Genomic DNA, 72,089 nt, shown 5'->3' on the forward strand with positions numbered 1-72,089 from the left:
GGAGAGTAGGTACAGACCAATACCCCACATGTTGCCAAACTGTCTCTGATTTGAGATCTTAGGGAGGCTATATAAAGACACCGAAATTGGAGCGTTCAGGCCGCTCTAGGCTCTGGTTTGAGCCGTTAGCAGGCGGTAGGAGGGAGCCAATCAGAGATTGAATTCTCAGAGTCATCCTTGTACTCCAGCCAATCCCGGCCGCTGAGCCACTGCCTCTGCAGCAGGGTACTGGTTAGTGCTTACCAAGGAGCCGTTACTACCCAGGCTCATAAAAAACAGGAGGGGAAAGGACAAATGATACCTGCCATCTTGCCAAAATCCAGTAAGGGGGCTGCGCGGAGCTTGCTAGGTTGCTGCACTGTTTCCACATCAGTCTTGCTGCAGCCCTGCCCTCTGAGAAAACTGGTACCTCACTTTCCTTCAGGGTGCACCAGATAGAATTAGCAATTCATTCCTGGGATTATCCCAGTAACTGTGACCGCATAGGAGCCTTCTCTATGAGCATTGGAGATGGAAGATGAAAGGGTTAAGAGTGAAGATGAGATGCAGTCGGTGGGGCAGAGAGCCAACAGGCCAGGTATGGCCTCAGATACAGGAACTGAGCCTGAGACTCCTTCCTTTCTTTCCTTTTTTTTTTTTTTTTTTTTTTTTTTTTGAGATTTTAAGGCCACATGTGGAAGTTCCCAGGCAAGGGGTCTAATTAGAGCTGCAGCTGCCAGCCTGCCCCACAGTCACAGCAATTCCAGATCTGAGCTACATCTGTGACCTACACCACAGATCACCAGCAATGCAGGATCTTTAACCCACTGAGCAAGGCGAGGGATCAAACCTGCATCCTCATGGACACTAGTTGAGTTCATTACCACTTAGGGTAGGGGTGAGGGGTGAAGCAAGGGAACTCCCTGAGCTTCCTTTCCTGATCCCAGTCTGCACCCTCAGCGTTTTGATTTATACTTATGTAATCTGGCCCTTAAATATAAGCAATCTTGAGTATTAAAACAAAGCCTTCTGAAAAAGGGTAGATCCATCCCTCTCTACCAGATTTCTCCCCACCCCTTGGTAAAGGCAGCATTTCACTAAAAATTTCCAAGAAGAAACTTGGTGTTCTGTTCTGGACAGACGATTGAGTAACATACTTCTCAGAAATGGCACCAAAAAGTAGAACCACATCATTTTTGAGACTTCTGCCGAAAATTAGACATCTGTGCCCTTTCTCACACTTTTAACACATTAATTACTGGTTGTGAACAGTAGTAGCACATAGAGAAGATGAGGAAAAAGATAAACATTACTTGGGTCTTTTGTGTATTTGCTTGTTGTTTGTTTTTCTCTAGAAGATAAACAATGACATGTTTTCCATAGGCATAATGACCAAAAAAATGCTAATCATGTCAAGTTTGATATGCGGAGGCATTGCCTTTCTTCTTTGGGGAGTATTGGGATTATTTCGACAATGTAAGTAAACGATATCTGCTGAAAATATTTTGATCGTATTTTTATGGAGTCAGTCACATCAGTGACTAGCTTTTCCTTCCCCTTAATGGAACCAGAGCATCTACTAGTTCTTCAAACTTAGTTACCCTGTTGTGCTTTCTAGAATGATCATCCTTTTCATAAATATCTGATGAACTTCAGGCATAGTACTAGGTGATAATATCAAAATTAAAAAAAAAATTTAAAAAGGAGATTTCTGGCCTGGAAGGAATTCATCTTTAATTGAAGCAAGAGCATGTCAACAGATAGTAACATGACAAAGTAATTGCTAAATAGAAGTATGTTCAATTTGAAGCAGAAGAGAAGATGATAAGTCTGCCTCTAGTAGTCGAGTGAGGCTTTATGAAAGGAGAAGAATTTGTGCTGAAGCATAAGGTCAGGTCGGCATTTATCAGAGAGCACCTTAGATGAGCTAAAGAACATGAGTGTCTGTTTCTACCTTTTAATATATGCATTACATTTGTGGCCTGGTTCTTCTTTATTTAATCTAAACTCAAAAATTTCTTAGCAGCTTTGTCATGCGTATTGTAGCTACTGAAGTAATGTTGTCTCCAACACCTCAGATGGGCTGCATGTGGCTTTGGGCCATATGCTGGAGCGTCCAGACCCAAAAAACAAAGTAACATAAAGTCAGGGTGTGTTTGGAGACAGGTGAATATATCATTTGTGTGAAAGTAATGAACACCTGAATTAAAGATACAATATGGACAAGAGTTCCAGTTATTAAATATCTTATTTTTAAAAATGCAAGTGTCAAGAGAATGATACAGGGTGTAATTAGAAGAGTTAAAAAGAAATGGGGCAGACACTTATTACACTTCCCTAGAGTATTAATGCTCTCACTCCCATAAATGATTATTTCACACTTTCTCCTTTCTCTCAAAATCTTTAATGCCTCTTTCCACCTCTTCACTCTTAAGTCTATATCTTTGCTTCCAATTTACTTTAGAAATAATAACAATTGAGAAAACTTTCAAATACTCTCATCACTATACTTATTTTCTTACTTCTGTCTTTACCCATGTTCTCCATCTAGATTCCTTTACTATAGATGGAAGATTCATGTTCTACACTAGATCCTATAGCCTCTTACCTAATTGATAACATTACCCTAGTAATTCTCCTCTCTCTCTCTCCTACATCCTGTCTTTTCATGCTCAACTGGAATATCCCCACCAACAGTATGATGTAGTGGTATTTCTCCTACCCTGAAAACAAACAAACAAACAAACAAACAAACAAAAAACCTCACTAGACTTTACTCCTCCTTTGGCTACCAATTTATTTATTTTTCTCCTCTGTACAGTAACTTCCTTGGAAAATTGTCTTTGCTGGTTTTTTTTTTTTTTTTTCTAATTTCTGTCTTTCCATTTCCCATTAAATCTACTCTGATAAAACTCCCACTTCCTCCTTTTCCACCGAATTTGTCTTTCAAGTTCAGGTGTAACTTCCATGCCCATTCTCAGTCTTCTTACTTGACCTTTGCAGCATTTAGCACTCTTTCTTATTGGAAATAATCTGTTCATTTGACTTCCAAAACATCATTCTCTCATGCTTTGCATCTGCCTAGTTGGTTTCTCCTTCAGGTTTCCTTTGCATGTTCCTTCTCTTCTCCCTGGCCTCTTACCTCTGGTATGCCCCAACAATCTCATTCCCGTTCACTTTGATATATTTTATGATGAACTATATAATTTACTAGTCCCGTTAAGGGAGGATTTTTTATGTCATGTACACTGTTGTATTCCTAGAGCTACAGGGGTCTGGAACATATTTGAGGCTCAAGTAGTAATTGTTGAATGCATGAATAAATTAATGAGTGAATAAAAAACTTGGCTTTCTGGTGACTCAAGTTCTGAACCAAATACTTGATTTTTAAAAGAGCAGTTTATTTAAACTTGACATTTTAAAGTCATTTTGAAATTAATACTTTTTTTTTTTGCCCTTTTTTGCCATTTCTTGGGCCGCTTCCGCAGCATGTGGAGGTTCCCAGGCTAGGGGTCGAATGGGAGCTGCAGCTGCCAGCCTATGACAGAACCATAGCAATGTGGGATCCGAGCCGCTTCTGCAACCTACACAGCAGCTCACAGCAACGCTGGATCCTTAACCCACTGAGCAAGGCCAGGGACAGAACCCACAACCTCATGGTTCTTAGTCGGATTCGTTAACCACTGAGCCACGACGGGAACTCCAGAAATTAATACTTTTAAATAATTTTGGTGACCTGAGTTTTTCTACTTGGCTCTCATACCAGGGCTCATGTGCATAGTCCCACACTGCTGGTTTAGTCCCATTTGAGGATCCTCCCATTCACAAGCTTGACTGGGAGCAAGTCATCTATTTTGGCTGTAGACAAAAGGTGTCCTTTTGATAAACCTTGTTTTTCTGAAGGTTATTGTAACTTAAGTAATTTCATCTATCTGGTGGTAGTAAGTTGGACACTAAAAAGTGGATAGTATAAGGCTAGTAAGATTTCAACATTCAACATTTTTTCCCTTTCTTTGTTTCGTGTTTAGGGATAAAGGAGCCGCTTTAATGTTGCAACAGAACAAAGGGTGGGGGAAAAAAAATGTAATTGTAATGTATACATGTAAGGATAACCTGACCCCCTTGCTGTACAGTGGGAAAATAAAAAAATTAAAAAAAAAAAAGAAAATAAAAGTCACTTATATTCTTGGCATGCAAAAAAAAAAATAAATAAATAAATGCTGTTCTTAAAAGACAACCTAGTCTTAGTAAAGTCAACAGTAGGGAGCTGGTTCTCTGAGATTAGTGATAAGGATAAATAGTTCATTTACAGTGAAGTATGTCTCAGACATCATAGTAAATTGCAGCGAAGAAAATGGATAAATAGAGAAAATACCAGTGGTATGAAAAAGAACGGAAGGAAAAATGACAAGAGAATATGGAGTTCCTAGAAGTTTGTTATTGCCATCTTAAGGTCTGCACAGATATGCATCCTTCACCGGTGATTTATTTCATGCTCAGTTTTGATCTCCAAGGTCTGAATTAATGTTTAAAGTTACATTATTTGAATTGAATATGGAAGTGACATTTGTTTTCTCAATGTGAAATTTATGACAATCTTTTACATTGAAGGTCAACCTCATTTTCTTTCACTTTCTTCATTTTTTCCTCTATTGCTGTGTTAATTTAGTTAAAAGCTCAAGTACCTATGAGAACAAGACATGCACTGAAGCTGCAACTGTGTGTCCAAAAGACTGGAACCGAATCAGTAATTATTGCTTCTTTCAGTTTGAACATGAACAAACTTGGCTAGATAGCCAGACATCTTGCATGACCTATTATGGATCTCTGGCCATATTCAACTCCAAGGAAGAAGTGGTGAGATGTCTCCTTTGCAATATAAAGTTTATTTAATTTGTTGAGTAGCTACTCCATGACAGGTATATCTCAAGGGTATGATAGATCAGTCAACAAAAGATTCAAAGATCTTTGCCTTAATGGAGATTACACCCCAAAGGAGGCGTTAAGGAATAAAAAAATCTTAATAATAAATATATAAATTATACATTATACTACAAGTTAGTAAATTGTATGCAAAAAAAAATAAGTTAAGGGGTATTATGAATGTTCTGAGTCGGTAGACACAAGTAAGATAGTCTTATCTTAAGACTATGACAACGCTTAAGCAAAAATGTAATGTAGATGAAGGAATTAGTTAAGGGAATGGCTGGGACATAAACGTCCCAGAAAAGAAAACAGCTAGAACAGGGATCTTAAGGTAGGTATCTGCCCAGAATAGTCAAGGAATAGAAAAGAGGCAGCCAGTCACTGTACCTAAAATGAGGAAGTGAGTGAAGGATATGGATCATTTGGGTCTGGGAGGCTGCTGAAAACACTTTGGTTCTTCCTCTGAGTAAAACTAGGGAGCTATTGCAAAAAATGAAAAAAAAAAGTGTGTTATGATCTGAATTAAGTTTTTAAAGAATCATTTTCTTTTAAATGTTATATGCCAGCGAATGACAAGTATAAAAGCACAGTGTGTGTTACCTGGCTGATGCAATAACTCTAGCAAGAGAGTAATGGGCTCCAAAAAGGACCAGAGCACTGGAGGTAGTAAGAATGAGAAAACTAGGAGAGATCCATTACAGCACTCTGTATTTTGTAAAAGGAAACTTTGATGCCTTATCTGGGATCTTCTTTTTATTGGATTGGACTGAAAAAGCATGGTGCAAGAGATCTTTGGATGTGGACAAATGGAATTGCCTTCAAAAATTGGTAAGCCTTAATAACATGTATTTGTTACTAATGGCACTATAATCAGCTACCTCCGTAAGTTCCTCTACACCACATGCCAAAAAGATTTCAACAGTGAGATGACAAAGAGAACCTTCAGACAAATAAATGGTCTTTAGCGAGAGTTGGGCACCAAATACCAACTTTACTTCTATATGGTGAGTCCAAAGGTTCTTCTTTTTCCAAAGTCCATCTAGTTTGACCCTCACCTCGTTCTACTTGGGATTTACCTTTTGTATGTCTGTCTGTCTGTTTACTGTTGTTTCAGACTCTCCCCTTGACAAAGAAGTCATAGAAAGTATACTCAAGCCTACATTTACCATGCGCACTGCTGGCCTGAAATGGAAGAGTTTAAGAGAGAAAGAAAGACAAAACATTTGCTTCAGTTGACCTTTATTTAAAATTCTAGAACCGCTCTCTGTTTCTAAACTTGAAGTATTGATTTTACCTTTAGACTCCATTTTTTAAATTCAAGTATAGCTTATTTACTGTGTTGCACCACTTTCTGCTCTACAGAAAAGTGACCCAGTCATACATATAAATATATATCTATATATTATTTTTCTCATATTATATTCCATAATGGTCTATCTTAAGAGACTGGTTGTAGTTCCCGGTGCTATACAGCAGGACCTCATTGCTTATCCATTCTAAATGTAATAGTTTACATCTACTAACCCCAAACTCTCAATCCATCCCACTCCCTCCCCCTCCTCCTTGGCAAGCACAAGTCTGCTCTCCATGTCTGTGAGTCTGTTTCTGTTTTTCAGATAGGTTCATCTCTGCCACATTTTAGATTCCATTTATAAGTGATATCATATGGTAGTTTTCTTTCTCTTTCTGACTTCACTTAGTATGAGACTCTCTAGTTGCATCCATGTTAATGCAAATGGCATTGTTTCATGCTTTTTTATGGCTGAGTTATATTCCATTTTTGTTCTTGAACCATTAAGACCTTCCTCAACTTCAGGATGGAAAATGGAATTGGAAGGATACTGAGCACCCCATGGAAAGGGCCACTTGATGCAACTTATTGAGCACCTGTAATGGATAGGTACTGCCCTCATTGTGTGGCATTTGTGCTAGATGTGATATAGAGTGTATGGTATGATAAAGAGAGTAACAGGAGTTTCTTAATTTAGAGTAACTTCTGTCATCATTGTATTTGTATCCAATTTGTGTATCAATTTGCTAAGGCCACTGTAACAGATACCACAGACTGGGTGGCTTGAATAATAGCTTTGGAGACTAGAAGCCTCAGGTGAAGGTTTGGCAGAATTTTCTTTTGAGGTCTCTCTCCTTAGCTTGCAGATGGCCACCTTCCCTTTCTGTGTCTTCACTTGATCTTCTTTCTATGCACACACCCGTGTCTAAATTTCTTCTTTGCATAAGGACATCAGTTATACTAGATTAGGGTCCACCGTAAAGACCTCATTTTAACTTAACCACTGCTTTAAACACTTCATCTCCTAAGATAGTTACCTTCTGAGCTACTAGGAGTTAGGTCTTTAATATATGAATTTGGGGGTAGGGGGCACATAATAATTCAGCTCATAACAATTATGGAGTTCTCAATTGTCACTAGGGAATGCATAGGCACAGAAATACACATATATTTTGAAAACAGGGAGGATGAAAATTTGAAGGTTCCTTAGAAGTTAGGAAGTATACACCAGTGCTACAAAGTTCCCTGCCCCCCAAATCCTGAAAGCATTTTAATTACTAGAAATTACATGTCAGGAATTTATTATAACTCACCATTCTATTTTTCTTTTCTTCATTTTGAACTTTCATTTTCCTCTCCCTATGTATGACCTAAAATAGGAATTTGGGAAATCCTTGCTAAATATTGTATTTATGATTATTTACATGTATCACAGCCTATCAAAGAGCACCCATTTCATCATGACAGTGGTTACCTTAGGGTAGTCCAATTTTTGCAGCATGTGTAGGGTGGTCAATTAAATGTTGGTTACCTTCTTCCTCTATATAATCTTCAAATGGCTAAACACATTTAATTTTTTATTTAATTTTATTGGAGTGGTACATATATACAATGAAATATTATTCAGCCATGAAGAAGAATTAATCATGCCATTTGTAGCAACATGGATAGACCTACAGATTCTCATATTATAGTGAAGTAAGTCAGACAAAGAAGGACAAATATATGATATCACTTATATGTGGAATCTAATGAAAATGACACAAAAGAACTTATAAAACAGAAACAAACTCGTAGACTTCAAAACACATCATTTATTAATTTTTATTCTAGAGTATAAAGGGAAGAATACACTCTTTCACAAAATGACTTACAATGTTTACTTCCCTTACTTCCCTTTCTTCCCATTGCCCCAATCCCGAGGTAAAATTTGGAGGTAAGAGCCTGAAAAAAGGAGAGAAGCAGCTTATTTCACTTTCTCCACGCCTTCCACTTTGCATGTTTTGAAACAGGGTCTCCGAAAGTTTACACTACACATTTTAGGTCATTCTTCATTATTTTTCAGGAGGTTCAATGAATAAAGAACTAATCTCTTTGTTTTGTTCCAGGTTTAATATTGAAGGAGGTGGAAACTGTGCCTACATCTTTAAGACAGGCATAAGCAGCGCCGACTGCGATGATGCCAAAAAACACATATGCAGCAGAAGAAGTTTTTGTCCTTAGGTAAAGAATTTCCCCACAAAGGAAATAAAGTGATTAGAAAAGTTATCTTTTGTCTATTATAAATTCATATAGATATATTTTCCTTCCCATCAAACATATGCTTTTAAGTTCACTGATGAAATTTTAAAATGATATTTATCTTCATTCATTACTTTTCTAAGAAGCCAGGAGACTAAACTGAGCTTTTCCACAGTGTGGCTAGACCCGCAAGTTGGTGCATGTAAGCCTGTAGGGGTGATGGTGGCCTTGGTCATAACTGATTAATCTGCATACTTCAGAGGGTAAAGGGAAGAGAGTGAAGGATGCCTCTACTTATCTGGAATTTAATTACATCTGCCTAAAGGAGACAAAAGAGATGAAGCATGGCATGAGGTGAGCATTGAGTGTTTCTCTCAGCCTTGCATGGTATATAATGCATTTAGAGTTTGGAAAGACAGCCCATAGGCTTTCCGAAATAAATTGGGATGAATTGAGGTTTTAGTTTGCATCCCTCTCATGGACCAAACCCCATGGAGATAAATTCGCACCAAGCCAAGTACAACTGTCCATGATTCCCTACAATTTTGTTCAAGTTACTAAACATAAGAATTATTTACATCAAATGGGTTTGTGGTTGCCATTGCTCCTGACACCAGTGAAGGAGTCAGGCTTTGCAGGATGAGTCATGGTGAGCAGAGCAGGAGTATTTGGAGATGGAGCAGAACATGAGGAAAGAAGCCTGGATGAGTTGAAGAAATCTGGTCTTTCACAGAGCTATGGGATTTTGATTCCAGATAGTATGTCAACATATATCTGAGAGAGAAAGGGAGAGGATCAACATCTAGTTTTCATTACAAATCTGTTAACTTTTTAATAGTTAATATTTTTTTCCGTTATGTTTACATTTACAAACACAATGAGTAATCCTCTTCTAAGTATTGGTTTATACACTTAACTATGCCAAGTGTTTTCAACCCCTCAAAGATGAAGATTTCATAGCAATTTTTCTTAAATAAATGGACAAATGAAAACTTTGATTATTTACCTAAGGCTGTATTAAATGATAGAACTACATTTTTTTTTCTTTTTCACTTCCTTTTCCATTATGCTTTATTACAGGATATTGGATATAGTTCTCTATGCTATATAGGACTTTGTTATTTTCTTTCTTTTTTTATTGTATTTTTTTATAATTTTTTTATTTTCCCACTGTACAGCAGGGGTCAGGTTATCCTTACATGTATACATTACAATTACATTTTTTCCCCCACCCTTTGTTCTGTTGCAACATGAGTATCTAGACAAAGAGAACTACATTTTCAACACAGGTGTGTCTCATGCCCATTGTAAAGATTCAAACAATATGGAAAATAGCATAGAAAAAAATAGAAGCCATGTACAGCATCACCAGAAGCAAATTTTCTCAACATTATTCTTTCTTCTGCACAAGGGCTAGGATTTCATAGTGTGTAAAATGTGTTAGCAGGTTGAAGACATGCTTCGTTAAAGTATGATTTACATGCTGTTCAAAAAGAAAAACATTTCTAAATTTTTCGGATGACTATGCTACAAAAAGATAAGCACCATCGGCAAAAGAAGGATGTGAAATGGCCCTTGTGTATTTTCACTAGGAGTCTCTGCAATGGTGACTCACATCTCAAGAGTGCCACCTTGCATCTCCTAATGACGGGATTGAAATCAGTTCATACTGAGATCAAGATCACACTGAAAAGAAGCACAGTGTTTGATGAGAATTTTATAGATAAGGATGGAGAGAGGAGAATAGCAAACAAGGGTTAGGGAGGGAATGTCAGGATTGTAATGGACAGGGCTATGCACAATTTTCAGGAGGCTACCAATTGACAGCACCCAGTGAACCTTTAGACCGTGGGTCAGATGAAAACACTGTTCTGGTTAAGGTAGTTCACCAGTTCCCCGTTTCACTTAGCATGTTAACCAAGACCTTAGAATGGAAAAATCAAAATTAACTTGGTGCTTATCTGACCTCAGCTCCCACAATTTTCCCTCCTTCAGACACAAATGACTTCTTTTTAGAGTGTGCCAGGTATATTCCAGCTTTAGGATCTTCAGCAGTTCTTCTAAGATGATAAACTCCCATAAACCTACCATGGCTCTCTCCCTCTCCTCCAAGTTTCCTCAAATCCCCTCTTCTAGGTGATGCCTACTCTGAATACCCTATTAAAATTGCAACACACACTCTTACTCCTTGGCTTTCCCAATCAGTGCCAACCTGGCCTATCGCCCCCCACCCATGCTACTTATACTGGGTTACCAGATAATTCATTTATTATTTTCAGTCTTTTAAATCTGTTTTAATTCTTCTTCCTAGAAGAAGGCTGGAAATCAACATTTAAAACATACGTAGGATGAGGGAATTCATATTCAAAATACATAAAGAACTCTTACAACTCAGTAGTAAGCCAATAACTAAATGGAAAACGGACAAAAGGAGTTCGTGCTGTGGTGTAATGGGATTGGTGGTGTCTCTGGACAGCTGGGACGCAGGTTTGTTATCTGGCCCGCCACAGTGGGTGGAGCTGCAGCATAGGTTGCAACTATGACTCATATCTGATCCCCGGCCAGGGAATTCCGTATGCCAAATACATCTGATTGTATGTGACTTTCTGTAAGATTTACAGAGCCTGAGGCCGGAAAACAAATTGAGGCTCACACATCCTGTTGTTTAAATATTCATATTTATACAAGCTAACAGAATTTTGTATATTCTATCCTCCTATTTGGACAAATTTAACTGCAGGACCACAAAACTGAAAAACATGTTAAAAGAGCAAAAGTGATGGAGGTGAATGTGTGATTTTTTATTTTATGATTTTTATTTTTTCATTGTAGTTGATTTACAATGTTCTGTCAATTTCTACTGTACTGCAAACTGATCCAGTCACATGTCATATATATATATATATATATATATATATATATATATATATATATTCTTTTTCTCACATTATCCTCCATCATATTCCATCTCAAGTGGCTGGGTATAGTTCCCTGTGTTCTCACTGCTTAAACACTCCAAGTGAAATAGTTTGCATCAATTAACTAACCCCAGACTCCCATTCCATCCCACTCCCTCCCCTTTGGCAACCACAAGTCTGTTCTCCAAGTCCATGAGTTTCCTTTTTGTGGAAAGTTTCATTTGTGCCATATATTAGATTCAGATATGTGATATCATATGGTATTTGTCTTTCTCTTTCTGACTTACTTCACTTAGTATGAGAGTCTCTAGTTCCATCTATGTTGCTGCAAATAGCATTATTTTGTTCTTTTTATGGCTGGGTCGTATTCCATTGTGTATATATACCACATCTTCTTAATCCATTCCTCTATCAGTGGACATTTAGGTTGTTTCCATGTCTTGGCTGCTGTGAATAGTGCTGCAATGAACATACAGGTGCATGTATATTTTTCAATGAAAGTTTTGTCCGGGTTTATGCCCAAAAGTGGGATTGTTGGGTCCTATGTTAGTTCTATATTTACTTTTCTGAGGTACCTCCATACTGTTTTCCCATAGCGGTTGTACCAATTTACATTCCCACCAACAGTGTAGGAGGGTTCTTTTTTCCACATACCCTCTCCAGCATTTGTTATTTGTGAATTTATTAATGATGGCCATTCTGACAGGTGTGATTTGGTATCATAGTAGTTTTGATTTGCATTTCTCTAATAATCAGTGATGTTGAGTATTTTTTCATGTGCTTGTTGGCCATCTGTATATCTTCTTTGGAGAAATGTCTATTCAGGTCTTTTGCCCATTTTTCAGTTGGTTTGTTGGTTTTTTTTTTTTTTTTTTGCTATTGAAATGTATAAGTTGTCTGTATATTTTAGAGATTAAGCCCTTATCAGTTGCATCATTTGAAACTATTTTCTCCCATTCCATAGGTTGTCTTTTTGTGTTTTTTTTTTTGTTGTTTTTTGGTTTTTTTGTATGGTTTCCCTTGCTGTGCAAAAGCTTATCAGTTTGATTAGGTCCCACTGGTTTATTTTTGCTTTTATTTCTGTTGCTTGGGAGACAGACCTAAGAAAACATTTGTGTGGTTGATGTCAGAGAATGTTTTGCCTATGTTCTCTTCTACGAGGTTTATGGTGTCCTGTCTTAAGTCTTTAAGCCATTTTGAGTTTATTTTTAAATCATTTGAAAATTCTGATGATGACAGACTTGAAAAAGAAATAGTGTCCTGATACCACTAGCATAATGGCATTATCATCTTGGATATTGATGATAACATTCTGAGTACTTTTTAATTTTCTTTTCCTTTTTCTCCTTTGTTTTTCGTGTGTGTGTGTGTGTGTGTGTCTGTGCAGGGACTGTCACACATGATGTTGACGTTTGACAAAGGAAATACTTCTTATTGTGGTTTCAGTTGCCACTTTAAAGCATAGATTTCTTTGCTTTAATTTCATCACTCTTGAGATGGTAATTTCTTAACACATGATGATTAAACCATAATGTCCTAAGGCATGCCTTTTAATTAATTAGTATTCTTATCTCCTATGGCTCTGGAAGGAAAATAGTTTTGTATCAATGTTGGTAGAATTTAAAAAATAGCCACTTGAAATTTTTTTTGCTTTATTGTTCAGGGGAAGATCTTCTTTTGAGGAAGGAAGGCCGTATGACTGTTTCGATGCTTGCTGGAACTTCCGTCATTTCCAGCAATTGTTTTGTTTAGCATTTATTTCGCGGGAGGCACACGGCATGATTACATGATTACTTTCGTTTTGAGAACACTGCTTAAAAGTGTGTTTTGCTTTAAGCTGCATCACTCTAGTTTGGAGCTGTGCTGTAAAAACGACATTTTTTATATTAAAAGTTAAAACTTTGAAGAGAGATGTTGGACCAAAGGCCACAAGACATCCAGTTACCTACTATGGGTGATGGAGTGCAGCAAACCAGTGAAAGAAATCAAGAAACCACAGAAAATGAGCGAGGTAAGAACATTTTCACTTGTTTAGAATGAAGGTTGTTTGCTGAAATTAGTATTTACTAAAAGAAAATGTTAAGCAAAAGTTTAGAAGACAGGAATTGGGTTTTGTAATTTCTTCCATCGAGGCAAAAAAAAAAAAATTCCTTTTTCAGTTAACTTCACCATAAATAAAAGTTATAATGGAATTCAGATTTGTAAATGATATCTTGCCCTTACAATTCATATTCATTTTATCTTAATTGATAATGGAGGAAGATTATCTATAAATAACACAGTTCAAATTTAGCTTCCCTCGTACTGAAGTTTAAGTGTGAACCATGTAGTCGGTCCACGCCTAGAATTCATACATGATACAAAATAAATAGCAAATATTTGTAATATTTTCAAAGATTGTTCATGTGCCCTGAGTGGAGTCCAGATAAATTGCACTTTAGAAGTACTTAAGAGTATAATGGTTACCTGTCTCCTCTACTCTTATCTAAACAATTGCTGGAACCCTGATGTTCCTGAGAAATCTCTGGCTATTTTAAAATGCAAAAGAAAAGAAAATGTACTAAAACAAAACAAAACAAACAAACAAAATACAACCAAACCAAAAAACCTTAGAAAACAGTTTGGTAGCATTGGATGCTTTAAATAGCGAGTTCAGAGTAGGTGAAATCCAAATTCTACATCTAACAAGGTAATCTTTTGAAGTTATATCAACAGGACTCTTTATAGTCAAATAAGGTGAAGAAGGGCAGGGCAGGAGGGAAATGAAACTAAAATGCATTACATACTACAATATGTGATTTGGAGACTACAGTGAGTTCTAAACTGCTGTTTAATTTCATTTCAATCTACCAGAGTATGCAGGATTCAAAAATGTTGTGGTAGTCCAGATTAGAATGCATAAATACTTTAGTCCTCTTTTTTTTTTTTTTTTTTTTGTCTTTTGCCTTTTGAGGGCCACTCCTGCGGCATATGGAGGTTCCCAGGCTAGGGGTTGAATCAGAGCTACAGCTGCCGGCCTACGCCAGAGCCACAGCAACGCGGGATCCGAGCCGCGTCTGCAACCTACAGCGCAGCTCATGGCAACGCCGGATCCTTAACCCACTGAGCAAGGCCAGGGATCCAACCGCAATCTCATGGTTCCTAGTCGGATTCGTTAACCATGGTGCCATGACGGGAACTCCCTCATTTTTTTTTTTTTTTTTTTTACAACTTAATTTTTCTGTCTGAGGTTAGAGCCAAGTGGGCTGGGGAAAATGGGATCAAAAATTAGATGACAACATGAAAATATCTAAACCAAATGTTTTAAGAATTAGCCAAACCAGACAATAAGCTTTAGTATTTCAGATTGTGTGGTTATAACTGCAGAATTAAACAAGTGATTGATTAGATTCTGTTAATGACACAGAATGCAGATATTGATAAATGGCATTTCAGCAAAAGTAAAATAATGAAGTATTATAAATGATGCTAGAAAAATTAGTAATCCATATAAAACAACATAATTCTATATTTCTATATCATCTCATATAGAAAAAATTCTCAAATCTCAGATGAGTAAATACTGAAACATAAAGAGCAACTTGTAGCACTTCTACAAGTAAGAGTGGTAGCCTATATTTAGGACTCTAAGTAAAATGAGTTTATTAAACAAACATGAATGTGTAAGCTCCAAAAAAATTAATAACTTTGACTACATTGAAATTTAAATAGTTTAAAATTTAAACAGTTTAAAATAATTTCATAAAATGTGAAAAGTCTAGCCACTCAATTTTCAGAAATACTAAGATTACCCACTGTATGATAAGAAAAAGAAAGTAATCTAATTAAAGCAAAACAATAATAATAAGGGCTAGGAACAGGCAAACCATTAAAGAAGAAACCCAAATGTTAAAAATAAATAAAAAGGGAAGAGGACAAGATGGCGGAGGAGTAGGGGGACACGCTCGCCCTCTCCCACAAACACAACAAAAAAAGCACATCTACAGAATAAATGACTCGCACAGAACAGCAACCAATCACTGGCAGAGGAACCTAAACTCCAATAATGGCAAGAAGTTCGTGACATTATTGGGCAGAACGGGAGAAAAGAGGAGAGTGCGAGAAGGTGAATCCAAGCGGGATGGGCGCTCCTGAAAGGGAACTGCGGAGGAGAAAGGGATCCCGCACCCTGGAAAGTCACCTACACGGGGGAAAGATCAAACGAACTGGAGGAATCTCCAGATGCAGAGAAGAGTGTAGCAGTAAGATGGAGTATGGAAAAGCTGATCAAGAACTGAATGGACCATCTGAACTACGGGCACAGTCACCAAAAATTGAGACGCCTGGGTGGGGGCTGGGCACCAAATCCTCGGCTCCAGAGGTTAGTCCCCGAGAAAGGGCCGGGGGACACCTGGATGGGGGCTGGGCACCGAGACCTCGGCTCCAGAGGTTAGACCCCGAGAATGGGCTGGGGGGGCGGGGCGGAGCGGAAACTGCTTGGGAGGTCTAGAAACCATTTGATGGGGCAGAGACTGCCTGGGAGACTAGAAAACAAAGCTGTCGCAGAGGAAGGGAGCAATACTCTAGGGGCGGGGAAGTGGAAAGCCACATCAGAGGGAACCTGGGAGAAGAGCCTGGTCTGCGCCCATGCTGGGGGGGGAGAGAAGAAGGGGTGGGTCCCCATAGAATACCCCCCACACCACAGCAAGTTTACAAGCCCACTAGCTAGCTGAAAGCTGTGCTTCCCAGTGCATCCCCCACCCCCACCCCCCTCTACGCTCTCGCCGAACCTGGGGCTGATGGCCTCAACAATTGCCTGAAGCCTACCACCGCAGGGGCTGTCCCTGCACAGGCCTGCTTGCCCTTTGGAGGGGCTACACTTCCGCAGAGCAGCACCAAACACCACCAGCCCCCGAGAAAAGGCCTGCAGCCCAGAAAAGCTAGAACAAGCTTAGCCAGGCCATGAATAGATCTGCCTAATTCTCGGATGGTTTTTCTGAGTCAGGCTGCCCTGGGGAGGAGTCTCTTGGGTTTCCAGTGGCCCTGCTGCCCATCCAAGTCCCCAGGGGGTGCCCCACTCCTGTGGATTAGCTGCTCAGTACCACCAGCCCCCTGGAAGAGCCCCTGCAGCCCAGAAAAGCTGCAACAAGCTTGGCCAGACTGTGAAAAGATCTGCCTACATTCTCAGGCCGTCCTTCTGAGTTGGGCTGCCCTAGGGAAGAGCCTCTTAGGTTCTCAGTGACCCAGATAGCTGCTCAAGCCCCCAGGGGGTGCTGCACTCCTGAGGAACAGCTGCCCAACACCGCCAACCCCCTGCAAGAACCCCACAGCCTAAAAACACCAGAGCAAGCTCTGCATGGCCAAGTGAAATCTGCTACCATCGCGGTGTGGACCTCTCAGTCCTGTCTGCCCTCAGGAAGTCCTCCTTTTATTCAAAGAAACACTGTTAGCCCCATCAACACTCCAGAAAAGCCACACTGCCTCAAAAAAGATTGACCAACAACGCCAGCCCTCAGGAAATATTCCACGGCAGTGACAAGGCAAACACTGCCCAATAACGGAGAGTACAACTCCCTCAGGAGAAAGAAAACAACAAGCAAGGTGAAGAAGCTGAGAAACCACCCCCAGTCAAACCAACAGGAGAACTCACCTAAAACAGTCAACAATGAAACAGATCTCTGCAGTCTGCCAGACCTGGAGATCAAAAGAGAAATAGTGAAAATACTGAAGGAATTAAGAGAAGATATGAACAGTAATGCAGATACCCTCAGAAAGGAACTAGAAAATATAAGGAGGAGCCAAGAAAAACTAGAACATTCATTTGCAGAGATGCAAACGGAACTAAGGGCAGTAAAAACCAGAATGAATAATGCAGAAGAATGAATCAGTGATATGGAAGATAGAATAATGGAAATCACTCAATCTGGTCAACAGACAGAAAACCGAATCAAAAAACTGGAAAGCAATATAAGAGACCTATGGGATAATATAAAGCGGGCCAATCTACGCATAATAGGGATTCCAGAAGGAGTAGAAAAAGATAAGGGGATGGAAAATATATTTGAAGAAATTATCAATGGAAACTTCCCAAATCTAAAGGATACTGGATTCAAGATACAAGAAGCACAGAGGGCCCCAAACAAACTGAACCCAAATAGACCCACACCAAGACACATCATAATAAAAATGGCAAAAGTTAGTGATAAAGAGAGGATCCTAAAGGCAGCAAGAGAAAAACAGAATGTTACCTACAAGGGAACCCCCATAAGAATATCAGCTGATTTCTCTACAGAAACACTACAGGCCAGGAGGGAATGGCAAGAGATATTTAAAGTGCTAAAAGGAAAAAATATGCAACCTAGAATACTCTATCCAGCAAGAATATCATTTAAAACAGAAGGGGAAATAAAAATTTTTCCCAACAAACAAAAACTTAAAGAATACAGCAACACAAAACCCAGGTTAAAGGAAATATTGAAAGGGCTTCTCTAAACCAAAAAGAAAGGAAGGAAAGGGAAGAAAAAGGAAAAGAAAAAAAAAAAAAAGAAGAAGAGGAAGAACTAGGACTGAGGAAACTGCAATCAGAGAGCAGTCACTCAAATAAGCCAGCGTACAGATTTAATCATGAACATGCTTCAAACAAAATAAAATTAAAAAGAAAAAATAAAAAAGAGTCATCAAAACCATAAAATGTGGGCAAGGAATATTAGGAAAAAAATAACCCTTTTTGTTTGTTTGTATGTTTCTCTTCTTAATTTTAATATAGTAATGAAGTGTTTGAACTTACAGGACCATCAGGCTAAAACACACAATTATGGGAAGGGGTTAGCATACTTAAAAAACAGGGCAACCACAAGCCAAAACCAAATATTGCATTTGCAAAAAATGAAAAAAAAAATACACTCAAGCAGATAATAACAGGAGACCATCCAACCAAAAAAAAAAAAAAGCAAAAAAACAGAAAGAAAGGAAGAATGGAGAACCATAGAATCAACTGGAACACGAGGTTCAAATGGCAATAAATAATCATCTATCAATTATCACCTTAAATGTCAATGGACTGAATGCCCCAATCAAAAGACACAGAGTGGCTGAGTGGATAAAAAGGCAAAAACCTTCAATATGCTGCCTACAAGAAACTCACCTTAGGACAAAAGATACATATAGATTGAAAGTGAAAGGGTGGGGAAAAATATTTCATGCCAATAGACATGACAGAAAAGCAGGAGTCGCAACGCTCATATGAGACAAAATAGACTTTAAAACAGAAGACATAAAGAAAGACAAAGAAGGACACTACTTAATGATTAAGGGATCCATCCAAGGAGAGGATGTTACTATCGTCAACATATATGCCCCAAATATAGGAGCACCCAGATACATACAACAAATATTAACAGACATAAAGGGAGATATTGATGAGAATACAATCATAGTAGGAGACCTTAATACCCCCCTCACATCAATGGACAGATCCTCTAGACAGAAAACCAATAAAGCAACAGAGATCCTAAAGGAAACAATAGAAAAGTTAGACTTCATTGATATCTTCAGGACACTACATCCAAAAAAAGCAGAATACACATTCTTCTCAAATGCTCATGGAACATTCTGAAGAATCGACCACATATTGGGACACAAAGCGAATCTCAATAAATTTAGGAGCATAGAAATTATCTCAAGTATCTTCTCTGACCACAATGCCATGAAATTAGAAACCAACCATGGGAAAAGGAAAGAGAAAAAACCTACAACATGGAGACTAAACAACATACCACTAAAAAACCAATGGGTCAATGAGGAAATCAAGAAGGAAATTAAAAACTACCTTGAAACAAATGATAATGAAGACACAACCTCTCAAAATCTATGGGATGCTGCGAAAGCAGTGCTCAGAGGGAAATTTATAGCAATCCAGGCCTTTCTCAAAAAAGAAGAAAGATCCCAAATTGACAACTTAACCCTCCACCTAAATGAATTAGAAAAAGAAGAACAAAAAAGTCCTAAAGTCAGCAGAAGGAAGGAAATTATAAAGATCAAAGAAGAAATCAATAAAATAGAGACTCAAAAAACAATAGAGAAAATTAATAAAACCAAGAGCTGGTTCTTTGAAAAGGTGAACAAAATTGACAAACCCCTGGCCAGACTCACTAAAAAGAGGAGAGAAAGAACCCAAATCACCAAAATTATAAATGAAAAAGGAGAAATCACAACGGGTACAGCAGAAATACAAAAAACCGTAAGAGAATACTATGAACAACTATACGGCAACAAGTTTGACAATCTGGAAGAAATGGACAATTTTCTAGAATCTTACAGCCTGCCAAAACTGAATCAAGCAGAAACAGACCAACTGAACAGACCGATCACTAGAAATGAAATTGAAGAGGTCATAAAATCACTCCCTACAAATAAAAGTCCAGGACCAGATGGCTTCACAGGTGAATTCTATCAAACATATAAAGAGGAACTGGTGCCCATCCTCCTTAAACTCTTTCAAAAGGTTGAAGAAGAAGGAATACTCCCAAAGACATTCTATGAGGCCACCATCACCCTAATCCCAAAACCAGACACAGATACCACCAAAAAAGAAAACTAGCGGCCAATATCATTGATGAATATAGATGCAAAAATTCTCAACAAAATCTTAGCCAACCGAATCCAACAACATATCAAAAAATTATACACCATGACCAGGTTGGGTTCATCCCAGGTTCACAAGGATGGTTCAACATACGCAAATCAATCAGCATCATATACCACATTAACAAAAAAAAGTCAAAAATCATATGATCATCTCAATAGACGCAGAAAAAGCATTTGACAAAGTCCAACATCCATTCATGATCAAGACCCTCGCCAAAGTGGGTATAGAGGGAACATTCCTGAATATAATCAAAGCCATTTATGACAAACCCACAGCAAATATAATCCTCAATGGGGAAAAACTGAAAGCCTTCTCACTCAAATCTGGAACAAGACAGGGATGCCCACTCTCACCACTGCTCTTCAACATCGTTTTGGAAGTCCTAGCCACAGCAATTAGACAAACCAAAGAAATAAAAGGCATCCATATAGGAAGAGAAGAGATCAAACTGTCACTGTATGCAGATGACATGATACTATACCTAGAAAACCCTAAGGACTCAACCCCAAAACTCCTTGAACTGATTAATAAATTCATCAAAGTAGCAGGATATAAGATGAACATGCAGAAGTCAGTTGCATTTCTGTACACCAGCAATGAAACATTAGAAAAGGAATACAAAAATACGATACCTTTTAAAATTGCACCTCACAAAATCAAATACCTCGGAATACACCTGACCAAGGAGGTAAAGGACCTATATGCTGAGAATTATAAAACCTTAATCAAAGAAATCAAAGAAAATGTAAAGAAATGTAAAGATATTCCATGTTCCTGGATTGGGAAAATCAATATTGTAAAAATGGACATACTACCCAAAGCAATCTACAGATTCAATGCAATCCCTATCAAATTACCCATGACATTTTTCACAGAACTAGAACAAACAATCCAAACATTTATATGGAACAACAAAAGACCCAGAATCGCCAAAGCAATCCTGAGAAACAAAAACCAAGCAGGTGGCATAACTCTCCCAGACTTCAAGAAATACTACAAAGCCACAGTCATCAAAACAGTGTGGTACTGGTATCAAAACAGACAGACAGACCAATGGAACAGAATAGAGAATCCGGAAATAAACCCTGACACCTATGGTCAATTAATCTTGACAAGGGAGGCAAGAACATCAAATGGGAAAAAGAAAGTCTATTCAGCAAGCATTGCTGGGAAACCTGGACAGCTGTATGCAAAGCAATGAAATTAGAATACACCCTCACACCATGCACAAAAATAAACTCCAAATGGCTGAAAGACTTAAATATACGACAGGACACCATCAAACTCCTAGAAGGAAACATAGGCAAAACACTCTCTGACATCAACATCATGAATATTTTCTCAGGTCAGTCTCCCAAAGCAATAGAAATTAGAGCAAAAAGAAAACCCATGGGACCGCATCAAACTGAAAAGCTTTTGCACAGCAAAGGAAACTCAAAAGAAAACAAAAAGACAACTTTCAGAATGGGAGAAAACAGTTTCAAATGATGCAACTGACAAGGGCTTAATCTCTAGAATATAAAAGCAACTTATACAACCCCAACAGCAAAAAAACCAATCAACCAATGGAAAAATGGGCAAAAGACCTGAATAGATTTTCTCCAAAGAAGATATACAGATGGCCAACAAACACATGAAAAAATGCTCAACATCGCTGATTATAAGAGAAATGCAAATCAAAACTACCATGAGATACCACCTCACACCAGTCAGAATGGCCATCATTAATATATCCACAAATAACAAGTGCTGGAGGGGCTGTGGAGAAAAGGGAACCCTCCTGCACTGTTGGTGGGAATGTAAACTGGTACAGCCACTGTGGAGAACAGTTTGGAGATACCTTAGAAATCTATACATAGAACTTCCATATGACCCCGCAATCCCACTCTTGGGCATCTATCCGGACAAAACTCTACTTAAAAGAGACACATGCACCCGCATGTTCATTGCAGCACTATTCACAATAGCCAGGACATGGAAACAATCCAAATGTCCATCGACAGATGATTGGATTCGGAAGAAGTGGTATATATACACAATGGAATACTACTCAGCCATAAAAAAGATGACATCATGCCATTTGCAGCAACATGGATGGAACTAGAGAATCTCATCCTGAGTGAAATGAGCCAGAAAGACAAAGACAAATACCATATGATATCACTTATAACTGGAATCTAATATCCAGCACAAATGAACATCTCCTCAGAAAAGAAAATCGTAGACTTGGGAGAAGAGACTTGTGGCTGCCTGATGGGAGGGGGAGGGAGTGGGAGGGATCGGGAGCTTGGGCTTATCAGACACAACTTAGAATAGATTTACAAGGAGATCCTGCTGAATAGCATTGAGAACTTTGTCTAGATGCTCATGTTGCAACAGAAGAAAGGGTGGGGGAAAAACTGTAATTGTAATGTATACATGTAAGGATAACCTGACCCCCTTGCTGTACAGTGGGAAAATAAAAAAAATTATAAAAAAATTAAAAATAAATAAACCTCAAAAAAATAAATAAATAAATATATAAATAATGCTTTCTATCCACTCATAAAACCAGTGTTAATCTACCTTACGTACCAATCAATAGTAGCAATTTATGTATTTTATGTATAAATCATATATATTACATATATTATCAAAGTTCCTTAATATTATACAGCATGTGTATCTCTATTACATATAGATATGTAATTTTAAATTGTAGACACCATTGGAATAGTAGTAACTTAGGTATGATATAATTCATTTAAATTTTTTTTGTATTTTTAAAATATTTTATTATATTCTTTCTACATATTGCTATTTTATGTTTTTTTTCTATAGCTGTGAACTAGGAAAAAAAGGGACTTTGTTTAGTTTTAAATTCATTGGTCACCCTGGATCTTTTCTCTTATCTCTCTTTGGAGAAGATCAATATCAGAATCTAAGACAGTATTTATCAGTAAAGCTTCTTTATGGGAAAAATAATTATAGTCTTTAGCTGCTTAGATTATAAAAGTGTTGGATATAGAACTATTTCAGTTACATTGTTAATTAAATAGGTTTTTATGGAGCTGCCCTGGGGTGTTAACTGTTTGTTTTTTTGGTTTGGTTTGGTTTTCTTTTCTTTTCTTCTTTCTCTTTCTTTTTTTTATGGCCCCACCTGAGGCATATGGAGATTCCCAGGCTAGGGGTTGAATCAGAGCTGTAGCCGCTGGCCTACGCCACAGCCACAGCCACAGCCACACCAGATCCGAGCCATGTCTGTGACCTATACTACAGCTCACCGCAACACCGGATCCTTAACCCACTGAGTTGGCCAGGGATAGAAACTGCATCCTCAGGGATGCTAGTCAGATTTGTTTCCCCTGATCCAGGATAGGAACTCCTGTTGTTTTTGTTTTTGTTTCTGTTTTTGTTTTCTTTAACATCCCTTAGTTGAATACATTATGAGGGCTGAACAGCTTTGAAATTCATCTTTCAATACTAAATTCATAGTGGGAGACCAGCATTTTCTGTGATTTTTGTTTTTTGGATATTTGTTCAGTATACAGGTAGGGAGAATTGAGTAAAAGAATAGAAAGAAGGAACTTATAAAGTGAAAGTTATTTATCCTGAGTGTAGAAAACTAGATTTTAGGGCTTAGGAAGTAGGTTAAATAGAGAATAAACCTACCAGGTTCTGCATTTTCAGAAGTACAATAAATTTCCAATTCTTTAGTGCCTTAAATCAAACTAATTGTCACTCTAAGTCCTTCTTTCACTGAGCTGACAGGAACTTTAGTCTTGGTGGTTTGGTGGTATTGAGAGTAGGGAGATTCTTCCAGGGTTATATGAAATTTCCCAAGTTTCATAAGACACTAAAATCTCAAGAGGGTCTTTTTAGTCACCGACTACTTGTAAAAACATATATCTCAATGTTAATAACCCTTTGCCATTAGTTCTGCTATATCTGCGCTGAATGTATGAGGAAAGCCACTCTGTCTGCTACATTCATGGCATATGCATCTTGATTGAGGCTGTTGCATTTGCAGGTGGGATATTTCTAAATACATCACAAGATCGAATGATCTAATAACTAGCCAACTTGGTGATAGAAAAGACTCATTATCATATGTAAATAAAAATGATCATTTCTCATATTGTCAGGATACGAACTACCTGTTTTTCCCCCTGTGGCTTAGAGGTATCTCTCCTCTGATCTAAAGCCCTCTATGAGTCTCAGAATTATCCATTTAATAAGCTAGGATTTTTTTTTTTGTCTTTTTGCTATTTCTTTGTCATTTTGTTGTTGTTGTTGTTGTTGTTGCCATTTCTTGGGCCGCTCCCGCGGCATATGTAGGTTCCCAGGCTAGGGGCTGAATCGGAGCTGTAGCCACCGGCCTACGCCAGAGCCACAGCGATGCAGGATCCGAGCCGCGTCTGCAACCTACACCACAGCTCACGGCAACGCCGGATCGTTAACCCACTGAGCAAGGGCAGGGACCGAACCCACAACCTCATGGTTCCTAGTCGGATTCGTTAACCACTGCGCCAGACGGGAACTCCGGATTTTTTTTTTTAATGAAAGGCTCTCTTATTTAATCAATCTTTCTGGACTAAAGGATACCAAAAAAGCCTGAAGACCTGCTTGAAACAATGAATAGGAAAATATATTTAAAAAATGATTGTTGTTAATAGATGCCAACTATTGCCTTTGGAATGGATAAGCAAGGGGATCCTGCTGTACAGCACTGGGAACTATGTCTGGTCACTTGTGATGGAGCATGATAATGTGAGAAAAAAGAATGCATATGTGTAAATAAATGATTCTGCTTCATCTAGCAGTAAATAATTTTTCACTCCCCCACCCCGTAGTAAAACTATGGAAAAGTCAGAGAGCTAACCCAAGAAAACATAATAAAACCTTCTTTTATTTAATTTCCATTGTAACCCAGACCTGAAAGCACAGCACATATATATCTTTTAATTTAAAAAAGAGAGATTGCCTTATTGGTCAAGAGATGGTCAAGATCTCTTAAGGTTTTCTAAAGTCCCAGAGCGTCACTGCTACCACATTGCTGGTCAAAACTGACCACATGATCAATTCACATTCAAGTGTTGGAAAATGCAGTATACCTCTTGGTGGAAGAAATAGCAAGATCAGATCACGTGTCAAAGGAGTGGTGGACACAGAGAGTCATGATTCTTTGGAGGCCATTTTTTTAACAATTTGCCACAGATGGGAAAAACAACAAATTGTTGACTGAAAACATTAGAACGTAAAACAATGGGCACATGATGGTTGTACTTATTACTGTCCCAGGGCTCTTGGCCTTCTTAATCAATGGAAACTGATAAGAAGCCGGAGAGGAAAATTCAGGCAAGGCTTTTTTTTTTTTTTTTTTTAATTAATGTATAGTTGATTTACAGTGTTGTGCCAATTTCTGCTGTAAATCATGGTGATCCAGTCATACATATATACACATTCTTTTTTTCATACTATCTTTCATCATATTCTATCCCAAGAGACTAGATATTATTCCCTGTGCTATACAGTAGGACCTCATTGCTTATCTATTCTAAATGTAATAGTTTGCACCTGTCAACCCCCAAACCCCCATCCAGTCCATCCCACTCTCTCCTCTCTCCTCCTTGGCAACCACAAGTCTGTGCTCTAGGTCTGTGACAATAGCCAAGAACATGGAAACAACCTAAATGTCCATCAACAGGTGAATGGACCAAGAAAGTGTGGTCCATATGTAAGATGGAATACTATGCAGCCATAAAAAATGAAATAATGGCATTTGCAACAACATGGATGCAATTAAAGTTTCTCATACTAAGTGAAGTAAGTCAGAAAGAGAAAGACAAATACCATATGCTATCACTTATATGTGGAGTCTAAAATATGGCAAAAATGAACCTATATACAATACTGAAACAGACTTACAAACTTAGAGAATAGGCAAGTCTTTATTTGGGCCCCTACTGCATCAGGAGGAAGTGAAAACAAACAGCAGTTTCCCTTGCTTGCTCCCTTGCTGGGGAGGCAAGCTGGTTCCCTACATGGAGCTAAGGTAGGGGTGGGTCTAGGGGTCAGGCCAGAGGGGTGGCTTAGGTGGTGTGCCCACCCTTTGGTGGTGTTGTATGCTAGGGGCCTGCATAATACCCTATTTTTGCTACTGACACCCTGCTTTTACTCTCTGCTCTTCAGAAGTAGCAGTTAGGTTTTTAGTTATTTTGTATCTTGCCCCAAATTTGCCCCAGCTGGGTATGTACGCAGTTACTTTTAGTCCCCTATAGTTTCTTTGTATTCTGCTGCTGGAGATGTTTGTCCAGGTGCTAGCACTGCAGCCACTGCAGCAAAGAGTCCCAGGTCCCCGGTCTCTGCTTGTCTCATAGTCATTTAAAGTTATATGCATTTGGGAGGGAGGTGATATGTGTAAAAATGGATTAAAGAGATATATAGATGGAAGGGCATTAACCCAAATGAAAATGTTAGCTATCTCTTAAGTAGTGTAAATTTAGATTTGTTTTAAATTTCATTTCTTTTATATATCCGCCAAAGAAAAATTTTGTTCAACAAAACAACTAGTTCTCAACTAGATAAAAAAGAAAGAATATATGTTCCTAATAAGTTTAGAGTCTATCTTAAAGTATCATCTACAATTTTTCTCATATCATGAAATTTTATAAGGATAACTATTTTATAATCATATGAAATAATAAAAAGTTTTCATATCAAGAAACATGTACAATACTTTTTCCCTAAATGGGCACTAATAAGAGAAAAACAATTCCTCAAAAGAGATTTATTCCTTTCTAAAGAATCTGCAAATCAGGGAATACAGAACCACCCCCCCCCCAAAAAAAACCAACTTGTCCACATTCCCTTTGCTTAGTTGTGGTAAAAATATCCATCCTAAATCTTTTGATTGGTTATTCTATAATCTTTCAAATATACTGTGCTATCTATTCTTTAAAATAAACTTTCCATTAATTATAAAGTAGATTTTCTTAGAAATATTCAAGGAATGTTAGGATATGCTGATATTTCACCATAGAGGAAGGATATTGAGGGCCTGGGATTGACTTCAAGCTTGAGGAAACTCTACCCTAAAGAGGCATAGATATTTGATTCCTTGGACTCTGGCAGTAAAACCCACAGTAACATCTGGATGGCTAAAAAGTATGTCCTGAGAAATTTTCAAATGGTAAAATGAGGTTGGTTGGTTTGTTTTTCTCCATCTGACACACAGAAAAGTGTCATCTTGTGAAGTATTAGAATAAACTGCCTAAAGAAGTTTTTTAGGTATGGTTACACATGCAAATTTAGTCTCTGTTTTATGTCAATCTAATTTCTTTTCAGGTATTACGTTCCGGTGTAAGGTGTACCTTGCTTGGATATTTGCCATACCTTTGGTTGTTATTGCGCTTTTAAGTTATTGCTTGGGTGAGTAAATTTCTTCCTCTATTTCTTCCCTTATATCTTTCATTTTCAGAGCTTCCTAGTATATGATCCTCTTCCTTTCTGTCTCAATTGTAATCTTTTGTCACTATTCTCACTTCTTTCTCATCACATAGTTAATGGGATCAATTCATGCATTATCATGAATTACACAACCAATTAAGACATGAGGAGATATGAAAATAATTATGACAAAATCATTCACCCTGGTAATTGCACAGTCCATTCAACATTTCCATGATGGTGGCAATCACTATTTTAACTTCTGTTGCCAAAGTTTAGTTTTGCCCATTTAAAAATGTTTCTGTAAATAAAATCATATATCCTTTGCTTCTTGCTGCTTCTGTTCCACATTATGTTTGTATGACTCCTCCATGTCATAACAGATAGCTGACATCCATTGACTCATTTTTGTAGAAGAGGGTAGGAAATTTTTTCTGCAAAGGGCCAGATAGTGAAGAACTTTGTCTTTGCTAGCTCTATGACCTCTTGTCACAGCTCTGTATTTGTAGTTCAAAATCAACCACAGATGATGAGTAAACAATTGAGAATGTCTGTGTTTCAATATAATTGAACATGAACATTTGAATATGACATAATTTTCAAGGGTCACAACATATTATTTTTTAAATTTTTTGGTCATTTTGATTATTTAAAAATGTGAAAATTTAGCCTCAGGTTGTAGTTTGCAGATCCTCGCTGTAAAGTATTCCACGTTGTATATTAGTTTTTGAATCATTCTACTTTTGATGGATGGATGTCTAGATTGTGCCACATTTTGACTACTGCAGCTTTGAACCTCCTTATATTTTTAGTCTTTTAGTGAATAGTGGATATCATTTGAAATATATTTATGAGAAGGTTCATTATGCCGTAGAGTATTCATAGGTCAATTTTTGTAGATAATAGATAATCCAACCAAAAGTGTATGAAAATGCCAGTGGCTCAACATACTTGTCAACATTTTGTTGTCAGTTTCACCCATTTTCAGCCATTCTGATAAGTATGTGTTGGTAAATTTGTTGATACCTGTTGTGACTTTAACTGGCATTTTCTTGATGATCAAAACTATTAAGCTCCTTTTCATTTTATTTTATTATTATTATTATCATAATCACTATTTTATTATTTTTTAGTATAGTTGACTTACCATGTTGTGCCAATTTCTGCTGTACAGCAAAGTGACCCAGTCATACATACATATACTTTCTTTTTTTCATATCATCTTTCATCATGTTCTATCCCAAGAGATTGGATATTATACCCTGTGCTATACCATAGGATCTCATTCCTTTTTCTTTCATGTGGCCTGTGAAGTTCCCAGGCTAAGGGACAAATCAGAGCTACAGCTGCCAGCCTACACCACAGCCACAGCAATGCCAGATCTGAGCTGCACCTATAACCTACACCACAGCTTGAGGCAACACCAGATCCTTAACTACTGAGGAAGCCCAGGGTTCAAACCCACATTCTCATGGATACTAGTTGGGTTTGTTTCTGCTGAGCCACAGAGGGAACTCCAAGATTTCATTTCTTATCCGTTCTAAATGAGTAGTTTGCATCTACTAACCCAACCACAATATCTTGTAAAGGGATGTCCTTACCTTGTGCCTTATTCTAGAGGGAAAAACCTCCACTTTCTCACCATTAGTAAGAAATTAGCACTAACGTGTTTGGAGAACCCAGAGATGAGGAATGTGTAAGGAACTAAGACATCTAGCTGCCAAGACTACAAAAGAGAAACTCATGAAAAGGCCTGTGAACTGCTATGCTCAAGGTCTCCAAGAATAATGACTTCTGCTTTATTTCTACCTTCTAACTCTCGTATGGGTTCTTTTTACTGGTTAACCCAGAATTATGCAGTGATGCTGGTACCTAGTTGACAGCAGGAAACTCAATACAAATCTTGTTAATTATGTTTTGTTTTATTATTTTCATTGTTTTCACAGAGATTAAAACATGTTTCCTAGATTTATAACAGTTACCATAAATTAATATTTTTATTATGGTCAGATAATGCTAGGCTTGCATTATATTTCATTCACCCAGAAATGGCAAGAGTGACAATACAAATGAAATTACACCGATTGCTCTAGGAAGGCCTGTCTAGTCTGAGTCTGAAGTTGAGAGAAATGTGTGTACTGTCAAATTCCGAGCTGCTATCATTTAACCTAACATGAAATTTGTTTTCCAACTTATGTGGTAGTTGTGCAATTCTGACCATGATCATAATCTTTTACATCGCTATCCTGTCTTTTTCCAATGATCTCAAGACAGCAGCATGTTATTTCTTCTGGCTCTTAAAATAGGTATTTATCTCATTTCCAGTTAAAGCTCAGAATGCTCCGTATTTTTGCCCAGATAATTGGATTGGTTTCCAAGATAAATGCTATTATTTTTCTAAAGAAGAGAAAAATTGGAACTCAAGTAAAGACAGCTGTTTATCTGAAAATGCTGACCTGGTTTTGATTAGCACCCCAGAAGAAATGGTAAGGAATTTAATATGCATTCTTTATGAATTATATTGAGTGTGAACATTGGAAATAGTCAAATACCATTATGATCTTTAAAATGTTTCAAACGTGCCTGTCTATATATGCAGAATATTGAAGCTGTATAGAACATGCCATGAGAAATACAGTTGAGAAACCTAGTGATACTTTGTTTGATTCATATCGAGTAGTAGATTTGATCATTAACTTTTGCATTTGAAGGAATAGAAATAGGAGTTCTCGTTGTGCCTCAGTGGAAACAAACCTGAATAATATCTGTGAGGACGTGTGTTCGATCCCTGGCCTCACTCAGTGGGTTAAGGATCCAGCATTGCTGTGGCTGGGGTATAGGCTGGCAGCTGTAGCTCTGATTCGACCCCTAGCCTGGGAACTTCCATTTGCCGCACCTGCAGCCCTGAAAAACAAAAAACAAAACACAAAAGAAAAGATTAAAAAAAAAAAGAGCGAAGGAATATAAATAGAAGAACTTCATCATATTTGGAAACCTTTTACAAGCCACAAAGAGAGAATTGCCTCAGGAAGGATGAGGTTCTCCACTTCACTCCCTTTTGAGGAAGCATTCTCTGACCTCTCAATCTTGCTTTTCTGTCTGTCTCTGAACAAACTCCTTACCACTGATGAAATAAGCATGTAATTGACTATTTCCCCCTAGGCTGAAGTATGAATTTCCAGTGAGAAGACACCATATTTTATTTGAAATTGCATCCGTTGGTGCAGCGTAGAGGTAGAGACACATTAAAAGCTTAATGAATGTTCGTTAAAGAAATAATGATTTCCAAGGCAAGAATTCTATAAGTGAAGAGAATCTCCAAGAACTTTAACAAGGAATCAGGAAACTCTCTACCTCTATACTTGTGAAATCTGTTTTTTCCCTAGGTGACTTATGTGGCAAGCATATGTTTGTACTTTTGTTTAAGAGTAAAGCATATGTTTGTACTTTTGTTTTGTTAAGTAAAGAGTCCATATGAGACAATTAACTTAAAAATTGTGTGTGAAAAAATGTGCAATTAAGATATATTTAAATGTGAATAGCACAACACAGTGGTCAACATTGTTCAATGAGAATTGTGTCTTAATTTTAGGGGAACAAGTATAGTTATGCAGTCTGTCTGGAGATTAGTTCCAATCTAAATAGATATGAACTAGGCTGGAGCGATTTAGAGATGAGTATAAGGAGACTAAACTACTTTGGAAGCAACAAAAGATATAGGAACCTGAATAAAATATGAAAAACTAGGTATGTTAAAAGTAGACACAGCAGCATTCCCATTATAGCTCAGCTGTAATGAATCCGACTAGTATCCACGAGGATGCAGGTTCAATCCCTGGCCTCACTCGGTGAGTTAAGGATCTGGCATTTCTGTGAGCTGCAGTGTAGGCTGCAGACACAGCTTGGATCCTGCGTTTCTGTGGCTGTGGTGTAGGCTGGCAGCTGGCAGTTCCAATCGATTCAACCCCTAGCCTGGGAACTTCCATACGCCACACTTGTGGCCCTAACAAAAAAAGAAAACAAAGAGAGTAGACACAGCAAATCAAAAAGTAAGATGCAGGCTTAAGTTGATAGCTTCTGAAGTCAATAGTTTCACTGCTGAATTTCATGAGACTTTTGCAATGAACATTCTGAGAAAAACTTAAAACTTCCCTTTAAGGTTCCTCTTGGGGTAAAAGTTCTAAATTAGCAGCAGGATGAAGAAATAATGAGAGAAAAATAGAATATAGTCTTTACCTCATCTGGTATCTGTGAATAAGGGATAAAAGTAATGTATAGAAGAATTTTAAAGGATTGTTTAAATAGTTTAATTAAAATATTACATATGTTTCTTTAAATTGCAAAATATTTTTCTTAGTTAAAAATGAGATAAATTTGTTTCATGAATTTTTCCCCTATTTATTCGTACCTGTGTAGACTTATGTTACCCTTTTAACAGGGGCTATCCTTTACTAAGCAAAGAATAATCAACATTTTTCATAGAACAGGCTCTAGGAAACACACTTCCAGTTCCCCGTTACCAAGACCACAATTACTGAACGTCTTCCAAATTTTCCCAGTTCTCCAGTAATATACGCCCTGTTGGTTTCCAACATTTATCTCTTCTTACATTTTTTTTTTCTGTTAAAAACAAACCCTTTCCTAAGCCTACAATATGGATTGTCCTTTTCTCCCTGGATTTCTGCGTTTATCATGGAATCTTCTACTCATCCCCTCTGGTTTCATCTCTTACAGCACATCTTCTACAAAAGTCTCCGGTATAGACTCAGAGGTTCTTTCCTGTAAACTGAAATTTACTTTGCATTGACTCTACTCATAGACTTCTCATCTACTAGAATGTTTTCTAACAAGTTTACATAAACTTCCTTACTATAAATTAAACTTTGTGGGAGTTCCTGTCATGGCTCAGTGATTAACAAATCTGACTAGGAACCATGAGGTTGCGGGTTCAATCCCTGGCCTCGCTCAATGGGTTAAGGATCCGGCATTGCCATGAGCTGTGGTGTAGGTTGAAGATGCAGCTCAGATCCCGCATTGCCATGGCTGTGGCATAGGCCGGTGACTACAGGTCTGATTAGACCCCTAGCCTGGGAACTTCCATATGCCACGGGTGCAGCCCTAGAAAAGACAAAAAGACAAGATAGATAGATAGATAAATAAATAAATAAATAAATTAGACTGTGAATCCAGGGACACTGCTCTCCTAACCTACTCCTTTGTAAATCAGCAGCTTAACCCAGTGAATTGATTTTTTATCCTTTTTTTTAATGATTTTTGTTTTTTCCATTATAGTTGGTTTACAGTGTTGCTGTACACTTTTGTACAGCAAAGTGACCCAGTCACCCATACATGTATACATTATTTTTCTCACATTATCTTCCATCATGCTCCATCATAAGTGACTAGATATTTTTTCAAGTAAATTTATAAAATGCTACAGATGTTGGTATATTAAAATGCCAAAGGTTATCAATGTCACTACTATCAAATAGGAATGTAGTGTTGTGATCTTTCATAATGCCCTTATATTTATCATAAAATTGAAACTAGAGTGATAAAAGTGTCAAGCTTATGGCTTCCTAGCTATTCAACTGCAGAATCGACTCAATAACTTTCTGTGTATAATATAATTCTGTAGTTAGAGAAAAAGGCTCTAAGGCAGGAAAAAATTTTCAACATTGAATGAATGAGAAGAGGAGAAATATCGGCAAAAAATATTTCCCCAGAATGATAGCTTTAGAAATGTAAATATTGGGCAAAAAATGCAATTTAAGAATTAGATTATAAAGGAACTGGATGCATGAGGGTGTGTGTGTGTGTGTGTGTGTGTGTGTATGTACGCATGCATGTGCATGTAATAGTCTGCGAGAAAAGTTGAGGTAAAATATTACATTAAACTCTATGTAATAATATTTCTACGAAGTGGAAAAACATTACAATAAATATCTGATGATTAGGGAGACTATACAAGGTTCAAATGAAAAGTCTAACTTTCCAGGAATTTACAGTTTTAAAATTCTGGATGAATAGATTTTCATATTGAATATTTATCAATTTGGAATCAAAAGGATCTTAAAGAAAATGTATCTCACCTCTTTGCTTCACATATGAAAAAACTGAGGGTCAGAGGATAAAATACTCAAAATTGCATGGCTATGTTCTGGTGAAACCAGGGGTTGAAATTTGGCATCTTACTCCTTACAACCTGCAAAACAAGAGGGACAGAAGAGGTTGTAGTTATCAACTGACGAGTAAAGTGATGAATTTTATTTTGTCTCTAAAGCAATTTCTTAAGCGATATAAGTGTACTTCTGATCACTGGATTCATCCAGGAAGTCAAACAAAACCATGGACAGAAAGAAGCACACTTAACCACTGGTGAGTTTCTTTTTTTCTGGGATTTTTTAAATTTAGGTAATACAACCTTCTCTAGAACCTGTACATGAGCTACATTTCTTTGGAGGCTACAATTTGTGCACATGTTGGAAAAATGGAATAGGATTGAGATTAGTTGCAAAAGTCAAACAGAGAGGCTGAAAATCAAGATAGTAGAGGGAAGATCTCTTAGTTGGCTATTTTAAAAATAAAGACCTGAGATTCATATACACAGTAGAAAATTAAAGTTTTGCTTGATTTTAACCTATTTTCTCCAATTTTGCATCTAGTCCACAAGTTTCATGCTACCTGTTTGCTGACATCGTTAACAGTTCAAGTTTAATTTTTAAATTTTAACCTGATTTTATTTGCACTGATCATGCAGTTTATCTTGGACTTTATACTTTCCATTTCACAATATGGAAAAATTGGATCTAAAGAATTGAGTTCACTACACACAGGACCCCAGTAGTACCACCCCAAATGGTGACTTCGAGCCACTTAGCCATTTTGCTCATGTTAGAATTTCTTTTTTAAAAAATTTATTTTTTATTTTTGCTTCTTTTTAGGGCTGCTCGTGTGGCATATGGAAGTTCCCAGGCTGGGGGTCGAATCAGAGCTACAGCTGCCAGGCTTATGCCACAGCCACAGCAACACTGGATCCGAGCCACCTCTGCAGTCTACACCACAGCTCATGCAATGCCAGATACTTAACACACTGAGTGAGGACAGGGATTGAATCTGCATCCTCCTGGTTACTAGTTGGGTTTGTTACTGCTGAGCCACAAAGGGAACTCCCCTGTTAGAATTTCTCAATAGCAACACAAGTAACATTTTGGACTGAATAATTGTTGTGTGGAGGAAGCACTTTTGTGTTTATCATAGGGTTCCAGTAGCACCTCTGACCTCTACCCACTAAACAGTAGCAATTCCCCCTGCCCCCTCCACTTGTGACAACCGACAATTTCTCCAGACACTTCCAAGTGTCCCTTGCAGGGGCGGGTGGAAGGCAAAAATCACCCTGGGTTTAAGAACCATTGGTTTATACAAACTGACGATTCTAGTCATTACATATAACTTAATGTCAGTTTAACAAATATAAATTCTTGTAAGGAAGACTCTTAGGGTCCAATTTGTGCAGATATCTTAACCCTTGTAAGAGATAACTATGTCACAGCACACTTTTTCAGAACTCCGAACAAATACTTTTTAAAAGGTGTCATTGGGCAAGGGAGAAATCATAGGAGTCCCTAGTACTTAGTGTTTAATTCCTTTATTGTAGGCTTACCACTAAAGAGAATGAAGTATGTCCTTACCTTAATGAAGATGGTATTGCAACAGCGAGATGCTATACAGAAAGAAAATGGATTTGCAAGAAAAAAATTCGCTGAGTAAGTATTTCTCAGAATGGACTTAACAACCATCGGTAAGACAGTTTTAATATTTGTAACATATTTTTTCTTTCCCTCTGTTGAAACTGTTCACATTTCACTATGATATTGTAGCCTGATAAAACATCTTGATAACTGTTAATTTCCTTATTTTTTTTTCTATTTTTCTAGTGGACTGGACCTTAGTTTTCTATATCAATTTTAGAAGAAACATAATTTCACAGAATCTATAGGTCAATTTGGGGAGTGTTGTTTTTACAATGCATAATTTTGTATTGATTTTTTTAAGTTTCATTATAGTTGATTTACAAGGTTGTGACAATTTCTGCTGTACAACAAAGTGATTCAGCTATACATATGAACATATCCATTCTCTTTCAGATTCTTTTCCTACATTGGTTATCACAGAATATTGAATAGAGTTCCCTGTGCTATACAGCAGTTCCCCATTGGCCGATAATTCCATATACCTCAGTGTGCATATGCCAATCCCAGAGCCCCATTCCATCCCTCCACTCCGATCCCCTTTGGTAACCATAAGTTTTCCAAACTCTGTGAATCTGTTCAGTTCTGCAAATAAGTTCATTTGTATCCTTTTTTTAGATTCTGTACATAAGTGATATCATATGATGTTTGCCTTTTACTAACTTCACTTAATATGATAATTTCTAGGTCCAATTGCAAATGGCATTATATTACTCTTTTTATGACTTAGTAATATTCCATTATATATATGATGTGCATATTATATATATACAATGTGTGTGTATATACATATATATGTAATACACAATCTCTAGGTCCATCTGCAAATGGCATTATTTTATTCTTTTTTATGGCTGAGTAATATTCCATTGTATATATGTGTGTGTTATATATATGATATATACATATATCACATCTTCTTCATCCATTCCCCTGTCGATGGACATTTAGGTTGCTTCCATGTCTTGGCCATTGTAAATAGTGTTGCAATGAATATTATGGTGCATGTATCTTTTCAAATATGGTCTTTTTTTTCCAGATAGATGTCCAGGAGTGGGTTTATTAGATCATATGGTAGTTCTATTTTCAGTTTTTTGAAGACCCTTTCTACTCTTTTCCATAATGCTTGCAACAATTTTCATTCCCACCAACAGTGTAAGAGGTTTCTTTTTCTCTGCACCCTCTCCAGCATTTAGTCTTTGTAGACATCTTGATGATGGCCATTCTGGCTGGTGTATGGTGGTACTTCACAGTATTTTTGATTTGCATTTCTCTAATAATTAGTTATGTTGAACAGCTTTTTGTGTGTCTTTTGGCCATCTGTATTTCTTCTTTGGAGAAATACCTGTTTATGTCTTCTGCCTATTATTTGATTGGGTTGTTTGGGCTTTTTTAACATTGAACTGGTGCAGGAGGTGTTTGTATATGTTGAAGATTAACCCTTGTCAGTTTGCTTCATTTACAAACATTTTCTCCCATTCTGTGGCTTGTCTTTTCTTTTTATTTATGGTTTTCTTTGCTATGCAAAAACTTTTAAGTTAATTAGGTCCCATTTGTTAATTTTTGTTTTTATTTTCATTATTGTGGGAAGTGGATCTGAGAAGATATTGCCACTATTTATGTCAGAGAGTGTTCTGCCTATCTTTTCCTCTAAGAGCTTTAGAGTATCTGGTCTTATGTTTAACTCTTTAACCAATTTTGAGTTCATTTTTGTGTATGATGTTAGATACTGTTCTAATTTCATTCCTTTAAAGGTAGCTGTCCAGTTTTCCCAGCATCACTTATTGAAGAGAATGTCTATTCTCCATTGTATATGCTTGCTTCCTTTGTCAGATTAGTTGACCATAGGTGCATGGGTTTAATTCTGGGCTTTCTATGCTGTTCCATTTTTCTATTTTTGTGCCAATACCATACTGTCTTTATGACTGTAGCTTTATAGTCTAGTCTTAATTCAGAGAGTCTGATTCCTCCAGCTCCATTTTTCTTTCTCAGATTTGCTTTGGATATTTGATGTCTTTTGTGTTTCAAAACAAATTTAAACAAATTTTGTCCTAGTTCTTTTCTATTCATCTGTTCTATTTCTTCCTAGTTTAGTCTTGGAAGAATGTACCATTCTGAAAATTTGTCCATTTTTTCTAGGTTGGCCATTTTAATGACATATAGATGCTTATAGTAATCTCATGTGGTCCTTTGTATTTCTGTGATATCCATTATAACTTTTCCTTTTTCATTTCTAATTTTATTGATTTGAGTCCTCTCACTATTTTTCTTGATGAATCTGGCTAATGGTTTATCAATTTTGTTTATCTTTTCAAAGAACCACCTTTCATTAATCTCATATTGTTTTATTCATTTCTATTTCATTCACTTCTGCTATGGTCTATATGATTTCTTTCCTTCTACTAACTTTGGGATTCGTTTGTTCTTTTGTCTCTAGTTGCTGTAGGAATAAGGTAAGGTGGTTTTCTTTTTTTTTTTTTTTTTTTTTTTGAGATTTTTCTTGTTTCCTGAAGTAGGCTAGTATTGCTATAAACTTTCCTCTTAGAACTGCTTTTGCTGCATGCCATAGCTTTTGGATTGTTGTGTCTTCATTGTCATTGGTCTCTAGTTATTTTTTAATTTCCTCTTTGATTTCTTCACTGATTCATTTTTTAGTAGCAAGTTGTTTAGTATCTATGTGTTTGTGTTTTTTGCAGTATTTTTTTCTTATTGATTTCTAGTTTTACAGCATAGTTGGAAAAGATGCTTGATATGATTTCAGTTTTCTTAAATTCACTGTATAGCCCAGAATGTGACCTATCCTAGAGAATGTTCTGTGTGCACTTGAGAAGAATGCATATTCTGATGCTTTTGGATAGAATATTCTATAAATATCTATTAAGTCCATTCTGCCTAGTGCAATATTTAAGGGCTGTGTTTTTTTGCTGATTTTATCTGGATGATCTGTCTATTGCTGTAAGTGGGGTGGTAAAGTCCCTCACTATTATTGTGTTATTGTTGATTTCTCCTTTTATGGCTGTTACCAGCTGCTTTATATATGTCGAATGTGTATATATTTACAATTGTTACATCTTCTTGGGTTGATCCTTTGATCATTATGTAATGTCCATCTCTGTCACTTGTAACATTCTTATTTTAAAGTACATTTTGTCTGATATGAGTATTGCTTTTCTAGCTTTCTTTTGATCTTGGGTCATCTTTACTATCATTACTCTAAAGTCTTTTATGGAGGTTGCTAATCTCCAGTTCACTTAGCTGTTTTTCTGGGGTTTTGTCTTGTTCCTTCATATAGCTCATATTTCTTTGCCTTTTCATTTTGCATAGCTTTCTGTGTGATGGTCTCCTTTTTTGCAGACTATAGGGTTGTAGCCTCTTTTGCTTTTGGTGTCTTCCCCCTTGTGAGTGAAGTTGATACAGGGGCTTGTGGTGGGCTTCCTGATTGAAGGGACTGGTAGGTGGAGCTGAGTCTTGTCCCTCTGGTGGGTGAGGCTTTGTCTCTGAATGTGATTAGTGGCAGCTGTGTGCCTAGGAGGACTTTAGGCAGCCTGTTTGTTGATGGAGTTGTCTTCCCACCCTGTTTGTTGTTTGGCCTGGTGCTTCTCATACCTGATGAGTGGGCCATATTTTTCCAAAATGGCAGCCTTCGTGGGAGCTCATGCCAATGAATATTCCTAGGAACTCCATCTTCAATATCCTGCTCCCATATTTATCCGCAGATGCCCCCTGCTTTCTCAGAAGACCCTTCCAATACCCACAGGTAGGTTCTGACCCAGATTCCTATGTTGTTCCTACTGCTTTGCCCTGGGACCCAGTGCATATGAAATCCTATGTGCACCCTCCAGTCCTGTGGCTGGCCTTCAATGTCAAATTCTCTGAGGGATCCTCCTCCCAATGCCTGACCCCCAGGCTGGGGAACCTGACATGGGGTTTGGAACTCTCATTTCTTAGGAGAGTCTCTGCAATATAGTTATTTTCCAGTCTGTGGTTTGCCTACTCAGCAGGTATGAGATTGCTTAAATCATGAAAGTGCCCCTCCTACCGTTTTGATGTGGCTTCTTTGTCTTTGGGTGTAGAATATCTTTTTTGGTAGTTTCCAGTCTATTTTGTTGATGGTTTTTCAGCAGTTAGTTGTAATTTTGGTGTTTTCGTGAGAGAAGGTGAGCTTAAGACCTTCTACTCCACCATCTTCTCCCCTAATCAATTTTTATTGATTTTTCTCTTCCTGTATAACTTACAATTTTTCTGACCAGTTACTATATATTATATATTATACGTATATAATGTTTTTGTATTTTATAGTGTAATTTTGCAATTATAATTGCAATTATGTAATTTTATTTTCTTTTAAAATAGTTGTTTTTATATTGATATGTAACATTTTTGGATGTTCTTGCCCTTTTTAACAAGTTTAGTTCTGAAGACTCATAATTTCTAATAGTTTGTGGATTCGTTTAAATACTGTAAAACATAACATTTAGTAATAAGTTTTATTTTTTCCTGTATTTTAAAAATTACATATTTCCTATCTGATTAAAATGGGTAGGACTGCCAGGACAATATGTGTGTGTATATATATATATATATATATATATATATATATATTTTTTTTTTTTTTTAATGGCCACTCTCATGGCACTTGGAAGTTCCCAGGCTAGGGGTCAAATTGGAGCTATAGCCACTGGCCTACATCACAGCCATAGCAACACAGGATCCAAGACACATCTGTGACCTACACAACAGCTCACAGCAATGCCAGATCCTTAACCCACTAAGTGAGGCCAGGGATCAAACCTGCGTCTTCATGGATGCTAGTCAGATTTGTTTCCACTGAGCCATGACAGGAACTCCCTGGTTTTTTTTTTCCTCTTTTTTTTTAATGGCTCCACCTGTGACACATGGAAGTTCCTGGGCTAGGAGGTGAATCAGATCTACAGCCAAGGACTATGCCACAGCCATGGGAGCACCAGATCTGAGCAGCATCTGCTTGTGGCAATGCCAATCCTTAACCCACTGGTTGAGGCCTGGGATAGAACCCGCATCCTCATAAAGACAGCATCAGGATCATAGCCCTCTAAACCACAATGGGAACTCCAGCCAGGACAATATTAATGGTAAATGTTCTAGACTTGTTCCACGTTCTAAAGAAAATGCTTGTAACATTTTAACATTAGTTGTGTTGTGTCTAGTTTTCTTATGTCCTTTTTTTTTTTTAAGTTAAGGCAGTTCTTTTCTACTTCCATTTGCTAAGAGATTTTTTTTTTGTAGAAAGAGATTTAAAATTTTCTTATGTACTTTTGTTTCCTGCATCTATTTTGATGTTCTCATAGTTTCTATTCCTTAATCTGTTAATGTAGTGAATGATATTTATAATTTTCTCATGTTAAAGAACTACTTTGCATTCCTAGGTAAAATTCAATTTGGTCATGATGTGACATCATATTTATTTATCTAGATTCATTCTGATATTTATTTTTTAATATTCTCACATCTAAATTCATTTGTATGGTTGCCTTATAATTTTTCCTAGGAAAGCAGGGATAATGTTTTAAATAACTCAATGAAGGTATGGTTGGAGGAGATATGCTGCTTTACTGTTATGCTATAAAATTGTAAATGCTAAATTTCATACATCTCAAAGATTAATTATTGTTCACATATTTTCTGCATATTTTATTAGGTTTGCACTTGAGATTTTCAGTGAAGAATAGCATCACCCTTCAAGAGAATTGTTAAAGAAGAGTTTCCATGGATATTGTGATGCACTGATATAATCAGCATTAAACCTTGCTGCTAGGGTGCTGCAAACTGAAGAATATTTATATTGTTTCAATAAAAATGCATTTCCAATTTTCTCATGATGTAAGAAATGAAATTGGGAAAAACACATTTGACAATACAGAAGGCAGATGTGGTCCCTAGCTCTGAACAAGAAGAAATGACATCTTGCCCCTATAAAGTTACTGGACAATAACGTAAAATATAGTTAATACCCTCTTTCCATTTTGTATTTATTGATAAATTGTGATACCCATAGGCTCACAAATTCTATAATGCACTTTAATCAAAGTGTTTGTTTAAACAGAGACCCTGCAAAAAAATGTTCGCTCTTAGACCTTTACAAGAGCAGATATCTAGCAATCAATAATTACACAGAATCTTTGCAAATGAGGGTAAATTATAATTGTGTTAAATTTATTTAATATTTAAAAGTATTTAATATGAAAAATAGTGCAATCTATCCCGTTATAGAATTTATTTTTGTAAATTTTAGTCATGTATAACCTTAATAAAATTATAATATACACACATGCACACACATTCTCTTTCTTGACTTCCATCATGGCCTATCCCAAGAGACTGTTTAAAGTTCCCTGTGCTATACAGTAGGAGCTCATCACTTATCCATTCTAAATGTAATAGATTGCATCTACTGGAGTTTGGGGTTAATAGATGCAAACATTTTTAAGTTTAATTAGAACCATTTATTTATTTTTGCTTTTATTTCCTTTGTCCTAGAGAACCAAATAAATATTGCTATGATTTATGGCAACTATGTTTCTTCTAGGAGTTTTATGGTTTCTGGTCTTTAGAGGCATGTCTTTGCATCCTTTGTTATATATATATTAATTGACCTTAAGTGAATGGGTTTATTTCTGGGATCTCTTTTTTGTTCCATTGATCTATATGGGTCTTTCTGTGTGTGCCAGTACCATACTGCTTTGATTATGCCAGCTTTGTGGTCTAGTCTAACATCAGGGAATGTGATAACTCCAGCTTTGTTCTTTTTTTACACAATTGCCTTGGCAATTCAGGATGTTTTGTGGTTCTATATAAATTTTATAATTATTTTTTCCTAGTTCTCTGAAAATTGTCATGGGTATTTTCATAGGGATTTCATTAAATCTGTCAATTTTTGAGCAGTTGGACATTTTAATAATGTTAGTTCTCCCAATTCAAGAACGTGGTATATCTTCCAATTTCTTTGTATCATTTCCAAATTCTTTCACCATTGTTTTATAGTTTTCAGAGTATAGGTTTTTCACCTCACTGGTTAAGTTTCTTCTGAGGTATTTTATTCTTTTTTGTGCAGTTGTAAATAGGATTTTTTTCTTTCTTTCTCTTTTTGATAGCTCATTATTAATTTATAGAAATGCAACTGATTTCTGAATATCAATCTTGTATCTTACAACTTTGTTGAATTCATTTATTAGTTCTAATTGGGCTTGTTTTTTGTTTGTTTGTTTTTTTTTCTTTGTTTTGACTCCACCCACAGCATATGGAAATTCCCTGGGCCAGGGATTGAATCCAAGCTGTAGCTGCAACCTATGCCACAGCTGTGGCAAAGCTAGATCCTTAACCCACTGTGCCACAGCAGGAACTCCTCTAATCCTTTTTTGATGGAGACGAGGGTTTTCTATATACAGTATCAAATCCTCTGCAAATAGTGACAGTTTTGCTTCTTCCTTTCAGTTTGGTTGCCTTTTCTTTTTTTGTCTGGTTGTTGTGTCTAGGACTTCAAATACTATGTTAAATAGCAGTGGCAAAAATGGACATCCTTTTCTTGTTCCTGATTTTAGGAGAAAGGCTTTCAGCTTTTCACCATTGAGTATGATGTTAGTGGATTTGTCATAAGTGGATTTTTTATGTTGAGATTTGTTCTTTCTATATCAAATTCGATGAAAGTTTTTTTCCTTTTTATCATGAATGGATATTGAATTATGTAAAATGCTTATTCTGCATCTATTGAGATGACCATATGATTTTTATCCTTCCTTTTTTTACTGTGGTGTATCACATTGATTGATTTGAAAATGCTTTTTTTTCTTTTTCTTTTTTGGCCATGCCTGTGCCAAATACTGTGATTTGCAAATGCTAAACCATCTTTGAATCCCTGGAATAAATCCCACTTGATCATGGTGTATGATCCTTTTTATATATGGTTGAATTTGGTTTGATAATATTGTGTTGAGGACTTTGACTCTATATTCATCAGAGATATTGCCATGAATTTTGTGTGTGTGTGTGTGTGGTTGCTTTCCCTGATTTTGGTGTCAGGATAACTGTTACCTTGTATAAATAATCTGGAAGCATTCCATTCTCTTGAATTTTTTGGAATAGTTGGAATAGGATGGGTATTTTCTCTTATATTTATATTTTTGGTAGAATTTCCCAATGAAGCTGCCTGGTTCTGGACTTTTGTTTTCTAGGAGTTTTTAAATTGTAAATTCAATTTCACTATTAATAGTCTATTCAGATTGTTTATTTCTTCCTAATTCAGTCTTAGCAGATTATGTGTTTCTGGAAATTTTCCATTTCTTCTAGGTTATCTAATTTGTTGGAATACAACTTCATGGTATTCTTTCATGATTTTTTTTTTTTTTTATCTCTGTGGTATCAGTTGTTGCTTTTCCTCTTTCGTTTCTTATTTTGTTTATTTGGGTCCTCTCTTTTCTTTTTGAGGAGGCTGGCTAAAGTTTAATCAATTTTGTGTTTTCAACAAACCAGTTTTTGTTTTCATTAAAATTCTCCAAAAAATGTCTCATTTTATTTATTTCATCTCTGATTTTTATTGCTTCCTTCCTTCTTCTGACTTTGAATTTTGTTTGTTTTTATTTTTCTAATTATTTTAGATGGTAAGTTAGGTTGTTTATTTGGGATTTTTGTTTATTCCTTGAAGTAAGCCTGTACCACTATCAACTTCTTCTTGGAACAGCCTTTGCTGAATCCCACAAATTTTGAAAAGTTGTGTTGCCACTTTCATTTGCCTTGAGGTATTTTCTGATTTCCTCTTTGATTTCTTCATTGACCTTTTTTTTAATAGCATGTAGTTTAGTCTGTACCTGTTTGTACTTTTTTCTATTTATTTTCCTGCAATTGATTTCTAGTTTCATACTATTGTGATTAAATGCTTGATATAGTTTCTATTTTCTTAAATTTGGTTTGACTTGTTTTGTGGCCCAGTTATGTTATCTGTCTTGGCGAATGTTCCAAGACAAATCTTCATATCTGTCTCTCTATTGGTTGTTGTGGTCATAGTTGATTTTTTTTGTCTTTTAATATTCAGACTAGCTTATTTAGGTGATTGATGCTCAGCTTTATTGTATATTTACTTCACTAGTGTTTTTTTTTTTTCTTTCCTATAGATTCTTAGTTCTTGTTATAGGCTTTTCTTTTTCACTTAGAATAGATACTTTACTATTTCTTTTAGGGTGTTTTTAGTTTTGATAAACTTTTTTATTTTTTGCTAGTCTGAGAAGTTTTTTCATCTCTCCTCAATTCTAACTGATAATCTTGATGTGTAGAAAAACCTTGATTGGAGGTTTTTCCCTTTCAGCACTTTTAATATATCATGCCACTTCCTTATGTCCTGTAAAATTTCCTCAAACAAATCAACTGATAGTCTCATAGGGGGTTCCTGTATATGACTCTTTGTTTTTCTCTTGCTGTCTTTAGAATTCTCTCTTTAACTTTTGCTGTTTTAATTATGATATGTCTTGATGTGTGTCCTTTGCAGTTTTTCTTGTTTAGAAACACAAGCACCTTTGTGTTTCCTGAATGGATATCTGTTTCCTTCTTCATATTTCGGAAGATTTTAGCCATAATTTCATCAAACATATTTTTTATTCCTTTCTCTGTCATCTCCTTCTAGCACCCCTATAATGTAAATACTGTTATGCTTGATGTTGTTCCATAGATCCCTTAAAGTCTTCTCATTTTTTAAATTTGTTTTTTCTTTTTATTGTTCTGATTGGGTGATTTTCATTATTCTTTCCTCCAAATAACAAATGTATTCTTCTGTATCCCTTATTCTGCTAATAATCCCTTCTAGCTTGTTTTTGATTTCAGTTATTTTATTTCCCAGTTCTGACTGATTCTTTTTTATATTCTCTAGTTCCTGGTTAAAGGTCTCTCTGTGTTTACTTTCCTCTACTTCGGTTAGCATTCTTATTACTAATGCTTTGATTCTTTATCTGGTAAATTATTTATTTCTGTTCTATTATGTTTTTTCAAGGGTATTCTCATTCTTTCAACTGAAGCAAATTTCTCTGTCTTCTCATTTTGTTTAACTGTCTATGAAATTAGGTGAAACCCATTACTTATTGCAACTTTTAGGGTTGTTCTTATGTGGGATCATCCCTATACAGTCTTCATACATACACTTTTGTATGGACACACACACACACACACACAGAGCAGAAGATTTGGTGGAAGATCTGGATTTGAGGTCAACACAAAATTGCACTTTTCCTTGGGGTGTGCTGGTAGCTGTCACCTTGTTAGGAGATGGGAGTAGAAATGGAGGGACTAGGGATAGAACTAAATGTGAGCCAGGGCTTCCCCTCTGCTCAGTGCCCTATATCATGTTACTGGGGCAAGGGCAGGTCCCAGGTTACTGGACCAGAAGCCTTGATGGTTGGGTCTAGGCTGACACTTTTCCCTTTAAATGTGTGCTCTCACCCCAGAGGAGAGCAATGCTGGAGTAAGAGGGGCCAGCATGAACTTTCAGTCTGAACCGAGGCATGGGCAGTAGTAGCTTGACCAGGGACAAAGACTTGGACTGCTTCTGATGTGCTTCCTGTGTAAGCACCACCCTGCTCAGATAGTGCTGCAGGTCTGAACTACCTCTGTGTCTCACAGCCCAGACCTTGCCCCAGTGTGGAACGGCATCATGAAGCAAGTGAGTCTGGAGCATTTGCTTGGCTCATCTGGGATGCAGTCTGGGGCTGTTGTGGGAAACTAGGCAGCCACTCAAGCAGTTTTCCTCTGCCCTCTCCGTCTTGATTCAGGAGCAAGCAAGCTTGTTTGTGCTCCTCACAGGTTGAGTCCAGGCTTCCCAGAACCCCCCTGTTAATCCCAGAAGCCCTCTAAACAACAAGTGGTGCTCAGTTGCAGTGCTCTCTTTTTTTGCCAACCTCTGAGGGGACTGGTGCCACAGGTAGAGCCTGTTTACCAATCCCTGGTGGTGGAGGGCCCTGACTGATATGGTTTGTTCCACTGCTGCCTGGAGATCATGCAAGAGGTGTTGCATCATGCTTATTTATCCCCCCCTGCCCATAGCCCACAAAGAGGAGCCTGGCCACCCATAGTCCACACAAGAGAAGCCCAGTCTCCCATGGCCTGGTCAAGTGGCCTCTTGCCACCCATATCCTGTGCCAGAAATGCCCCACCTTCTGAGAGCCCATGCATATATGTACAGAGAAAGAGATTCCTATGGCGGTCTGCCCCCTCCTCCTCTCACCCTCCCCAGCAATGGTTCCTTGCTTCTCCTGCAGGCCCAGACATCCTCCTGGGTTCCCTCGGCTGTGGCGTTCTGCTCCCCAGTCCATGGCACACTGCTCCCTAGCCGCTCAGGCTGTCTCTACACAGCCAACCCTAGTCCTCTCCCCAGAACTGACCTCCAGAGCCTGAGTCTCAGCACCTGGCCCCTGCCTGAGTATCCAAGGCTGTGGTGTCAGGGAGGTGGTGTAGATGGTCTGTGTGGCTCTTACTTTGCTTTGCCCTCCTCAGTCTAGCTGCTGTGTTTTTCTCGGCAAATTTGAAGTCCCTCCATCTCTGTTGAGCTCCCTGTTTAGTTAGGTGGCTTCCCAGGGTGTGGCTTCCCTTTATCTTTCACAGCTCCCTCTCAGGAGTGCTAGTACCATTGATTTGTTTTGTCTCTCTCTCTCTTTTTTATTCTTTTGTTCTACCCAGTTATGTGGAGGGTTTCTTGCCCTTTTTGGAGGTTTAAGTTCTTCTGCCAGTGTTCAGTAGATGTCCTGGATCAGTCGTTCTACATGTAGATGTGTTTCATTGATGTGTTTGTGGGAGAAGGTGAGTACGACGTCTTCCTCCTCCGCCATCTTGATCCTTCTCCTTGTCATCACCCAATCTGGTGGCTGCAGAGCCAGTGCCGAGACCAGCTCAGCAGGATGGGGCTGAAGAACGGGTGCTGTGGAACTTAAGGAAAAAAGGTTAACATAAAACAAGACACAGAGACATTTCTCCTAAGTAAAGGTGGGAACTGGGGGACTCAAGGTCTCAGGGACCAAGAGCCCTGCCTCAAGAAACCACACTGCTTTTATTGTGCTCTTTAGATGAGATCAAGTGAGGAATGGCTATGGGTGGATAATATAGGGTTTGTTTACTATTATATAAGTTATTTTACTATTTTGAAAGCCACTTAGGTGGTAGAAGGTTAAGCTCTAACTCTGACCTCTTGGCACATAACAGTTCTTAAGCTTAAGTCACTTACGCCTTTAGGTCTTTGTTCTTAAGCTTAAGTCATTTACCAGCACTGTGACTGTTTTTCCAAGCAGGAAGATGGGATAAAGTAAGGCAAGAAGATGGGATAAAGTAAAGAAGGACAAGATGGAGTTTTCAAAGAAACATGTCTTGCAACAAGCCAGATTTGACAACAAGCATTCTTCTGGTTTTCCTCTAAATCTTGGAGCAGAGAACTCTAAGCTCCCGACTAGGGGAAGCTAAATAGACATTTTGATGATGAATTGGATATTCACAGAATTTAAAAGCACTTCCTATCAAAGCAAAATTTGCATCACACAAGATTAACGTGGGAAAGGAAGATTTCATTGAAGGCTGTTGTAGTAGATGATATAGTCTAGGACTCAGTCTGAACTAGAATTTGCTGAAAGAAAAGGTAGTATGGTTTTTAGGAGCTGGGGGCGGGTAGGGGGCAACATTTATGTTGGCTAAATGACATTACCCAAAAGAAAATTAACTTTCTCAGATAATCATGATGGGAGGTAGTTTTGCAGGTAGAGCTCTGCATCCACTGCAGTTAGGTTATTACCATCACAGAAACTGAGAAAGAGATGATGCCTTTCAAAAAGATGTCTTCCACTTCTTTGAGAAAGACATTTTTGTGTTGTGAAATCTTAAGAGGCCGTTAAAAAGATTTACATCTCAAAGCCAGAGAAAGAATTTCTGGTAGCAAGTTTTCTAAAGTAACTTAAAAAATAGGGAGGTCAGGTTTACATAATCAGGAATGAAGTCATCTAAATTTTTAGTCAAATCAGGGGATTATTAAGGACACCTTAACATCCCCCACAAAATATTAACAGATTACAAAGGGCAAAGTGTAGCTTTACAGTGAAATCTGGTAAGCACCACATTAACCATGTAAACAAAGTGAGTATCATCAATAATGGAACAAATAAAACTATGCACCATCTGAAAGGATGCAGTGAGAAGACCAAAGCTTCAGCACATCACCTCTGTGCTGTTCTTGCCAATGAGGCATAACTTGAATATAAAATGTTCTACAGAATATCTGCCTTGTAGTATTTAAAACTATCAGGTTATGAATGTCAAAGAAAGCTAAGAAACTCTTCTAGGTGTAAGGAAACTAAAGAACACAATAACTAAATGCAGATAATGACTCTGAGCTGAATGTTTTACTACAAAGAACATCATTTTGACAAATGGCAAATCTTGAAAAGAGTTAGAGATGGTGGTCCTGAGTCAGGGTTAATTGTTTGATTTTGATAATTTTATTGTGATTAAGTAGATTTTAAGTAAGAAGTATACACAATGATACATGAAATTTTACAAAGAAATTAATTTAGTAACTAATTCTCAAGAGGCCTGGGGGGGAAAGGTAAGTTCTTTTTTCTGTACCTATAATCTTACAAGTTTGTGATAGTTTCTAAATTTAAATAAAAATTATATAAAATCTAAAACAAACAACATATTTAACACTTTTTAATTCAGTTTTAAAGTGTACATCATAGAAATAAAAGTGCTACTATTTAATAAGATATTCAGAATGTTAGCTGCAGCATAGTTTGGTAGCAAAAACCTGGAAACAGAGTTAATGCTCATAAATAAGGGAGCAAAAAAATGTATAAAATGCATAAATCCACACTATAATGCAACTTAAAACTATATGAAATTTGCATAGGATATTGTTAAGATTTAAAAAGCAAAATGCAGAGAAGAAGACATAATTTCATCACATTTGTTGTAAAAGAAAAAGTGAATTAAATCATGAATGTGAATGCATGGGCTTACAGTGGATTACATTATCAGAAAGAAAATTGGAAAATATGTATTATTTATTTATTTTTAATTTATTTGTTAGAGTTGATTTACAATGTTCTATAAATTTCTGCTATACTACAAATATATATATTATATATATATATATATATATTCTTCTTCTCATGTTATCCTCTATCATATTCCACTGTAAGTGACTAGGTATAGTTTCGTGTGCTATACAGCAAGATATATTTTAAATTATTAACATGGGTTGCTCTGTGCCTAGGACTAAAGAAGATGATGGAAGGAAAAAAGAGATGTTGGCGTTTAATTGCAGTTTTCAATTCTTACTCCTGAAGATTAATGTTAGACAAAAATTTTGATCATTGATTATTCCACTGTCACTTTAAAAGTGTTAATATTGGCAGATCCATTTGAAAACACTGCTGCAGGTTTCAGAGTAAATTCTATTTTCTTTGATGGTAGCACAGCTATTTTCTTTAGCTGGTCCTTTTATGAGGAATCTGCAAAAGAGAGGATGAATACATTGTTAATTGTTTGCTAAAGACATCCATTTGTGTTTTCAGTTGATAATTCTCCTTTATTAAAAAGTAATTCAAATGTTCAATACATTTTCAAATATTTTGACTCACTAAACATTTCCATACCTCTGTAGCTTAGTATTACTGTGTGTGATTGGCAGAGAGTTGCCAAGGGTGCTGTTTGCAAATGACAGAGATAAAAATAAATGTGTGCCCATATTCTATCCTAGTATTCTTTCCATTGTTCCATGTCATCCATTAAACTAAAAACTCAGATTAAGTCACATGGACAGCTCATTTACACTTTCTTGAGTTTTGTATCTCATTGTACAATGTAATAAAAATATTTGCTCCATGATACGGTTATAGAGATTAAATGTAAAGAACTCAATATACCAACTGACCCGTGTAATCCCTAAATAAATTATATATATTTTTTGTATTACTTACCCATAAAACAACATGTGAAATACAATAATAAATAACTCTACAAAATACAGTCATGTTAGTGATTTATTGTCAGGAATTTATTTAAATTTAGAAAAAAGTTCAAGAAAGTATCATAGAAAAGAAACACATGATTATCAAAGCTTTCAGAATAATAGTGGACAAGTAAGTACTGAATTTTCATATTGGAGAATACACTGTTTTATTTGCATTCTATGTACATTTAAATTTTGTACTGAATGTTTCTGAACAACAACAACAAAAAATCTCTAAGCATGATCTAGAGTTAAAACCCAATCCTAAAGGTAACATTGAGTGGATCTGGCATGAAGAGAAAACCTAGTTAGCATCTTCATAATAGCTGATCAGGTAATGTTCAGTGATGTAACTATACCTTCAAACGACACACATCCATAATTTTATTTTCCATATCAAATAATGTCTTTAATTGACTTCCTTAGATTGATTAATTTAGAGTAGAGAGATGGAAAATAAGGAATATTTTATGGTTAATTAAAGTGAAGGGAAAATAATGCAATAGTACTCATTAGGTTGGTTATCATGTTGAATAAGTTTCTTATTGCTGCCATAACAAAGTATCACTAATGTAGTGGCTTAAAACAACACAAATTTATCTTACAGTTCTAGGTATCAGAACTCCAAAGCTGGTCTTAAAATATTATAATCAAGTGTCTGCGTAGCTGTCTTCTGCCGGCACTAGGGGAAAATTTATTCTTTGCCTTTTGCATGTTGCCTGTACTCTTTGGTTATCAGTTAGATAACTGGGACCTCTGTGTTTATCTTCATGTCTCCTCTGATCCTGCTCCTACTTCTTCCTTCTCTTTTTTTTTTTTTTTTTTTTTTTTTTTTTTTTTTTTGTCTTTTTGTCCTTTTAAGGCTGCACCCATGGCATATGAAGGTTCCCAGATTAGGGGTCTAATCAGAGCTGTAGCCACCAGCCTGCACCAGAGCCATCAGCAACACCAGATCCAAGCCACGTCTGCAACCTACACCACAGGTCAGGGCAACACTAGAGCCTTAACCCACTGAGTGAGGCCAGGGATCAAACTCGCAACCTCACGTTCCTAGTCGGATTTGTTAACCATGGAGCCACGATGGGAACTCCCAATAATTTTTTGTTGTTGTTGTTGTTTGGATAATTTTTTTTTGTCTTTTTGAATAATTTTTTTTTGTCTTTTTGAACTTCTTCCTTCTTATAAGGACTCTTGTGATTACATTTGGCCCATCCTAATAATCCATCATAATATTTCTATCTCAAGATTATTAATTTAATCACACTCTTAAAGTCTCTTTTGCATATAAAGTAACATATTCATAGGATTTGAGGATTAAGATATGGACATTTTGGGGCGACTATTATTCTGCCTACTAACATAGGGCTAAAATATGAGTTTACTGGTTTTACTATTCGTATTTCTAATTAAATATTTGATTATAAAATTAATATAAGCACACAAAAACACTCAAAAAATTTTTTAAAAATGTCAGTAATCTCATGCAATTGCTGAGAGAATTTTGGATTATTTTGTTCTGTCATATTTCTTATTTGTTTTTTAATATTATGATAACCATAAAATACAAAAATTGTAGTTTTTTAATTACTAAAGATGACTTTAAAAAGCACTGAAAACAGAAGATTACAGTGGTTCACAGTAGTTCAGTCCACCTTTTTCTTTTTTCTTTTTTTCTTTTTTTTAATGGCTCCACCTGTGGCATATGGAATTTCCTGGAGCTGCAGCTTCCAGGCTACACCATAGCCACAGCAATGCCAGATCCAAGCCATGGCTGCAAACTACACTGCAGCTCATGGCAACACCAGATCTTTTAACCCACTGAGCAAGGCTGGGGATCAAACCCACATCCTCATGGATACCAGTCAGGTTCTTAACCTGCTGGGCATCAGAGGGAATTACCACCTTTTCATATAAAGTGTAAACAGTAAACAATAGGAGTTCCCGTCGTGGCGCAGTGGTTAACGAATCTGACTAGGAACCATGAGGTTGCAGGTTCGATCCCTGGCCTTGCTCAGTGGGTTAAGGATCTGGCGTTGCCATGAGCTGTGGTGTAGGTTGCAGACACGGCTCAGATCCAGCGTTGCTGTGGCTCTGGCGGAGGCCAGTGGCTACAGCTCCGATTTGACCCCTAGCCTGGGGACCTCCATATGCCACAGGAGCAGTCCAAGAAATAGCAAAAAGACAAAAAAAAAAAAAAAAAAAAACCCAAAAAACAGTAAGTGCACAACCACTATTGTTTTCAAACCCGTTTGCTTTGAAAACCAAAACAAAATATCTCTCTTTACTCCAGTGAACATTAAATTAATTTCCATCCTTCCAAATTCTGTGGTACCAAGAATGATTTCAGAATTCATTTTGGTGGGTTTCTAGGTACTTTAAAGAGAGAAATTCTGTGATAGATAGTAAATCATATTGCCTTTTAGGAAAGACTCACATATTTGAATCCAATGGAGAACCATCCACCCAGGTCCATGTCCTCTTCTGGAAGGTAAAGTTAAGTCCAATCCACACATAGTTTGATTGTTTTACGGCTTTCTGTATAAAAGCCTAAAACATAGGTAATGAGTAACTAAATGAACAGAATATTATAATGTTTTAAACATATTAAATAAGATTTTAGAATTTTATTGGACAAGTAACACCTGTATGAGGATTCTTATACTAATTGATTCATACATTTTTTGCACATACATTATATACTATGTACATATGCATACACTACCTGTATATTGAATGCAAATGTTCAGACCAGAATTAGCATGACTCAAGTGAGGCACTGATTTTGAGTACAAAATTTAAAAGGGCACCAAAAACTCAGTAATCAAGATGAAAGATAATTTAAAAAAATATGTGAAGAAATTAGAGATAAGCTATTTTTGACTTCTAAGAGGTAAATGCCATGAACATGATACTAAACCCTTACCATTTCAAGTTGGTCCTGAATAATTAGTAGATGAGATTTTCTTCTCAAACAATATCCATGACTGTCACTCCAACTTTTCATTTCATTAGAGAACCAGTAACACTTCTCTTGATATTTGAGCCATTCTGATGGGCACATGCCTACAAAATTGACAGTGAGAATTCTTATACGTTGTATGAAAAAGAGTAGACCTGTGATAAAACTGCTCATAATAAAGTGTTCTGACTCAAAAGGTATCCAAATAAAAGCGATAAGTCATGGGAATTAAGAAATTAGTAAGGTGAAACAAAAGCTTGACATACATAAAGGAACGTTTTTCATACCATAATGTAATATGTGACTAAAATAATATGAAGCAACTAAGATATATATTGCATTAATGCTATTTGAGAAATTAGATAAAATATCCTATGTATCACTTGCTTAGAATTTATCCATATCGTTTTAGAATTTCTATCATTGTTTTATGTAAATCACTCTTTAATATCTCCCTTTTGATATTAAGTAATATTGAGATGATTGACACTTTTTTTAACCTCATTATAATTGTAAATTCATCAAGTCCTTTGATTTTCTTAATTAATTTTAAATTGAGGTATTCTCAAATTGAAAATATGTGAGACTTTTAGAATAATAATGAGGGAAATGCAATATAATATAAAAGTACAAGCACAGACCAATTTAACTGTTTAACTCACAGCTATTACAATCTCATTTTTCTGAGATAAAATTCATGCGACATAAAATTCACTGTGTTAACCATTTTAAAATACAAATGCTATGGATTTTTGTACATCTAAAAAGTGTGCAAACATGACTACTATTTAAATCTAAAAATATTTTATCACCTCAAAATAAAATCCTGTAAATACCAAACAGCCACTCCCCATTTCCGCAACCCTGAGACTGGCAGTCACTAATCTGCTTTCTATATCTATGGATTTGAATATGACAGACATTTCATATAAATGGGATTATACAGCTGCTTGTCTGACTTTTTAATTTAGCAAAATGTTTTCAAGTTTCATCCAATTGAAGTGTGTATCAGTACTCCATTACTTTTTGTGGCTGTATAATATTTTATTACATGGAGGTAGCACATTTCTCTTTATTCATTTATCACCTATTGGACATTTGGGCTGTCTTGGTTATTAAAATAGTACTGCTATAAAACAATCATGTATAAATTTTCGTGTGGACATACTTTTCCATTCTCTTGGGTATATACCTAAATCTTGAATCACCAGGTCACATGATAATTTTATGTTTAATTTTTTGAAGAACTGACAGATTGTTTCCCACAATGTTGTAGTGTTTTTACATACGTATTCACAATGTATGAGCGATTTCTCTGTAACTTCACCAACATTTTTTATTTTTGTTTGATTATAGCTATCCTAGTGAGTGCAAAGTGGTTTCCCACCGTGGTTTTGATTTCCCATTTCCTTAATAGCAAATCATGTCAAGCACCTTTTCAAGCACTTATTGGCCTTTTGTATAATTTCTATGGAGAAATGTCTATTCATGTTCTTTGCCATTTTTAATTGAGTTGTTTGTCATTTCTGGGCTTTTAAGAGTTGTTCATATATTCTGGATAGTGGACACCTTTTTAATATGTGATTGGCAAATTTTTTTTTTCCATTAGGTGTATCATCTTTTCAATTTCTTGAAATTTCCTTTAATGAACAAATGTCTTCACCTTTGATGATATCTATTTTAACTTCTTTTCTTTTGTCACCTGTGTTTTTTATATCATATTTGAAATCATTGCCTAATCTAAGGTTATAAAGATTTACACCTATTTTTCTTTGTAAAAATTTCAGTTAAGCTCTTATATTTAGGTCTTTGGTCCATTTTCTTTTTTTTTTTTTCCTTTTTTATCATTTATTTATATATTTTTTCCTACTGTACAGCATGGTGACCCAGTTACACTTACATGGTCTATTTTCAATTGATTTTTCAATATTGTATGAGTTAGGTGTCCAAATTCATTCTTCGCATGTGGACATCCAGTTTATATAGCCCCACCTGTTGAAAAGACTTCCCACTTTGAATGGTTTGGCACTCTTACGAAAGATCATTTGGCCATAGGGGCATGGGCTTAATTCTGGATTAATTATATTCCATTGATCTGTATATGTCTATCTTAAGTCCAGTACCACACATTTTTATTACTGTAGATTCGTACAAAGTTTTGACATTGGAAAATGCAAATTTTCCAAATTTGTTCTTCTAAAGATTGTTTTGCTCTTCAGGAGTCTTTGTAATTTCCTGTGAATTTTAAGATCATCTTGTCCTTTTCTGCAAAAAGGTCATTGGAATTTTGATTGGGATTTCTTTGAATCTGTAGATCACTTTGGTTAATATTCTCATAAAAAGAAATGAAGGGCTAATACATGGTATAACATGGGTGAATTTCAAAAACAGATGAGGTACATAGAGACAGAAAACAGTTTTCCTAGGAACTAGGAAGAGAGGAAATGAGGAGTAATTCCTTACTGGGTATGGGATTTCTTTTTTGGGTGATGAAAATATTTTGGAATAGATAGATAAGATAATTGCATGTTTGAATGTCTTAACATCATTGATTTTTTAAAATTTCAAATAATTAATTTTTTAATATCTCAACTTAAAAAGAGGAAAATTAACAGAAAATTAAAATCTTATACTTCAATTATACAATGTTTATGCTGACTTTAATGAAGGCTTAATGATGTTTATATATTCTATGCTTACCTAGCAAAGCTTTCCTATCTCTGAAAATGTTCCATTATGATACACAGCATAATGAGAAACTTGTTAGAGTGCAAAATGTATGGTAAAATATGTGATAAATTCATAATATTTCAATTGTATTAGGACTTGTAAAACAGACAGATAACTCAAAAAAGTGTCAAATAAATAAGTCATAATATATATGACATTTTGATATGGGGTAAGGGGGACTGCAAACTGATAAGAGAAAAATCCTTTGATAAACAATTATAAAATAAATTAATCTTGACCTTCCTTACATATAATACTATAAAATAAATTTTGAAGGCTCAAAGAGTTAAGTGTTTAAAGCTTAAGCTAAGAAAGAAAAGGTTGAAAGCAGAAAGAACAGTTTTCTAAAATCATAGTAGATAATTTGTTAGATATAATTACTTTTATTTTGTATTTCAAAAAAGATAAAGAAGAGACACAAACAGTTATTTACATACTGCCTTATAATCACAATTAACTTTCCATATTTACATGTCTCAACATGATTTTAAATTCCTAGAAGGAATCAGAAACATCAGTAACAGTGTTACATTCTGTGGTATAGCTCTCCTTCCACTGCAAAAAAAATTTAAATGTATCAATCCAGTTTTGAGTAAAAAGTAGATTTATCTCAAAGCTTTGTGAATTTAGTCTTCTGCATAACTGTTCAACAGGAGTTTTCAAACTGAGAAAGTCCAAAAGATTAAAAATGGTATAAGTCAAAGCCTTGAGAGATACCTTTATGGTCTGTAGTTCCTGAAACACAGTGGCTTGCATCCTTATGACTTATTTTTGCTCTTGTGTCACCATTCACTTCCCCATTTCCAATGTCATCATGCTGGGTGATATTTAAATTATCTCCATTTTGGCATTTTAGCAACACTTCCTGAGAAACTTGAAAATAGGATTATTTTAAGGTTGGAAAGTATCTTCTCTAGGGAACGTCTCAGAGACAAATTCTCTAGAATGTTTCTGATGACTGGAACTAGAAATAACTGAAGTGAGAACTGGAAGTTTTCTTTTTGAAATGTTTATGTTTATTTAATGAACTGTAAAGTATTATACAATTAATTCACTCATAGAAGATGTATTTGTTGAGAAGCTATTCTGTGCCAGGCATTCTCCTAAGAACTGGTAATGGAGTAATAAAAATAAAGCAAAGATTCTGTTCTAGGGAATATGCATGCTCTTTCCATGCTTTCTTCATCTCTTGCTGAAACCTATGATGTTTTATGTAGCCCCTTCTACCATAACTATTTATTTAAAAATCTGTTTCTTTCACTAAAATATGAGATTTCTCACCATGACTATTTCTTTTTAAAAATATGAAGGATTTGTAGTAATGTTTGGGGTCTAGTAGTTGCTCGGTAAATATTTCAATAGAAATGAATCCAACTCGTATCCATGAGAATGCAGGTTTAATCCCTGTCCTCGCTCAGTGGGTTAAGGATCTGGCATTGCTGTGAGCTGTGGTGTAGGTCACAGATGCAGCTCGGATCCTGCATTGCTGTGGCTGTGGTGTCAGTTGGCAGCTATAGCTCCAATTCTACCCCTAGCTTTGGAATTTCCACATGCTGTAAGTGCGACCCTAAAAAGCAAAAGGCAAAAAAAAAAAAAAAAAAAAAAAAAAGCTAAATAAAATCTTAGACAAAATGTATAATTTTTTAAAAAAATAATGGGATTATATCTATTTACAAACATGTAATAAATCCAAAAATATGGTTTTAAATACATTTTACACACACACACACACTTTTCTCCCAGTAAATTGTATGTCACTTGAGGATGACATACTTACTTGATTTGACTTTGTATTAAATATGATACCATGGGTATAATATACTGCTTTATACATAGTAGCTCCTCATTAAATCTTTGTTAGCATAAAGAAGAATGAATGAATGAATAGGAAAAGAGTCATAAGAAACAAGTTAAGGAGTTCCTGTCGTGGCACAGTGGTTAACGAACCCAACTAGGATCCATGAGGACACAGGTTCGATCCCTGGCCTCACTCAGTGGGTTAACGATCTGGTGTGGCTCGATCCTGTGTTGCTGTGGTTGTGGTGTAGGCTGGCAGCTGTAGCTCTGATCCGACCCCTAGCCTGGGAACTTCCATGTGCCACAGGTGCGGCACTAAAAAGGCGAAAAAAAAAAAAAAAAAAAGAGAGAGAGAGAGAGAAGAAACAAGTTAATTTTTTTGATATTTTAATTTAATTAAGATCATTTAACTTACCTAACAGAATCAGGGTGACCAAAGTCAAAACCAGAATAGCATTTACTGTTCCAGATATCCCCAATAAGATTTTATACCAGTGCAACATCACAGAACAATCTGAGAGATCAATCACATAAATTAGCTTAGAAAAGTGCGGTCCTATGAAGGGATAGCAATTGTAATAATAGGTGTACACAGTATGGGTTTTGACTATTAAAGGATATTAGATTATAAAAATACAACACTTAAGTAAATAAAAATGCATATTTATTTTATTTAATAATGATAATACTCTGGATGTCCAGAATAGTGGAAATAAAAAAACTACCTTTGAGGTTGCCAATCTCTGACAAGAAAGAAGCATAGTAAACCATACAGAACAGTATTTCAGAGAATTAGTACACAACTTTTCTCTCATTGTAATTGACAAGCATAGTAAAATAAGATTTATCAGATTCAATGAATGAATATATTGCATTTCACAGATTGCTTTGAATATTTTGATATATTAGTAATGATAATCAATAAATTCCAAGATTTTAATACATGTAATAGAATGCCATTATTTAAAAAATCAAACAAATGATTATCAGAAAACATTAGGATAAAGGATGTGGAAGCCTGTTCAAATTCAACTCAGACTCAATTATTTCTCCTAAGTATCATGGGATAACCTTCACTGCATGAATTTGAGGCACATTAAGATTCAGAATTATGGATAAAATAACATTTCCATTATCCTGTGTTTTATCTTGTAAAGAAGCAGTCTAATTTAATTTATTAGATTAAAATACAAGACTTTTACCATGGGAACATAAAAATATTTGAAACAAACAAAAACCAGTGACTATTAAGAGTGTTCACACAAAAATCTTAAATATATTAGTAGTAGGCAAAACATATCATGAACATGTTGGATTTATTCTAAGAGTACGAGAGTTATTCAATAGTCAGAAGTCAGTAATACCACACTGATAGAGCTAGGGGAAATATATCATCATCTCCCAGAGGTAAAAAACACACATGATAAAATCCAAAAACTTTATGCTAAAAAATAAAGCAGAAATTAATGTGTACTTGTTCAATAGAATTTTTTTTGTCCAATGAAGCTAATGTCACATTTAACAGAGAAACATGAAAAAAAGTAAAAAGAAAACTAGAAGTGAATTCAAAAGAAGTGTTCCCAACTAATATGAGAAACAAAGAAACAAACAAGAGAATATCACAAAAGTGGACTTGAACAAATGAGAAATCAGCCAGGTTTGGGTCAAAGGCTTAATGTCAGAGATAAAGGTTTAAATACCATAAAATTCCATCAGCTTGGTTTTGATTTTGTAGTTTACAGTGAAGGAGTCTGAAAAACTTATTATAAAATTATTTAGAAGAACAAACAAGTCAGAAGAGTCAAGTAAACATTGAAAAAGATGGATATATAAAATTGTCAATGACTCCAATGTAATGTGTCTTATTCCAAACCTTACTACTAACATTCCTTACTAAACACAGCAAAATATATTAGTAAAGAATGGTCATTAGCATATGCCACTTAAATAGCTAGGCATTGCAAATTTATTATTTGCAGCTGTCCGAGTTCCTTTTCTGTCCTAAAACATGTTTTGGTTTCCAAGTGACATCTACAAAGTGAATATGAGGAAGGTTTTCACAGAAGAGCCACTTGATGTAGTGGTCTTTCATGTTATCATCTCTATTTTCCAAGAACAATGTTTTCACTTGGTGAAAAACATAAATTTTTTGACAAGTTGAATTAAAAAAATGGTATTTTAAAATGTCCCCTCTTATAAATGGTAAGGAGGTGGATGACTGGTACCAAATATTCATTTTTAATTATTAATTTTAATTGGATTGTGTATTTTTCCTAAGTATATCCTTACTAATGTGAGACAAAATGTTACTTTAAGAGTAAATAATTTAGTCCTACACTGATACATGAGAGAGACAGAGAGACAAAAGAAAATTGGAGACAGAGAGAATGAAAGACCGCAAAAATTAAGCAGTCCAAGAACAGGAAAAAAAAAATAGAGGAAACTACTAACCACATTAATATTCATTTTAATATGAACTCATATTAAATCCATGCCCATATAAGTCCACGGCAATTGGAAAAAACCTTGAATTCCATACCTTGATGTTTAAGTTGGGATGTTCGGACAGAATTCCTTTTTTTGAACTGTACCTTCAACGTCATGTACCTTTCTTCATCTTGCATCTTCAAATGTGAGTGAATGTGTGTGTATATAAGGGTATGTTTGTGGTTTTTTTAATATGTAATAAGGAAAGAATAATAAGTCTGCTGCTAATCAGAGATGGTCCTCAAATGGTCCACTCAGGGCACATAGAAAAGTTCACAGTTTCATCTATTGGTGAAAACCTCAAAGGAAATGTTTCTTTTTTTCACGTTTGTTTCCCGTGACAAAGATAACACATAATTTCTCAACTTCCCACCACATATTGAACTTAATATCATATTTGGTTCTTTCAAAGATTTCTTCTGATAAACTTGTAAAGTCAGGGGATTGGAACTCAATCCCTTTTAGAGTTGTTATATCGTGATATATACCTAACTGCCTTTGGCATTAGCTTAAATATGTGAATTCTCAATGACACTCCTTAATATGTTGATATTTGATTTAATGTAGTAGCTTGCAATTACCTAACAGTTAAATTATTTAAGATCCCCAAAACAATATTGATTAAAAATTGTACTAATAATTTAATAGTATAATTTAAAGAAAAATGCTGGCAAATTTTTTGGCATGCTAAAGACTTATCCTGTGCAGAAAAAAATATTCAGGGAGAACTTTTGAAGTAAATCATATTTTCTAATAACCCTTTCTGGTATTTGAAGAGCTTGCCCAATATTCATGAGGAGGTAGGGCAGAAATTTGATTTTTTTTTTCCTCTTAGCATTAGTGAGGTCTAATTTACATACAATGAAATTCAGCCACTGTCAGTATATGATTGGATGATTTTAAACAAATACATAGATGTGTGCAACCATCACAAAATCCAGTTTAGGAAATTTCCTATCGTGCTAAAAAGTTCACTCAAGCCTAAACTAAAAAGAGTAATACAGTTCTGAAAATACTAATTTTCTTTTTTTCATATTAAAATTTTTTAAATTGAAGTATAGTTGATTTACAGTGTTGTATTAGTTTTAGTGTACAGCAAAGTGACTCAGTTACATAAATACATTCTTTGCTTAGTTTTATTTTTTCCATTATAGCTGCTTTACAGTGTTCTGTCAATTTTCTACTACACAGCAAGGTGACTCAGTCACACAGACATGTATACACTCTTTTTTCTCACATTATCATGCCCATCACAAGTGACCAGACATAGTTCCCAGAGCTATTACAGCAGGATCCCATTGCTTATCCATTCCAAAGGCAATAGTTTGAATCTATTAACCGCAAATTCCCAGTGCACCCCACTCCATCCCCCTCCCCTTGGCAACCGCAAGTCAGTTCTCCATGTCCATGCACTTCTTTTCTGTGGAAAGGTTCAAATTTGTGCTGTATATTAGATTCCGGATATAAGTGATATCATAATGTATTTGTCTTTCTCTTTCTGACTTACTTCGCTTAGTCTGAGAGTCTCTAGTTGCATCCATGTTGCTGCAAATGGCATTATTTTGTTCTTTTTATATATATAGATATCACATCTTCTTAATCCAATCATCTGTCAATGGACATTTAGGTTGTTTCCATGTCTTGGCTATTGTGAATAGTGCTGCAATGAACATGTGGGTGCATGTGTCTTTTTCAAGGAAAGTTTTGTCCAGATATATGCCCAAGAGTGGGATTGCTGGGTCATATGGTAGTTCTACGTATATTTTTCTAAGTTACCTCCATACTGTTTTCAATAGTGGTTGTACAAATTTACATCCTCACCAACAGTGCAGGAGGGTTCCCTTTTCTCCACACCCCCTCCAGCACTTGTTATTTGTGGACTTATTAATGATGGCCATTCTGACTGGTGTGAGGTGGTGTCTCATGGTAGTTTTGATTTGTATTTCTCTAATAATCAGTGATGTTGAGCATTTTTTCATGTGCTTGATGGCCATCTGTATATCTTTGGAGAAATATCTATTCAGGTCTTTTGCCCATTTTTTCAATTGGGTTGTTGGCTTTTCTGCTGTTGAGTTGTAGAAGTTGTTTGTATATTTTAGAGATTAAGCCCTTGTCAGTTGCATCATTAGAACTTATTTTCCAAGTAAAATGGGTATAGAGGGAATATACCTTTACATAATAAAGGCCATTTATGACAAATCCACAGCAAAAATAATACTCAATGGAGAAAATCTGAAAGCCTTCCCACTAAAATCTGAAACGAAACAAGGATGCCCACTCTCACCACTGTTATTCAACATAGTATTGGAAGTCTTAGCCATAGCAATCAGACAAACAAAAGAAATAAAATGTATTCAAATTGGAAGAGAAGACATAAAATTGTCACTGTATGCATATGAAATGATACTATATATAGAAAATCCTAAGGACTCAACACAAAAACTACTCAAACCGATCAACAAATTCAACAAAGTAGGAGGATATAATATTAACATTCAGAAATCAGTCACATTTATGTATACTAACAACGAAATATTAAAAGAGGAATACAAAAATACAAGACCTTCTAAAATTGTACCCCCAAAATCAAATACCTGGGAATAAACCTGACCAAGGAGGTGAAAGACTTACATGCTTAGAACTACAAAACATTAATCAAGGAAATTAAAGAGGATTCAAAGAAATGGAAAGATATTCCATGCTCGTGGGCCGGAAAAATTAATATTGTAAAAATGGCCATACTACCAAAAGCAATCTACAGATTCAAGGCAATCCCTCTCAAATTACCACGTCATTTTTTACTACAACAAACAATCCAAAAGTTCATATGGAATGATAAAAGACCCAGAATTGCGAAAGCAATCCCGAGGAACAAAAACCAAGCAGGAGGTATAACTCTCCCAGACTTCAGGCAATATTACAAACCCACAGTAATCAAGACAGTGTGCTACTGGTACCAAAACAGACATCCAGACAAATGTAACAGAATAGAGAACCCAGAAAAAAACCCAGACACCTATTGTCAGTTAATCTTTGACAAAGGAGGCAAGAATATAAAATGCAAAAAAAGACAGTCTTTTCAGCAAGTGGTGCTGGGAAAATTGGACAGCTGCATGTAAGTCAATGAAACTAGAACACATACTCACACCATGCACAAAAATAAACTCAAAATGGCTGAAAGACTTAAACGAAGACAAGACACCATCAAACTCCTAGAAGAGAACAAGGCAAAACATTCTCTGACATCAACCTTACAAATGTTTTCTAGGGTCAGTCTCCCAAGGTAACAGAAATAAAAGCAAAAATAAACCAATGGGACCTAATCAAACTGACAAGCTTTTACACAGTAAAGGAAAACACTCACACACACACCAAAAAAACCCAAAAAGATAACTTACAGAATGGGTGAAAATACTAATTTTCTAAGTTGAGATAAAGAAGTTTAAAATTTAGGCAACTAAATCCCAAATTGCTGGCAATTATAGCAAGTCTAGAATGGAAATCCTAGGGTTTTAGTATATGTGCTGCTGAAGTGAGCACAAACCCAAGGGTTTTAATCATGAGTCTTCGCTGATGGGGCAGAAGGTTGAAGAGAGAGAGCAGAACACAGCAGGCACCTCTGAAAGGAACACAGCCAGTTCTGGCCTCACAGAAGGGCCCAGGGTCCATTCACCCTGACTCTTTTCTCATTTTTCTGTTTTTCCTGCCAAGCACCAATTGGCCAAAACCAAGTAGAAGCACAGGGCAAAGTTGTCCCTACAGGTCAGTCTCCTATGGCAAAGAATAAGATATAGAAAGTTGGCTGCAGAGCTGGATGTGGGGGTGGGTGGGGGAGGGAAGCTAATGGTATCTGGTATAATCATACTTTTTAATTTGCTAATCATACTTTTTAATTATAATTACTCTACATCAGTTTCAGTAACATTATTTGGGTTACCACCTCTACCATACATTTTCCCACCGTGAGTCTTTAACTTTTTGGTATGTTTATCAATAATCAGGTAGACAAAGTGACCTAGGCTTTGGATGCCAGTCAGCCTCTTTCCATGGCTGGGAGCAACTTTTTGAATGGGGCACGTATAAAATTGCTCAAGACAGCAAGGATGGAAGCTATATTGAGCTATATTCTCAATATTATGGTCTTCCCTAATTAAGGTAGGTTTTGGTAAAACCTCTGCGAACTGACTCACCTGTCAAGCATAGAGACCAAAGCAGAGCATCTTTTTCTGAAGGAAACTAGCCAACTGCCTGATGGCAGATCTGTTACTTAAGTCCCTTCCTTCAGAACTAGATAGTACTTTGTCTTTATAGGAATAATCACATAGTCTAGAAACAGACTAGACTTCTCTACAGTGCTTCTGTTAGCATGACCATTCATAGAGTTACAGACATATTATCTGTTGGAATGGTTTTACCATACAACCTTATATTTGACATTTTGCAAAAAAAAAAAGAAAGTTTGGTGATCAGCTCATGCCCACAGAAGTTACTTTACTTACTCATAAATAATTGGCTAGACAGTACGCTGAAATAACTTACTGAGAATATAGTAGTGACACCAGCTGGGGCTACAGCAAGAATGTACCAGTCTTTGAATCAAACATGAAATGAGGATTCAAATTTGGAATCCTATTATATCCAACAATCCATTCAAAAAAATTGCTTTCCTTTCCCAAGACCTTGTTCTTGTTGGGTTTAGGACTTTTAATGCCCAAGAGAAAACTTCTAATAAGGAACATGATTGAGGTCCTGATGAACTGGAAGCTGAGACATCTTTGCATCTTTGGCTCCTTAATCATTAAGACAACAGGCAGAGAAGAAGACCATTGCATAGGCTAAAATTGGGTTACAGTTACCCAAGTGTTGGGAGAACTATGCCTTGAACCCAGGATATTTACAGGGGCAGCTTTTAGTACTATTTTCCCTATAATCCTGGTAGGTATCATGCCCAATAAAAACACTACCAAGAACTCATATCCTACTGTAATGATAATCTGGGTGATTAACATGAGCCAAATACCATGTACAATCAGGTTGACAGAGAGGAAAGACAAGAAACATGGAATGAATGGTAATCTGTACCTTACCTCTAGCTCCTGGGTAATAGGTGTCTGCTGACCAAGAAACAGACCACAACAATAAGAAAAGACCAGAGAATCCATGGCTCAGATAGAATCATCTTGGGTGTAAGTAACTCCCAGGTCCCAGAGACCTGTTGTCAAATCTTATCTCATAAATTAGCACAGAAATAATAAAAGAAATCAAATCCATAACACGTTTAGAAGTTGCAATTATTTCCACTTTTTTTTTTTTTTTTTTGTCTTTTTAGAGCCATACCTGTGGCATATGGAGGTTCCCAGGCTAGGGGTTGAATCGGAGCTGTAGCTGCTGGCCTACACCATGGCCACAATAACATCGGATTTGAGTTGTGTCTGCAACCTACACCACAGCTCATAGCAACACAGGATCCTTAACTCACTGAGTGAGGCCAGGGATTGAACCTGCATCCTCATGGACACTAGTCAGATGCATTCCCACTGAGCAACAACAGGAACTCCCACAATTTTTTTTAATTTTAAAAATTGGCTTTTAAATTTTAAATGAGGAGTTTCCACTACATCTCTGCAGTGCCAGGACACAGTTTCAATCCCCAGTGGGCCCAGTGGGTTAAAGGATCCAGCATTGACCAGCTGTGGTGTAGGTCACAACTGCAGCTAGGATCTTATCCCTGGCCAGGAACCCCATATGCTGTGGGGTGGCTGAAAAAGACAAAAATAATAAAAAATAAAATAAATTTAAATTAGACTCTAGCATATTAAAATTTGCCTTGTCAAGCTACTTTGAATGTATAGTTTTCATGATTCTTGTTATTTATCATTAAAATTTGTAAGAAAACTGTATTTTTCAGTACTATTGAAATGTGTAGAAGAATCTGAATTTCCATACTGCAAGTTTACCATACTTACTTAAAATGCTACAGAGTTCTTAGAAATTTCTTGTTAGATTTTTACGTCAATTTAGTCAAGCATTAGAAGTGCTTAAAAAGCACTAAAAAAAACCCCAAGTATGTAAGTAACTAATTAACTCAACAAGTAGGATTAACTTGAATGCACTGACTACTCTCTCCATGTAAATTCTTGCTTTCCAATCCTTGAACACTCATAAACATGTTTTAGCTTCCTTTTCTTTCTTCTTCTTTTTATTTTAAGTTGGGAAGAGCACTTAACATGAGTTCTATCCTCAACAAAATTTCAAGTACATAATACAGTATTGTTAACTGTACTACAATGTTGTAAAGCACATCTATAAAGCTTACACACTTTATATAACTGAAACTTCATTCTTGCTGAATAACAACTTTCCATTTCCCATCCCACACCCCTGGCAACCGTACTTCTACTCTCTGTTTCTATGAGTATCTATGTTCTTGGCACATAGGCCCTCAGTTAAAACTAAACGAGAGTGGTCACATTTTAACATCCTGTTAGTCGTTCAAATTTACCAAAAATTTGCTGAGGAATTATTACATGCCTGCACTATTCTGGATATCTGTTTCAGGCAAGTTGTTTTTAAGGTAAGTCATTAAGATATAGTTGAAAACTTCAAGCATATAGTCATTCAGTTTGTGAACCAGATTCATTGCTATGGGGAATTTAATCTGTTTAATAAATGATACATTAAAGATAGGCTGTATGTGGAAGGCTATGGAAGCACATCTGATGGCAAAATGGTAAAGACAGAATTATTGTGTGAATTCAGATAGTTTTCCTGACGTGTATTGCCCATGGCAATAGTAATTCAAATATGAAATGATTTTCAAATGTATTCCACATGCATAATCACATTAGAATTTATGATCACACTTTTGTGTCCATTTAGAATGTCATTTTGAAAAGGAAGGAGAAGAACAAAGTAGATTATATTATTTTCTCTAGATAATCCAGAGGTAGTGAAAATTCTAAGGCCAGGATTCAGAGGCCTCAAGTCTGATATCATGAATCTCTTCCTCCATACTAGCTTTCTCTAGAATGACCAGTAATACAATTAATATACACTCTCTCAAGCCCCTTTATCATAGCCCTTCAAAGTCACAAGCACATTGCTCTGCAAATCAAATACCTGCTTAAATTAAGCTTTCTTTTTTCTGTCATTGCAAACAATGACCATAAAGGACACTCATATTTGTATGTGTTCAGAAACAGTGGATATCATAAACAAAACATAATGGATGATATAATCTTTGAAAGACTTCACATCATACAAAACTGAAAATTATATATGAAAATATATTAAAAACACATGATTGAATACTCACATGAAGTAGAATAGACCAAAGTTTAGAAAATGCAAAGTCCTCTCTTCCTGGTTTTTGCTCATGTACAAAAGTCTTTTGGTCGATAAACTCTGCAGAGCTAGAGCAAGCAGCATGGAAGACTGTTTTTCCTAAACCAATTTCTAGTACACATGCCTTCTTGTATTCAATGAGTGTTAATTCAATCACCAAAATGGTTCAGATCTTGGAAGCACAAAAACTTAAGAAGAATAAGTAATAATTAAGAAAGGAAATGCCTAAGGTCAAAAGTAGTTTATCCTCAGAGAATGAATCTCTACTTTTTTATACATAGCATAGTAGTCTGTGAAACACATGAAGCAGAAAAGGCTAACTTTTATCATGATTGGTTGTATTCCCAACATCCTTCAGTCACTGGCCCACTAGTTTGTGTCTAATAAGTGTTTGGCTGATGATTGGACGGGAAGGTAGGATTTGATGAAGGTATTCCGCTGGACCAAGGAAGATGTCTGCAGGGAGAGCAGCATGAGAGTTTTCAGTTCATTCCCCACGCAGGTGTCTGTCTCAATCACTTGGCAGAAGGCTCTTTCTTTAAGGCCTCCATACAACCACTAGGGGGCACCAGTTCACAAGCGGAACTGAGGTCCGCCTGCGACAGTCGTTGCCGGAATATAGAAAAAGAAGGCTGAAGGCAGCTTTGTGTAAATCATATATGTGTAATAAATATCTGCTCTATTGACATAGTACTAACTCCTTTGTGTTAAAATTGGCAGTCTGATTTACTCCTGGGCAGTAATTTGAAACAGAATCAAGTGGTGCAATGTTTCCACGGCGTCTATTAATTAATCTAATTCTTTTATGGAAGCATGCAAAACAATGTCTAGTTACCATCACTGAATTTTGAGGAATCATCTACACTGTTCTGGTCTTGGGCTCAGTACTGCCACATGCTACCTGTTAATATTTGCCTTCATTCTCTAAGTCAACTATGCAGGGACTAAGGATCTTTCTTTTAAAATTTAGTATTTAGGCCTACATTCTGCATCAAAAAATTAAAATTATTAAAATGAAATGAATTAAAGTTAACTTAGGGTGTTTCTGTACATTTAACACTGCCAGAAATAGCTAATATGCATTTCAAGTTTATGGCTGAAAATAATAAATGTCTGTGCTATTGACTAAGTAGTAATTCCATTGTGTTAAAATTAGCTCCCTTGATATCAGTAATAAAATCAGGTTTTCTTTGTTTTATTTTTATTATTAGAAAAATATATATGCCATAAATGAACACAATTTTATTGCTTTGTAAATATGTTTTCTCTTCAGAATGCTAAGTAAAAATAACTTACAAAAGCTTAAATTGAAATACTCTCCATACCAGTCTATTTTGGAGACCATATGCCAAATACCCTTCAATAGGTCTGAAGACTCTTAACATCTCCATAAAATTAAGAAATTTTCCTCCTCTCTTTAAGGAGTAAAAATTGGAATCAGGAGTTCCCGTCATGGCTCAGTGGTTAACGAATCCGACTAGGAACCATGAGGTTGCGGGTTCGATCCTTGGCCTTGCTCCGTGGGTTAAGGGTCCGGCGTTGCTGTGGCTGTGGCGTAGGCCGGTGGCTACAGCTCCGATTCGACCCCTAGCCTGGGAACCTCCATATTCCGCTCAAGAAAGGGCAAAAAGACAAAAAAAAAAAAAAAAAAAAAAATCGGAATTAATGAGTTTTGTGTTAATTAGGTCATCATAAGATCTGTGTAAATCTTTATTAAAAACTTACATTTCAAAAATTGCAACAACTAAAAGTATGTGATGTTTTCTTTTTTTCTGATAAGTCATTGTCCAGAATGATGCTGACTTTCTGTTTCATATTCTACTGAGAAAACAAAGTGGAAACATTCTAGTCCAAATAATATCTGAATGATTTATATTCTTTTGAATTGAAATAAAAGGAGCAGTGAAAAAGTTAAAACAAATCTATGTCTAGTTCTAATTTATTCATATCCTAGAATTTGACATTTTTATCTCATTTTTAGTTTAAAAAGAAACAAATATTAGGGCTATCCCAGTAAATGGAGACATAACGGATATCCATTGCCAGAATTATGTTGTATTGCATGTGGGAATTAACAATAGAAATCTCACCAATGAGTATAAAATTTCAATGCAGACTCATGAAAATAACATTCTACATAAATTCTCCACTGTCATTTCAGATCACATAGAAGGCTCCTTATTATAGTTAAAGATATGACTAACTTAAATAAAACACCCAAGAAAGTTAATGTGAAACAAAGAATAACTTTTATGCATATTTCACATGAGAAAATTGATAGTGGTGGACTCAGTGGAAGTGCTGGAGGTAGTGAAGGCGGTGACATTGATATTAATATTATTTAGTATACTTCTCTATCAGAGAAAGAAAAGTTTATGAAGGAAGGAAAAGATCAATTGTATCAAATTCTTCTGAGAAGTCCATTAAGAAATTTGAGTGCTAAATATAGAATACAGCAGTTGGTCAATAAGGACCTTGACAATATGGGAAACATGATTTTAAGATTTATCCTCTGAAAAAGACTCACAGACAGAGAACAGACTTGTGGTTGCCAAGGGGGAGGGGAGAGAGAGAGGAAGAGGGACAGACTTGGACTTGGAGGTTCATAGATGCAAACTATCACATTTAGAATGGATAGACAATCAGGTCCTACTGTATAGCACAGGGGACTACATCAAATCTCCTGGGGTAAACCATGCTGGAAAAGAATATGTATTTTTAAAAAAGAAAAGAGAAAGATTTATCCAGAAGACAGCAAAAAAGCCAAGATTACTTTCCACCTAAAGAAGTAGCACTGCAGGATCTTCAACTCTCAGATATTAAATGATAGTAACAACAATACCAATAACAAAAATAATAGTATCAATGTCTTCCCAAACTAAACAACAATCACCACCTAGGTCTCGGCTCAATTTTTAGTTTTGTGATAGTCAGACTGGATGTGAAGGCCAGCATTATCAATGAGGTCGATTTGCCAAAAATCCATGTGAAGATCAACACATTCATCCTCACAGCACTATCTCAGCAGTCTACATACCATTGCTCCTTGCATTTCCATTGCTCCCTATGACAAAGATATAAAAACATCTTGGGGATGCAAACTTAAATTATGATAGATGTTTGATGGTTAGCTGGCACAAGACGAAACATCAGTACAAGGCAAACTGTTTGAAAAACTTTGATTGCTCAGACTAGATTCCCTGCCAGGATACAAGCAATATCATCTGCCCAGAAAAAAAAAAGAGCAGGAGAATTTTCAGCAAGTTCAAGCTGGGTATATAATGGGCCACTGGTAATGGAGTTTTTTGAGAGCTACAGATTCATAGTAAAGTTCAAAGCAGGGTTCACCTAAAAAGGGAACATATCATCCCAAAGTTATAAGGCTTCAGTGTCTTATTCTTGGAGTTGATATTTGCACCTTGCTTCTCCATTATCTGATTCTTTCCTGGGCACCACTGTAGCTACAATGGTGAAGCCTAGAAAAAAATCTCCTGAATGCTTCCGCGATCTCCCCTCTGACCATCTTTTCTTTTTTTTTTTTTTTTTGCCTTTTTCTAGGGCTGCTCCCACAGCATATGGAGGTTCCCAGGCCAGGGGTCGAATCGAAGCTGTAGCCACCGGCCTATACCAGAGCCACAGCAACGTGGGATCCAAGCCGAGTCTGTGACCTGCACCACAGCTCACGGCAACACCGGATCTTTAACCCACTGAGCAAGGCCAGGGATCGAACCCGCAACCTCATGGTTCCCAGTCGGATTCGTTAACCACTGCGCCATGATGGGAACTCCTGACCATCTTTTCTAATATGACCACCCTCAATCTACTCACTTTGTTACCATCATATGCACATGTTGATTTTGTCATTAATTCAAAAAATAATTACTGAATATCTATTCCCTGGCAATGTTCTAGGTTCTGAGGAATAGAGTAGTGATTACAACAAAACTGATGCTGTCATGCTTCTAACACTCAAATGGACGGCGATAAGCAAAAAACAAACCAACCCAACAAAGAAAAACACAACTATATAACAATTCAGTTGTTATAAAAATAAAGCAAGATCCCAGCATGAAAATGAGAATGGGGATGCCTTGCAATTTCATCAAGGGCAGAAGTTGAAAGACCACAATTAAAAGCCTGTTACAAGGGAGTTCCCACTGTGGCTCAGCAGGTTAAAAACCTGTCTAGTTCCATGAGGATCTGGGTTCAATCCCTGGCCTCGCTCATTGGGTTAAGGATTTGGTGTTTCTGTTAGCTGCCCATGGTCGTGGATGCTGCTCAGATCTGGCCTGGCTTTGTTTGCAGCACAGGCCAGCAGCTGAAGATCCAATTCGACCCCTAGCCCGGGAATATTCACATGCCACAGGTGTGGCCAAAAAAAAAAAAAAAAAAAAAAAAAAAAAAAGCCAACAGAAGGAAATGTCGAAATGCAACAGTGGGTTCCTGACTTTGAAGGAAGAACTTAGGGGCCTGTAGATGGATTAGATATAGTATTTAAAACAAAGAGCAGAGACATTGATGATCCAGGATTTTTTGGCCTGAGTTATGAGGACGAAAATGCCATTAATTAAGATGTGCATAACTGGAAAATACCTGGTATGAAAGGCA

The 72,089-nt window shown here is 36.3% G+C and overlaps 3 protein-coding genes across 4 annotated transcripts in view; 2 read left to right on the forward strand and 1 right to left on the reverse strand.

The window, feature by feature from the left end:
* LOC100623691 (C-type lectin domain family 2 member E-like) overlaps positions 1 to 8,464 on the forward strand; it is a 13,992-nt gene extending 5,528 nt beyond the window's left edge. Inside the window, exons 2-5 of one of the 2 annotated variants that reach the window (XM_021092367.1) lie at positions 1,363 to 1,455; positions 4,649 to 4,836; positions 5,627 to 5,733; positions 8,305 to 8,464. In XM_021092367.1, the coding sequence (XP_020948026.1) occupies positions 1,363 to 1,455; positions 4,649 to 4,836; positions 5,627 to 5,733; positions 8,305 to 8,419 (503 nt within the window). In that variant the 3' untranslated portion in view covers positions 8,420 to 8,464. The remainder of the gene's footprint in view (positions 1 to 1,362; positions 1,456 to 4,648; positions 4,837 to 5,626; positions 5,734 to 8,304) is intronic. The other variant, XM_021092368.1, reaches the window with a different exon arrangement.
* Positions 13,050 to 41,550, forward strand: CLEC2B (C-type lectin domain family 2, member B). Its single transcript, NM_001256364.1, is given in 6 exon segments — positions 13,050 to 13,366; positions 27,308 to 27,391; positions 29,735 to 29,895; positions 33,693 to 33,787; positions 35,067 to 35,175; positions 40,838 to 41,550. Coding segments are annotated over 5 exon segments (549 nt in total). The 5' UTR covers positions 13,050 to 13,266; the 3' UTR covers positions 40,838 to 41,550.
* KLRF1 (killer cell lectin like receptor F1) lies at positions 48,849 to 61,146 on the reverse strand. The gene is made up of 6 exons (XM_013988395.2): positions 60,190 to 61,146; positions 58,066 to 58,164; positions 56,571 to 56,726; positions 53,088 to 53,227; positions 52,599 to 52,711; positions 48,849 to 49,664 (listed from the first exon to the last, which is right to left on the reverse strand). The coding sequence occupies exons 1-6, from the start codon at positions 60,272 to 60,274 to the stop codon at positions 49,556 to 49,558; spliced, it is 702 nt and encodes a 233-aa protein (XP_013843849.1). The 5' UTR covers positions 60,275 to 61,146; the 3' UTR covers positions 48,849 to 49,555.

This window comes from Sus scrofa, chromosome 5 (genome assembly GCF_000003025.6).
Source record: "Sus scrofa isolate TJ Tabasco breed Duroc chromosome 5, Sscrofa11.1, whole genome shotgun sequence".
NCBI lineage: Eukaryota > Metazoa > Chordata > Mammalia > Artiodactyla > Suidae > Sus > Sus scrofa.

What these genes read in the sequence shown, in the direction of transcription:
- KLRF1 (XM_013988395.2), bottom strand. Translation starts at nt 60,274, where the DNA reads ATGCAAGATGAAGAAAGGTACATGACGTTGAAGGTACAGTTCAAAAAA. An exon ending in ATCCCAACTTAAACATCAAG is followed by an intron (nt 58,165 to 60,189) that starts GTATGGAATTCA and finishes TTGATCTCTCAG; the next exon opens with ATTGTTCTGTGATGTTGCAC. An exon ending in GGTCACCCTGATTCTGTTAG is followed by an intron (nt 56,727 to 58,065) that starts GTAAGTTAAATG and finishes CCTATTTTCAAG; the next exon opens with TTTCTCAGGAAGTGTTGCTA.